Source organism: Lampetra fluviatilis, chromosome 12 (genome assembly GCF_964198595.1).
Source record: "Lampetra fluviatilis chromosome 12, kcLamFluv1.1, whole genome shotgun sequence".
Lineage (NCBI taxonomy): Eukaryota > Metazoa > Chordata > Hyperoartia > Petromyzontiformes > Petromyzontidae > Lampetra > Lampetra fluviatilis.
Window position 1 is genome coordinate 3,460,299 of NC_136286.1, and position 71,872 is coordinate 3,532,170.

General features: G+C 46.9%; 3 protein-coding genes across 4 annotated transcripts in view; 1 reads left to right on the forward strand and 2 right to left on the reverse strand.

The window, feature by feature from the left end:
• Positions 1-6,620, forward strand: part of PLPBP (pyridoxal phosphate binding protein) — a 7,913-nt gene extending 1,293 nt beyond the window's left edge. Inside the window, exons 2-9 of the mRNA XM_078861380.1 lie at positions 493-609; positions 2,027-2,134; positions 2,327-2,362; positions 2,715-2,790; positions 3,337-3,468; positions 4,491-4,633; positions 4,826-4,924; positions 5,115-6,620. Of these exons, the coding sequence (XP_078717506.1) occupies positions 529-609; positions 2,027-2,134; positions 2,327-2,362; positions 2,715-2,790; positions 3,337-3,468; positions 4,491-4,633; positions 4,826-4,924; positions 5,115-5,237 (798 nt within the window). The 5' untranslated portion in view covers positions 493-528 and the 3' untranslated portion in view covers positions 5,238-6,620. The remainder of the gene's footprint in view (positions 1-492; positions 610-2,026; positions 2,135-2,326; positions 2,363-2,714; positions 2,791-3,336; positions 3,469-4,490; positions 4,634-4,825; positions 4,925-5,114) is intronic.
• Positions 6,621-10,952: 4,332 nt separating this feature from the next.
• LOC144935265 (kinase non-catalytic C-lobe domain-containing protein 1-like) lies at positions 10,953-49,434 on the reverse strand. Its single transcript, XM_078861835.1, has 26 exons — positions 49,298-49,434; positions 43,729-43,846; positions 42,932-43,003; positions 42,193-42,254; positions 41,182-41,350; positions 40,569-40,681; positions 39,517-39,667; positions 37,664-37,766; positions 34,787-35,856; positions 33,971-34,115; positions 33,277-33,539; positions 31,821-31,952; positions 30,747-31,216; positions 29,931-30,024; positions 29,476-29,573; positions 28,735-29,012; positions 26,395-26,505; positions 24,416-24,554; positions 22,022-22,192; positions 21,351-21,554; positions 19,543-19,628; positions 17,861-18,002; positions 15,679-15,801; positions 15,245-15,304; positions 13,421-13,578; positions 10,953-12,664 (listed from the first exon to the last, which is right to left on the reverse strand). Exons 1-26 carry the CDS (start codon positions 49,358-49,360, stop codon positions 12,433-12,435), a joined length of 4,827 nt encoding a protein of 1,608 aa, XP_078717961.1. The 5' UTR covers positions 49,361-49,434; the 3' UTR covers positions 10,953-12,432.
• A 12,163-nt stretch (positions 49,435-61,597) lies between these two features.
• Positions 61,598-71,872, reverse strand: part of LOC144935060 (adhesion G protein-coupled receptor A3-like) — a 103,968-nt gene continuing 93,693 nt past the window's right edge. For both annotated transcript variants that reach the window (XM_078861391.1, XM_078861392.1), the window contains 5 exons: positions 71,379-71,502; positions 69,711-69,859; positions 68,391-68,486; positions 66,650-67,403; positions 61,598-65,825 (listed from right to left, as the gene is read on the reverse strand). In XM_078861391.1, coding sequence (XP_078717517.1) covers positions 64,830-65,825; positions 66,650-67,403; positions 68,391-68,486; positions 69,711-69,859; positions 71,379-71,502 — 2,119 coding nt within the window. In that variant the 3' untranslated portion in view covers positions 61,598-64,829. The remainder of the gene's footprint in view (positions 65,826-66,649; positions 67,404-68,390; positions 68,487-69,710; positions 69,860-71,378; positions 71,503-71,872) is intronic.

Consider the following 71,872-nt stretch of genomic DNA (forward strand, 5'->3'; position numbering starts at 1 on the left):
TTACCCCACTGGAATTCTATGCACATGTAAACACACGCCCACTGGGACATAAGGTGTGCATGCGTGTACCATAGTAATTCAATACGCTTGTTTTTTAAAATTCACATGGTCGTGATTCTCATAAAGATTATTGCGGCGTTGGGGTGGACCTAGAGTGGATACGGCAAGCACAGTGGTTCGTGAACTGTGCTGTGAAGCCGGTCAGCCGAGTTCGCTTCCAGACCACGGCTAACATCTGTGGACCGGTCCTGGGATTTCAATTCACCATTCCGCGCTGACCAGCGTGCTGAAGCATGGTCAAACAACTCCTATGATCGGCACGGTGTGGGGTGGGGGGGCCTTCATACAGCAGCCGCTTTACAAAGCGTAGTTATTAATACGAAAATCTCCTCTGGTAGTGCCGTAATGTGTATAAATCACAGTACTGTACAATACTCGTCTGCTGCAATGCACTGCCTAATACTTTGTCGCCGCGATGTCATTTGTGACCAGTGGGCAGGTGCGGCTTGTGGCTCAACGTTGCTTCCCATGCAAGATTCAATGGAATTGGCAGGAGCACTTTGCTCCGTGTTGGATAAAGTGAGGGCGGCCACTGCCCGCAGGCCACTTGTAAGTGAACCGCTCCTGTCACGCACGTGATGTCCGTCCCACAGTTGACCATTTGGCAAGGCGGCGTGGGTCACCACAACTGGCCGTGCTGCAATGGCATTCCGCTATCTCTCGTCCTCCTGCTTAATAATGCGTATTTGTGTCTGCGATGATGAAGCTACGCCACTCTGATTTTTTTTATTTTTCTATAGCACTGGTATTCTCTTTTTTAGTTAAAATTAACATAATATCTGTCATAGTTTCTGCTGGCATCTGTTATTTTTTTCCTTCCATTTTACAGAATGTCAAGTTTGTCCAGGTTTTTCTCCCATCGCACCTAGCTATGTGTGATTTTGTGTCTGTCTTTATATTATGGTGCACGCTTTTGCTGTTTCGCAAATCTCTTGCAGTAAACTTGCATTGGTTCTTATTGCCATCCATGAGCCACGCAAGTAGTCTTTTTCTGGCACCATTGTTCACAAGTTGTGATCTTTCTGTCCGCTGCATTGATCACCCGTGTCTCACATGCACCCGTTGCATTGAGAAAAAAAAACGTGTTTTAACTTAGCCTGATTTTTTTCGACTGGAATGCTGCAGTCAACTAAATAGCTTGAGTGATTAAGTGAACACAGATGAACTTGTAAGCTTTTGCTACCCTGTCTCAGTCAACTGTTTAATTATTTCCCAACTCGGAAAAAGGGGTATATAGTGTGACGAGAATGCGGTCGCTGGTAATTGATATAATTTTGCGCCGTCAGTAGCATTTCATTGATGTGTAACTCTTGTGCAAAAACCCCAGTTGCTTCACCCGTTGCCTTAATGCTCAGGTTTAAACGAAACGAGATTTTTTGTTCACACTCGACGGCAGCTGCGTGAACTCAAGCTGTCTGACCACAACGCCGTGAAATGCCTTTCGGATCGTAGCGGGAGGTTTCTCTCATTTGGTGGGTGGATTTAGAGGAGGGAGAATTGTACACAAATATGAAATGTTTATTGTGTTTGAAGAATGCTGAGAGCATTGCTGTTTAAGCATCGATTGCGGGTTTAGCATGGGGTGATAAATGTATTGATATCGATTTGTAAGGCTCACGATACATGCATTGAATATCGGTATAATAATCAGTGTTTATCTACTTGTGCAATTATGTGGAAATGATATTCCTATTTTATATTCATGCTAGTGGAACAAACAAACTTTACAAACTAGATAGAATAAACAAGGAACGATATAAACCATATGAGAAAAGTTAGACAAAAAAAACCCAATCAATTATTGAATAGAATCGTTGTCCTGAATCTCAACAATACATTTGAGTCATTGGGGGCAATTAATCATTACGCTCCCGAGTGCACGTATTCCCCGGCACGCGAGCATCTCCCCCCCTCCCGACACCACATATCACGGGTTCCTCCGTGACTTTCTTTGTTCATCCGACAGCATCTCCCAGACACTCTACCATGCCTGGTGGCGGTGAGCAAGACCAAGCCGGCGGCCATGGTGATCGAGGCCTACAAGCACGGGCAGCGTCACTTTGGTGAAAATTACGTACGTGGGCACGTCTGACCCCTCGCCCTCGCACTGCTTGACCCCAAATCTGTCTGTCTGCGTCAAGTAATGTGACACGATCCCATGTCGAAATTCACCGTCTGCTTTTAATGAGTGACATGCGGGTTCAGTCGGGTATTGAACTGTGGCAGTTATGAAACATTGAAGTCACAGCTGTTATCAATCTTGCAGGTTCAGGAATTGGTAGAAAAGGCATCGGATCCTCAGGTATAGTAGATTCATGAGTGTGTGTGCACGATGTACTCAAAATAGCAATTTTTTATTGTTCTTAATATGCATGCATATATATGTTTAACTTGTTTTGTGCTGTATGTCGCCAACTGTGCTAATCGGAGGTGGGGGAAGTACAACACAAATCAGTTCTAAAGAAATGAGTTTTCAACCTAGATTTAAAAGTGTGTAGCTTCAGTGGCTTCCTAATATCCGAAGGAAGAGCGTTCCAGACGGCCACAGGAGCGCATCTGAAAGCGCCGGGGGATGCAGTGACCATCTTCGTAAATGCTTGCCTTTGAGGTTAACATCGAGTTCTCTCTTAACACCGAGTTCTCTCCTCTTGCAGGTGCGGTCGCAATGTCCTGAAATAAAGTGGCATTTTATCGGCCACCTACAGAAAGGCAATGTCAACAAGCTCGTGAGTAAGTGTCTTGTTACCGTCAGATAAGTCTAAGATTATCTCTGGCACAGGAATGTTAAAGGGTGCATTGTTAAGCTAGAGCGTATTGTGTTTTTTTTACGTTGCCGTTTCAACACTTATTAAAACTGTACATGTACACCGATTTGTCAGTCCACAATTGGATGAGTACCTCGCGACGTCATGTAGATATTGGGGGTTATTTGACGATACTTCACCGTGCTGGTCAGTGCGGGTTGGTGAGCATAAATGCGGGAGCATGGGAGTACATTCCAACAATGGATTTTGCTGCACCACCCTCTTCTGCCCACAATGTAGCCCTGCAGCCCAATTAAAACATGTTTGTGCATGGTGGTCATCCATCCAAACACTATCCAGGTTATACCTGCTTTGCACTGAGATCTGATGGGATCTGGTGCATTCTGGGTGATTTTTTTCACGGTGCATCCAAAATGTATGCAGTTATATTTATGGCTGCAGTTTACTTGCACAATGCCTTCATTGATATATTGCTACAACCTAGGGTTTATGTTTTGCTTTTTTTATGCAGCTACGCCAAACCTGTACGTGGTGGAGACTATTGACTCGATCAAGCTCGCTGAACGGGTAAATGCTTCCTGGCAGAAGAAAAGCTCGGAAAAGTTAAAGGTCATGATACAGATCAATACGAGCAGTGAAGACAGTAAGTAAGCTTCGGCAACTCTTCCGAAATCCAGTTTTGGTTATATGTTCTTCAGACCATGGTAACTTGGTGCAGAAGGTATTGGTGGATCGCACGACCAGGGGAGATGATGACGACTTGGGGAAGCCTTCATCCAGCAGTGGATAGATCATGGTTGATGATCTTGATTATTGTTTTCATTTTAAACGAAAATCATGGTTGCATCCCCATTTAATTGTGGTATTTTATTTTACAACAGCTGTAGACTATAACATAGGGTTTTTGCGGTTGTGCCTAACAACCCCGCCTGTTGGTAGGCACGATGTCCAATGTTCCACTCCATGTGTAGTGACATCGCGGGATGTCACTGTAGTGCCGGCCTAGAGAGGCACGGCGTGCGGTGTAACGGCATCGCAGATATCACTTTGGTGTGGATGTAGTACCGGACCAAGAGAAGTTCGGTCAGTACTGATTGATAGCGCTGGATGGCACCACGCTCGACGTGCAGTGCCGGCCCTACAGGATAGGGTGTGGGAGTGCCGGCCGTAGGAATGGGGTTACTAAAGGCCATGGCACTCTGGTTGACCCGAGAGGACACGTGACCAGTTAAGTCTACAAAGGGGCCCCAAGTAGGGGCTTGGGGTGGTCACGTGGTCGGGGTGCAGATCCTGCTCGAGGATTCTGGAAGGTGGTCGTGGCCAAGGGCAGAGCCGGCCACGACGCAGAGGATATAAGCCAGGTCCCCCAGAGGGACCGGCGTTGTTGTTCATCCTGAAGAAACCTTCGTCGACGTCTACGTTCTACCGAGTCTCCAACACGTGGACCTGGACCAGAGCTCTGGTCCCGGTCCGTAGTAGCAGTTACGTTGTAACTAGTGTAGTTAGCCTGGTGGTCACCACCATAGGTTGTTATTCTGTTAAGGGGCAGTTACCCCGTGTGTTGGTGTTAAATAAACGTGTTGCCTCCAAGAGTACGTCTGCGACTCGGTTGAACTCACTACACATGTAACATTGTTTTGCCCTTTTTTTGCTGTTACCTTTAAGGCAAACATGGGCTGCCACCTAAAGACACCGTGGACACCGTGAAGCAAGTCTTAGACAAGTGCACTGGACTGGAGTTCTTTGGATTGATGACAATCGGAATGTATGGACATGACCTGTCCCAGGGACCCAACCCAGACTTTCAGGTAACACCTACGGAATGTGTCTTACACAAACTTCTTGTTGCATATTAAAGTTATATAAGAGTTCAGTCGTGGATTTGCAATGAGCTGATTTTGAGCCAATGTAGTACACAAAACAGGCTTTCGGCAATAAAACACGAGTGTCGCCCGCGTGCTATTAATATTAATACGTGTGTGTGTGTACCTCTGGAACAGAAATTGTTGGCTTGCCGTGTCAACTTGTGTGAGAAGCTTGGATTGAAGCCTGAGACCATTCAAATGAGCATGGGGATGTCAGGAGACTTTGAGCATGCGGTAAGAGAGTACATGTCACGCCATGCACAGTTGTTTTCCTTTAAATGCTCGCACATACCCTGTCCTACTTGTGAACCGCAAATCGTGCACAGAGAACTGTAATAAGGCCGAGTGCACATGTTCAAAGATTGCACCCCAGGTTCTTGCGTATTTTGCAGAGACAAATGTTGCGGTCTTTTGCTTCCGTCAGATTGAAGTCGGGGCCACGAGCATCCGGGTTGGCAGCACGATCTTCGGAGAGCGGGACTACGGAAACAAGGAAGCGAACAAAGGTAGCGACGGAGAGGAGGAGAGGGGTTCTGCCGGAAGATAAAATCAAACTCCCGCCGCCATGCTGTTTGTCATGGAACCTTGCTGTTTCAGAACAGTGCTGGACTTGAGTGCTTGCTATCGCGGATTTTGAGCGCTTTAAGGATGCGGTAACAATTGTATGATTCTTCATTCGAAATCTCGCTGGCTTTAAAGCGTTTGCACTTGGGCATGATGTTGTTGCTTTTGCTGGAAGTTTGAAAACAATATGCAGGCTGCCCATTGGTATTACAAAACACTCGAATAAGTTGAAATTCATGCATTGGAAATTCGCATTCGATTAATAATGTGTGAAGTGGTACATTCATGAATCCATTATTATAGTCATATTTAGAGTCACTGCTCCATTGTGGTTCGTAAATTTGAATTTACCGAGTAAATGATAAAGATCAGCATTTGTTAGTTAGGTGTAAATTTTACACTTTGCTAAACACTACAAGGGCACACCATTGGAACCTCATTTGCCAGAAGAAAAAACATGATAATTGGTTTGTTACCCTTTTATCTGGCGACAACACTGACACCTTTTTTACAAGGAGTCGTGCTTGCATAACCCACAATACCTGCAGTTGTAATGCAAACAAAAAACACGTAACTCTGATAATGTATGCACTGTCCTTGTACAGTGCATACATTATCAGAGTTACGTGTTTTTTGTAGTTGTGCAGTGCATACATTATCAGAGTTACGTGTTTTTTTTGTAGTTGTGCAGTGCATACATTATCAGAGTTATGTGTTATTTGTTTGCATTACGACTGCAGGTATTGTGGTCTATGCAAACATGACTCCTTGTAAAAAAGGTGTCAGTTTTGTTGCCAGATAAAAGGGTAAAAAACCAATTATCACTACAAGGGCACGGGTTGCTATCTGTTGTCATTCTGATTGTTTAATATTTCCTAGATTTGTAGCGTTCGCAGGATCCAATCACTTGAGTTTCCAGTTGCCTTGCAGTGAAACTCACATTTTGGAAGATTCCGGTTGATTTTCAATGACAACGCCAGGGTTGTTTACTTCAATAAAAGTTTTATGCATTACCAAGATTATAATTGTGGATTTTTCAAGTTAAGTCTTCAAAGTGCACACAATTGGTGAGCTTTCTAAGGTACCAATTGTACATTCTTACGTTGGTGTTTTTCACATCCGTACGTACTTGTGCCCACATTTTTGTTATTTTTAAAATACTTCCATCAAAACAGAATGCTTCATTAACACGTTTGAAAAGTTAACAAAAAAAGAAATGCAAATTCCAAGGCAGACGTTGTAACTCTGAAGAAACACAACGCATCACCCCCATGCATAAAACTGGCACAAGAGGATTACGCTGCTCAGTGGAGTAGTTGAAGATTAACCCGGGTTCGAGTCGACCATGAAAATGTGCTTTAGGTTGCAAAACAGCTTTTTCTAAATGTTTATATTGTCATTGAGTGCCACACTTGGAAGTGATTGTGTAAAATCAATATAGGTATTTAGTTGTAATCCAATAGACCTTAATGAATAAATAATTATTATTATTTATATACAGTACTGGAGATTGGTAGTGCCAGTGGGTTGAATTTTAGGTATACTTTGCAGAAGTGCATGTGTTGTCTGACCCACGTATGGATCTTTAATGACTTCAGATGTGATTGTGCAACTTCATCTTCTGGGGCTCTTGTTTTCCACTGGCCGGGTGGCACTACTCGCTGCGAGAGTTCGGAATGGATCATGTATTTGTCTCATGATATCGCACTGAAAGCGCATTGGAATAGAAACTGAGCATTGAGACGGTGCTCATCGCCTGCTTACAGCCCTGAGCCAGTGGTGGAAATTCCCCATTATTATGGCCAAAGCTAGTCTATCCACAGGACAACCACTGTTGACTTCCCGACGAAGTGGAATTTATTTGATCTACTCCAAAGGGACGATGCGTTGAGCCAATCACCGACCATGATTTGTACTAACCTTCCAATTGCGAACGGCTTGCTCCACCACTAAGCTAACTGGCAACGATATTGTGGTAAAAAATATATTTTAATTACATCCCGTTTTAATCCACTGCTGAAGACCTTGCCACGCCATGTCGGTCATGGGGACTGTTTGACCGTAATACAGGTAGGAACAACAGGTTCCACACTGCCCACCAGGGATTATTTGTCTGTCTGTCGTGCACGAATGCGCTGTCCAACCAAGTTCCTACCTGCCCACTCCGAAGGAACGTGTTTCACCACGCTTGGTCAGTGCAGATTGATAAAGGAGGGGGCCAGTGCTCAGGACCGGTTCTGGTATTGCTCGCCACTGATGTTATCTGACTGGAAATAAACATCGGCTTGCTGATGTTGTGGTGTAATGCACCAACTACAGAGCAATCGCTTCTTTTCACATTGGTGTATAACGGGGAAATAGATGTTAAAGTATTACAACTTTTTGCAGAAGATTCCTCAGCTATGCCGCGAGTCTGTGTGAGCAGGTACTTTTCAGTGAGAGTCACAGCATATGTAGGGAGGAGATGGCACACATTCTGTAAGAATGGATCTTCACGATGTTGATGCCATTTGAAGGTTGAGTGGACCCACGCTATTTAGTTGGCTGCAGCATCTTTTATTCTGGACTGTACAAATCTCACGGTTCCACTTCTGATCACAGCTATTAGAGATGCACCATTTGCAAACTTATCAGGTCTTTGCTCAGGACCCAGTATACATATTCCTGGACCACGTTGTGTACATTGTTAAGGTCAGGGTAGAATAAAGATTCATTTAAATGCGAACAATGCATTATCAGCTTAAAATTATCCTTTGACATTATAAGTTAAAGCCAATACATTTATATTTTGACCAAGGTAAATAAGTTTGTTGAGTTTTTATAGGAATATAACGTTTAATCTGTCGGCCGAGACAGCTTTTCAGGTGAATGTTTTACGTTGGCGTTTGTTGGCATTTTGGCTATTGAGTTTTGATGACCGTCATGTAAATGGAAATTTGCCATTGTGTGGCTCCAAGAGTCGTCAGTTACAGCATGCTGGGGTAATGCCAATCTTACTTTTAAATAGCCAATTACAACCACATCATGGGACCTGGTACTCAAGCATTGAATGTCTGCCAGGGAGCAATACAAATGTAGTGATACACTCAGAGACACTAGGAATAGAAGGCACTCTATTTATTTTAGCCTTTACAGGGTACAAGAGGTAACTACACTTTCAGTCAGGAGAGCTAACCGACTGCCTGAAGGTGAAGGCGGTGACGAAGACTCCAGCAGCCCGACGGGATTGAACTCCAAACAGCCCTGAACCTTCGCTTGGGGTCCCCTTTTATCCTCCTGGCGTGGCCTCGCTCCGCCCCCGGCCACACCCCCCTTCTGGAACCTACTAGTGAGTTCCCGGGCTTACCTCACGTGCCCTCTCTATCACCTTTGCCCTACATCCCCCTCTCTGCTTATCACGTGACCTGCTGACAGGGCTGCTGCAACCGTAGATCCATTTCCTGCCAGCAACCAGCGCTATGCTCCATAGTGACCCATTCTCTGTTACTACACATGTATTGTCCAACTAATGTTCGAGTTATGTATTTAATTTTTTTAAAAATGAATAAAGTCTTCAACAAACAATTAACTTAAACTTTTATTTCGTGAGATTTATTTGAAAGAAAGAAATGTACAAAAAAAACCTACAGTTTTATTGGTGAAGATCAAAGCCATAAATGGAGTCAGCTGTTAATGATGCTATGTATAAAGTGTTCATAAATGGCTTCCTACAAGTTTGTTTGGCGCTACTGTTTCTACTTTATACGTTTTAGAAAAATAGGCAGTATTAAAAATTAACTCTTTGGTCAACACTGGAATAAATCGTTTTTTTTGGTCAAAAGTGGCCAGCGTATTGCACGCATTAGTTCTGGATTCAAATTGGTAGTGTTGGTAGAGATGATATTTCTTGGCATGTATTAATGCTTTGAAATACTGCAATGTACTACTCATTCTGATATCATGTTTGGGCCAAAAGTGGGACATGTAAAAAACACACACTTTGTGACAATGTATGAAATACTGTTTGCATCAAATATTGAATTCACACATGTTTTGGTCAATGTTGAATAGAATTTTGACAGTGGCTCATAATGTTGCTTTGGAAGCAAAAGTGGCCCAGAGTATTTTTGCTTTTACCTTTTTAAAAATGAAGCATGGATGATGTTTGTACCCGTTGTTGAATAAATACTTAAAATGTATTGCATTTATTTATGCAACGTAAATGTTTTATTCAATATTTATTATTGAAAACACTGCATTGTACGTGTCAATAGCAAGTCGAAGAAGTCATCGCCAGATGCTTATGGTGCCATCACACCTTGTAATCGCTCGCTGTTGGAACTGTCTGAACGTATACTAATGATACTACTTGTAATGTGACGCAGTATTCGCTCACTCTCGTAGAGTGAGAACAACGCAGAAGCATGAGGAGCCGCAGGCAAGCGGGAAGGCAGCCAAGCGGTGAGACAGCGCCAACAATTGCCCAGGATCTGTGGTCCTCTATATATAAAGGTGTTAGCCAAATAATGTCTTTACATGTGGATGTAAACCAGAGCAGGAGTGTAGTGGTTAGCGCCAGAGGTGTGGACTCGAGTCATGTGACTTGGACTCGAGTCAGACTCGAGTCATGAATTTGATGACTTGCGACTCGACTTGGACTTGCATAACAATGACTTTGTCCCACCTATGAGATGTGGACTCGAGTCATGTGACTTGGACTCGAGTCAGACTCGAGTCATGAATTTGATGACTTGCGACTCGACTTGGACTTGCATAACAATGACTTTGTCCCACCTCTGGTTAGCGCCCTGCGCTACGAACCTGGCGACCCGCTCACAGCCAACACCAGTGACGAATATCTGAACTCGTCCTGGGCCTCCCCTAGGTCGACTCAGCCTCAAATGAGTACCTGGTGTGGTGTGTAAACATCGCCACTAGAGAGACAAAGGCGGCCGGCCGTGATGCTGGCCACCCACCCACCCCTCGTGCGCCTTGCCGGCCTTCATAGGTGCTCGTTAACAGCTCTTGCCCCAGCAGTCTGTTCAGGCTATACGGGGGGATCTTTGTCTTTGTAAACCACGTGTGTAATGTTAGGGGGGGGAATGCTTTATCCCATACCGACCAAACAGGTGTGAGTCCACATTTATGCTCTACTGCCTTCTCCTGGTAAGCCAAGGGTATGGCACCTCACTGCCCATGGGAAAGGGAGTCTCGATAATTGTGCGAACCACCCAAACCTCAACTCCACATTGCTGGATTACCGGCTACGTGCGTTAGCTACCACCACCCAGTTGGTCTCTTGGTGAAAAGAAAAATTATTTACACAGTTTTTGCAAAAATAAGGCTTAAAAATGTCCTTAGTTTTTGACCAAAAAAAACTTGAAGTTTCTTGAAATCACTAACGATGAGTGTAAAAAGATGTTTGGTGATAAAAAAAAACCCGGAAAAAACCTACGTACAAATCTGTCAGTTTTTAGTTGAAAATAGGAAACACGTGTTGGTTTGGTCTTTTACATAAACTGAAAATATTTACCTTATTCATTGTGAAATTGATATTTTTTACAAACCTGTAATTTAGGTCCAAATGGACATGATGGGTGTTATTTGAGAAAAAATATATAACATTGAATGCTTTACCTAAAATATAACAAAAAGTAATTATTACATTTTGTGGGGAAAAAATGTTAAACATTTTGCTTATTTGACAAACCAAAAATAACGAGCCAAAGTAATTTTGCATGGACCAATTTTTTTTGTTAAACATTCAAGTAATTAAAATGAAGCCAAATATGACTTTTTATAAATAAACAAAAACAAGTCCTTTCGAAATATTACTTTTGTTCAGCTATTGTTGGTGTCTACAAATTCTCACTCCTTTCAAGTCAACTTGTTGCCTTTTCACGTCCTCTGTGTCCGCCGCTCGCTCAAAAATAACCCCTTCTCAGAAAAAAACTTCTGCTCATGTTCGGTTTCGTCATTTCATTTAACTCCATCACGAAAAAGACAGCAGCATCCTCCACGAAGCAGTGACCGACTGACTGTTTAGCAGCAAAGATCGCTTAAAAATGGTCCCTTAGCAAAGACACGTTTGGTCGGGAATATGGGAAAAGTGATTTTCAAGCCTGACATGGATATAGCTGAAACACGTGGCTCCTTGTGCATTCACTCGATACAAAACATTCCGGTGCAATGAAGATCTCCGCCAACTCCACCGCACTGCCGCTGGCTGTAACTCTCTAACGTGCAAACACCGCAGCCCGTTAAGAGTGATGCTGAGCAATGCATTTCGAGAACCTATTTTTCCCGGTGATGTTGCAAAATGCATGAACAAGGAAAAGTTCAGCCTGCTCAAAAGGTAAAAATGTCGTACAATAATCGTCACAAATAAATTATATAACTCGTGTCATGTTTTCTCTTTCATATATAGTACAGTATTTGCAGTTTTCAAAAAACATGAATGATTCGTGAAATGTGTGGATTGATCTCATCGCGGATTTACATATCGAGCTTTCTCAGCCAAAACATAATCACATCGTATATTTATTTCTTAGTATCACTTTCAGAACACGTCTATTGTTACCAGCACCACATTGGCATTCCAATGATGCGTCTGTATACACAACCTATAATATTCCCTTATTATTCGGAATGACGTACCGTAAACTCGGAGCGAAGAGACGGAAAATAACCGTAATTAACGCGAGTTACACTGGAACGCAATGTGTCTTGATGTGCGCGTGGTCATGCAAGCGTGTATTGTCTGTTCTTCTTGTGCATGCCTGTTTTACAGGGAAAAAAATCACACAAAGCATGTAGAGCTACGAAACCATTAAATACACGCAGAAGACAATGCTGAATTGGCGAATTCACTTGAGGCTCATCTGTCTTAACATTTGATCCAGACAACTGAGGAGTGGCTTTACCTTCTAGCTGTCTTCCTGGGGATTCAAAGTTTCATGCCGCAAGTGACGGGCACATCTTGCACACACACGTGTGTGTGTGTTTGTGTCCGTCCGGGAGGATCCCACTCCAAAGATGAGACGCGTACGTTTGTGTATGCGCCAACAGGAGTTGCGTACGCCTCGCTGGAGGCGTATGGAGGACATCTCCCGCAACCGGCTTGCGCCACCGCCACAGTCGCAAGCGCGGAGGGCTCCCACTTGCGACGCAGCTGGACTTCTCTTCACTGGCGGCGGCCGTTACTGGAAAGTGGCCCTGACCTTGGCGAGCACCTCGTGCACCTTGCGGGAGTTGCGCTCTGCCGGCTGCCGGTGGTAGTTGGGTTCGTGCTGCGAGGCTAGCGCCTGCAGGTCGGCCCCGCGGAAGCGGCAGATGCGTGCACGCAGCTGCACCTTCAGTTCCTCGTCGGGCGCCAGGGCGTACGTGCGACTCTGGAAGGCCGCTATCTGGTGGACCGTCCTTGCCAGCGACCTGGGACGGCGGAGACAGTGGGTGACGCGGTAGCGGTGACGAACAAAGACGGACGTTTCAGTTTACAGATGTGAATTTCGCTTGTGATCATGTACTGTTACTGTAATAGTTACGTGTACAAATGACATGCAATTCATATGTAGTTGTATTGCATTTGTGATTCGTAATTGGTTTCTAAATTACACACCTAAAGGTAATTAGTACCTAACACACAAGATACTGAATTGGTAACTTCTATGTAGATTTCCTCCAGTTATATGTAATTCTGAACGTATTTTGTCCATCTTTTTAAAAATCCACTGCTGGGTTAGGGCCTCCCCATGCCACGTTGGCCATCTTAGCTGCCTGGTGCTGATATTTACACACCACACCAGGCTCAGTTAACCCGGAGGAGGCCCAGGAATAGCTTGATGGATGCCAACCACCTAGTCGCAGGGCTCGTAACATAGTGTGCAAATGACTGCACTGCCGCTCCCCGCAAATCGGCCCTGCCGATAAGAGTCCGTAATAGATTTGAAGCGTTCGTGACTGCAAGGATTCATACTCTTAGTTCTTTCGGTAAAGTCAGTATATAAGGTCGTACCTCTTGGGACTTCTCTCCACTTGATACAGATTTTTTGCTGTGACAGTTTCACCTGAAGACGGAAGCTTGTGTTGCCTCCGAAAGGTCGTGATTTTATTGTTTTTTTTATTAATTTTAATTTCATTTTTTACCTACGTGACTTTACCGAAAGAACTAAGAGTAAGAGTTCGTACCTTAACTTGGGCCACTTGTACATCCTGTTGGCCATTGTGAAACCGCCAACTTCCAGCTGCTGCACGTGCATGGAGAAGAGGTGAGGGCAGGGGATGGTTGGCTTGGGCCGACTAGTATCGGCCTCCAGTAAGCATTCGCTGTCACTCTTCAGGAATACCTGGGGGACGGTGGGGGGGCGTAGTGAAAGACAGAAAAATGCGTGGGTGGATGAACACTGGGCAGTGACCAGGAATTGTTTAGACGGTAACCGGTAAGCGTTTTTAGAACCGATTACCGATTCAGAAATTCTGGAACTGTTAATTGTTTCCAATGTAATTTGGTAGGGATATGTGGGAGTATCCACACTGTACCGTACTAGTATAAATGTACTCACATTGCTGGATGGACAGGATACAAGAAACTTGGCCCAACTACTGCAGCGCGAGATAGATTTGAGCCAGTGACCTTTGTATTGCAAGTCAAGTATGCTGACCATTACACATCGTGGCAGCTGCCTTAGTTTCTCAGTAAAATGTATTTTTTGTTAGACATCTCTTAATGTGTGGCAAATTGGATACCTGTTTTTTGCAAAAACATTTCTATTCGGCTACCGGTGGTCATTGGGTCACAGCAGAGTAGTAAGATAAAGGTAATTCTATCTGGAATGTGTTTTTGACATCATCATCTATGTATATTAAAGGGAAATTTGTGAATGTGTGTCTGTTCGAAATGTTTGGCATACTTCCCGACATGCAACAAACTTGAAATTTGGCATGTGGGTAGCTTCCAGACTGTACACAATGCAAAATGTATAAAAATAGACTTTGTATTTGGGGGGGGGGGAATGACGATGAAGTGTGTGGCGTCAACCCATATACAGAACTGGCGAGAATCGATATCTGGTGAGCGTTTGTGGTATCGATTAAACGGGAATAGGCCGATTCTAAAGAAATCTACAACCTTAGATTCCTTTGCGCAATTTAAAGAATTGAATCTTGGCGCGCGAGTGTAAGTTTTTTTTCCCACCGCTCGTTGGGTTTTATTTTAATGAACGAGGTAATGATCAAAGTTTTCTTTTCATATGTAAATGTTATGTTTTTAAGTATTGAGAAGTTTTTAAATATATTTTTCACCCGGGCAACGCCGGGTACTTCCCGCTAGTCAACATATATACGTAAACTGTGACTCTGCAACGCCAGAACAAAGGGGTATTTGAGTTAATAATAATACTAAGAGACTCGATCAGTACGGAAGCGATTGTATATCAAATACAATGTGGGAAAAAACAAAGCGCTTGTGCCTTGAGAAGAAAAATCTAATCAGAGCAGTGCAACAGCTCTCCGTGTCAAAGAAAGATCCACGGAAGTGGATATCACAGGGCTACATCTGAGGTCTTTCACGTGTGACCTCTTTTCGATTTAAAGCTTTCGTGACTGCAGGGATTCATCTTCTTGGTTCTTTCGGTAAAGTCACGTAGAAGGGAAATAATACAATAATAAAAGTAAAACATAATAAAATACAATTCTCACGACGTTTCGGCCACAACGCAAGCAGCCGTCTTCAGGTGAAGAACAGGTCTGTCAGAAAGACACATTCAGACGCTGTCTTTCCGACAGACCTGTGCTTCACCTGAGGACGGCTGCTTGCATTGTGGCCGAAACGTCGTGAGAATTGTATTTTATTATGTTTTATTTTTACTATTTTATTATTTCCCTACTACGTGACTTTACCGAAAGAACCAAGAAGGTGTGACCTCTTGTTCTGAAAAGTTGAGGCCATCACTTTCTCACCCGCTCTGAGAGGGAAAGATTTTTGTGTGAATGTAACGGCCGGAAATGCTGCACCTTTACTGCCACCAGCTCCTCCATGATGGCCATCGCCTTGGAGGGAAGGCTCCTCCACACCTGTCAAAGTCACATGACACAACAGTGGACGAATGGATATTCAAGACCCTGTTGCTAGCTGCCGAGTTCCGACGAGATCGGGGATATTCATGAGATTTCATCATATGCCCCGAAGGTAATATGTGCAAGAGTGGTTGGTGGTTGCGCCAGAGTCTGGGGCTGGATGTTCCTGGAAAGGTCACTTGAAAAAAATACGCGTTAATGTTTAACCTTATCAAAGATAATAAATATTTGTGTTATTTATACTGAGAAAAATGACATTTCTTTATCTCGCTACTAGGAACCCACCAACCTGCGGACATTTTCAGTGCATGTACCCAGCATGCGACGAGTGTACACCGTGATAGATCAGCGCTGGAGAGTGCGAAGCTCACGGGAAGCTGCCGGACGGTGAAGTTCTCCAGGCCGCTCAGGATCTGCATGCTGGACGCAAAGTTGCGCAGGCTGCTGCAGGTCTTGGCCACGTGCAGGAATTTGGAGAGAACAGCCAGCTGTGTCTGCAAGAGACAGTGACAGACAACGACGATCCACTTTTACAAAAACATGTTTGGTGAATCTCTTTCCCAAGCTATCAGTGTCACATCATGAGACAACAATTACATTTGTTAATGATGATTGGTTATTTTACCCTTTTATCTGGCAACAAAACTGACACCTTTTTTTTTTTACAAGGAGTCATGTTTGCATTGACCACAATACCTGCGGTCGGAATGCACACAAAAAACACAACTCTGATAATGTGTGTGCACTGTCCTTGAAATTGATTGGTCCACACCCGAGACAGCTTTCCTTAGAGCCTAGTCTCACATGGTGTTGGACCAGATGACGCCAAAAGGCGCACAACTCAAAGACAATGCACCATCAGAGTATGAGAGCTCGGGGTAAGCATTTACACCATTGGAACATCCTTTGCCAGTAGCAAAATATGATAACAGTAAAAAAGGTGTCAGTTTTGTTGCCGGATAAAAGGGTAAAAAACCAATTATCATATGCTACTAGGAGGTTCCAATGGTGTAAATGTTTACTCCGAGCTCTCATACTCTGATGGTGCATTGTCTTTGAGTTGTGCGGCTGTTGGCGTCATCTGGTCCAACACCATGTGAGACTAGGCTCTAAGAAAAGCTGTCTCGGGTGTGGACCAATCCATTTCAAGGACAGTGCATACATTATCAGAGTTGTGTTTTTTGTTTGCATTCCGACCGCAGGTATTGCGGTCAATGCAAACATGATTCCTTGTAAAAAAAATGTGTCAGTTTTGTTGCCAGGTAAAAGGGTAAAAAAACAATTATCATATTTTGCTACTGGCAAAGGAGGTTCCAATTACATTTGTATCTCTTGCACAGCGGTGCAACCCTTCTTCATGTTAGTGAACGGCCCACAGAAGTAAATATCCCTGCATCAAGTGATCTCTGGTCCACACAGTAGAAGGCAGCATTTCCCCACCCACTGATGCCAGTGAGTTAACGTATGTCGCACAACAGTGAAACTGATATTTTTAATTCTCAGGGCTTGTAATTGATCTAAATTGAGTGCAGAACCAAACGTATTTTACCCTGACCATATTATTTGTGCAGTAATTGGTGACCAGGATGAGACCATGAACTCATTACACTTGAGAACCCGGTTTAATCACAGACGTCTACTGGGATTTGAATGCTCACCACAGCTCAGCGTTCTGAACTCGGAGACACCCAGTCACCCCCCGGTCACCCCCCCGCCCTGTCGCAAGGCCTCTTAAACAAAGATGTAACATCACTAAAAAAAATCATAGATATGTGCCCAGACTGTCCAATAAAGTTTTGAAGCTTCATTAATGGCGATAGAAAGCTTTAAAAACATGAGCAAATGCTCTACTATTGTGCTCTAGTGACGTTACAGCATTAAAATATTAGAAAAATTTTTGGGAGTGCCATAAGGAGTGCCATGAGGGTGGGCTTATTTCTCGTTAATGAAGGTTCATATTTGTCATTGACACCCCAAGAGGCTAGGTGTGTATCTACAACAGCTACTTTTATTTCCTTGCATATTCCTATCAAATTGCCATGAATATGGCACCAATGAGTCGTTCTTCCTCTATTCCTGAACTAGCAGCACAAATATGAAAAGAAAAACATCCACAAAGTTTAGCGCCATGCGAATTTCAGCATTTAATCGGCGTTGACCAACTTGTGAGATTCAAGCATCCTGCCCAACTACTGACCAGTGAGCTCACCACCACACTGCCTGGCTTACATATTCCCCAGAAACAACGGACAGCGCTTAACCAAATCTTCACAAGCCACGGAAGATGCGGATAACAAATGCAATATAAAAATATTTGTTGCATGTAACTTTGGTTTATGAACGCCAGCCTAAGGACCACGTAACTTAGCACTGCGCCAAATGTAAATCTAAAGGCAGTGCTTCCGCAATTCATTAAATCTCAGACAGAGCAAATGGTATAGCTAATTTACTTACAAGTGAAGCTCTTAACAAGTGAAGCTCTTAATAGTTTATTTTCATTGGCGATATGTAACCATCTTCATCACTGCATATCTCCTGTGCGCCGGAACTCACCTTGATGGAGTCGCAGCTCAGGATCTCCGCGGACACCCAGGTGCTGATGTTGGCTGAGTGGTCCAGGAATTTCCACAGGCTTCCCCGGGGCTTGCAGTCAGGCACAAACAGGCTGACTCCCTCCGGCGAGCAGATGGTCAGTCTAGCAGTGCAGAATATACACGCACACGTTAATGGGGTGGCAGGTTAGACCAGTGGTAACACTCATGCCTCACAGCAACAAGGGCCTGGAGTATGTAGTTGTTTTTATTCTCCCTGAGCTGCATGGATTCTTCCAGGTTCTCTTGTTTCCTGCCATAGCTAACATCATATACAATGTTACGGGTATTAGCCAAACATCCAATTGCTAAAAAAATACTTGGAAATTATTCCACTTGGGTTACATATTGAAAAGTCGCCCCTTACTGCGCAAAAACTTCGCAGGAGCCTCCTTAAAAAGCGTTGAGACTCAGTAAGGCTGTACTTTAGTATAAACACATGTTAATTTTGATTCATATGGTGTTTTTTTCTGACTTTATGTGAGACGAAAAGACACAAATTCGCCCGTTTTGTCATTAAAAATAGGTAAATTTCAAAATATCACTGTCCTGGTCACAAAAGCAAAGTTTGTGGGGAATAATAGCCATTTTCTGCACTTTTGAGACATAAGCAATTAGGAAATAACACTACCCAGGAACAAAAAAAAATGTTTACACAGTGTTATCAGTGTCGATAATGTGAATGTTCCTCTCTGGTTCTGCCTAGCTTGTTCCATTAGGCCAAAGGTAATACACATGTCAATCCACTGCTGGATGAGGGCCTACCCACACCGTGCTGTGATGGGGGGGTTAATGACCACACTTCATCACGGTGGCCAGTGCCATGTTGCGTGAAGGTTGGGGAGAAGAGGCTTGGGAAAACAATGCCACAGATGTTCCTGCACTGCCCTCTGCTGCTTTACAGCTACATTGCAGGCAGCGGTAGAGCAATGTTGTACTCGTGAAAGGGGCCGGCAACCAAAGCAACCCGTAAAGCGTTTTTTTCGAATTCGGTAGAAACAAAGCGAAATATGTCAAGAGCCGCAATGCTTGCGAATACGAGAAGGCAGTCCTTGAAGAGCCGAATGCGGCCCTTCAGCCGCAGGTTGCGAACTCCTGCACTGCTGTGTTCAGGCTTAAACCTGCTAGCTGCTGATCTGTGACGAGATCGGGCATATTCATGAGGCTTCGTCAACGGTCCCGAAGGTAACATTAAACCGGTCATTTGCTTAAACTGTAAAATATTCAGTTTTGACACGCATGGTTTGATTGTTTTATAATTATTCAGAATGTTTATTCCAGAAGGTCTCACCGAGTCTCAAGACACGGAGGGTCCTGCCAAAGTTGTCGGAGTAGGAGGCAACGTTGCTGGCTGTGCGTGATCCCAATGAGTATTTTTTTTTTTAAGATCACTTTTCAGCAATGGGATGTTCCGTCAAAACCGTTTACAATGTGGGTTTTTTTCCAGCCATGCGAAGAAAAACGGAGAACCCAGAGGAAACTCATGCAGAATAGGGGGAGAACATTTAAACTCCACACGGATCGGTGCTCAAGACGAGGAATCAAACCGAGCCTACCACATCACTCCCGATGCATGCAGCGTGAGCAAAACGATAAAAAAATTTCTCTCTCTCCACATCGTTGATTTGATGACTCCACACCCACCTGTTGATTCCAGGCTGCAGATTCTCCCTGACGCCCTGCGCTCGTGTGTTCATGAAGTGCACGGGGAGGCAGGACTTGAACGTCACCTGGCGGGGGGTGGCAGTCATCAAGGGAAGGGCCCAGCGGTCAACAAGGACTTAAAATGTCACACTTAACTTCTAACTTAGCAATCTTTGGAAGAACGTAATCAACAAGGCTATGTATTAATTGTGTGTTGAGTGACTCTCTATGTTGCATTGCATTACATTTCGAAATTTTTCTAGGTTTATTTGATTTAGTGTGTCTCTCTCTCTGTCTCCCCTCGTTTTGTCGTTCTTATGTTCTGCTCTCTCTGTGTGTCTCTGTTGTTGTTCTCTCTCTGCTTGTATGTCTGTCTTCGTGTCTGTGTCTTGTCTCTCTTTAAAATTTCACACTTAACTTCTAACTTAGCAATCTTTGGAAGAACGTAATCAACCAGGCTATGCGTTAATTGTGTGTTGACCGACTCTCTGTGTTGCATTGCATTACATTTCGAAATTTTGCTAGGTTATTTAATTTAGTGTGTCTCTCTCTCTGTCTCCCCTCGTTTTTGTTGTTTAGTCGTTTTTTTGGCGCAGTCTCCGTGCCACTCATTGACATGCTAATTTCTCTACCCCCCCCCCCCCCCCCATATCTCCCCCCCCTCTCTTTATTTAAGGCCTCGACACAGAGGCGTGGTTTCTCTGTGTGCCTATGTATGTGTCTCTCTCTATGTATCTCTGTGTTATCTCTCTCTGCTTATATGTCTGTCTATATGTCTCCGGTTTTGTGTTTTATCTCTCTCTCAAATTTAGCATTCTCTGGAAGAACGTAATCCACCAGGTAGGGTGTTGACTGTTATGTTAGCCGACTCTCTGTGTTGTATTACATTACATTTCTAAGTATACTAGATTTGTTTTCTATTTCATTTATACCTGATGATGATTGCTTGTGTTGCAATCCAAACGTCATATGCTATTATTTAATTTATTATTTTCTCTTTATACGTGACTTTACCGAAAGAACCAAAGAGTGGTCATCAAGGACCTCAGAACATTGCTACACTACAGCACCTCCAACCTGTTGTGTATAAAGCGGTAGCTTGGTTTAAAAAAATGCCGTAGCAAATGTTTAAGTTCGAAGTGCCTGAGAAAGCAAAGGTCAGCAGAGGCCTTATTCTGCTAAGCCAAAGTCCCATTTGTTTGACATTTGGTCAGCTGCTTAAGATTTAATTTCTCCGCGAGCTTCTATTCTGCGCCTCTTCACTGCTCACACCCACGATCCACATATCTCGTTCCACTGCATCCCTCGCATCTTATGCTTGGCCTCCCTATACTCCTTGTGCCCTGAACCGCGACCAGCCAATCAATTGTTCTGAACCAAACTATGCTGTTGGGGGGACAAAGGTGTGGGGGGGGGGGGGTTAAGGAACTTGCACTGTCTCACTGATCAAATCGTCTACCTCTCTATTGCAGCATGGCAGCTCCCTTCATTTCTCGACTAAAATAGCAAAGATGTTACATTTCTATACGTGCGGCAAACTGTATTTAGCATTAATTTTGCATGCAGCTATGGGTAATGCAATTAAAAAAAAACATTTAACAACCCGAATATTTTAAAAACAAGCAGCTATTCTGTTATGTCCGGAAAAAAAAGACCGTTCCATAAATTTCAAACAAAAGTGTATAATGCACACGTCAAGTCGTCAACACACCGTGTCGCACTAGAGCAGACGAGACGCAACACAGCGGCCCCGTCCCTCTACGCAGCGGCACGAAACGGCGAGCCGCGGATGTGCGGAGAAGCCATACCTCCTCCAGCAGGGTGAGCTGCAGCGCTATCTGCGTCGCCGTGTAATTGGCCAACATGTACGCGCCGGGGCTCTTGGCGCTGTGCTTGTACACCGAGGTGTCCCTCTCGCCGACCGAGGACATTTGTCGGAAGAGGCCCAGGCAGCCCGAGACGGACATCTGCTGCTGCACGGGCAGCCGGGCCTTGTGTTGATCTCGGGCTCTCTGCAAGGTGGACACAAGATGACACATGTAAGTGACACAACTACATTTCATGTTATTTGGTCTTTTTGTGGAGTCATTTGCCGACTGGACTGAGATGTATCAACTCACTACAGCTGAGAATCTCGTTGAATTGCAAGTCTCAACGGTGACGGCTCAGTTCTCTAATATGGTATGAGCGCACAAAACCACCGGGCCACCTCATCCTTCATCACACTACTCTGACTTATGTATATATGTATGTATGTTGAACTTGATAATTGTTTTTTTACCCTTTTATCTGGCAACAAAACTGACACCTTTTTTACGAGGAGTCATCAGTTTTGTTGCCAGATAAAAGGGTAAAAAAAAATTGAGGTACCAATGGTATGTTGAACTTCTTTCGCACCGGGCGTAGCCAACCATACTAATCGTAGGTGCAAGCGCAAGCGAGTGATTCATTAAGCCTGTGACTTTACTTTCACACTCACCCGCGCTGCGCCGATGTCCAAGGAGGCACGTGCCGATGCGGGGCCCGGTGAGAACACTGCGTAATCGTCCTCCTCCTCCAGGCTGCTCAGTGACCCTTGACCCCTGGAGTGGTCGCAGTTGCTGCTGTGGTGCAGAAGGTGCTGCCCCGCCGTCTCGTGGTATGAGACCACCTGGCCATTGTGTCATGTCGTGGGTGTTGGGAGGTGCAGAACACGTGGATTGATTCAGGTGGTGGGCATTTGGAAGTGTCTTTATGTGTGCGTGTCTGTTGATATGGAGTGACAACATTGGGTAGGGCTGTTGGTAAGAAGGCTGCCAATGATTATACAACAATCTGCATAACCAGGTGCCAGGCCTCTAGGCCAACTTATTAATCTTTTATAGAACTGGTATCGGCCCGATGCAAAATTCTCCAAAGGTTTAACTCAATCAAACTGAATTGGCTATGTTTACATCTGAGTGACATGGCCAAGTTCAGGAGGAGGGAAGTGTAATTAATATAACTCAGAAAAGATAGAGATGAAGGGGCAGAGAATTGTATTTTATTATGTTTTATTTTTATTATTTTATTATTTCCCTTCTACGTGACTTTACCGAAAGAACCAAGAATATAATAAAGATGCTGCTTGAAAATTTGGAAAGAAGTGACATGAAGAAGAAATATCAAAATCGGACAGAACGGAGGATGTTTGAGCCATGAACCTGCCACTGGGCAGGTGACTAAAGATTAGAAATGGCCAAATCATGGCACCTTTGTGATTTTCCCCATTTTTAGCAATGGAGAAGTCAGCAAATTTTTGACCAAAACTGCGCAAACAAAATAACATTCACCAATGCATTAACTGGGATCATTTGCCAGGACGTGAACCCCCCATTTATGCCTGCTGCCCAATGGCAACTCAGAACAAACCGTTCACATCGCATTCCCTCTTCTCATGCAGTAATAATTCATAATAAATAAACAAACACCCCAGAGGCCGAGAGGCATTCGAGTAATTATAGCGAGTGAGCGATCAAGTCAAGTCTTCTTTTTGGTTCATTCGGTAAAGTCACGTACAAGGGAAGTAATAAAATAATAAAAATAAAACATAATAAAATAATTCTCACGACGTTTCGGCCACAACGCAAGCAGCCGTCCTCAGGTGAAAACCAGGTCTGTCGAGGCGACAGCGTCATATTTTTTAAATCCTTTATATTATGTTTGCGTGCTTGCTTGCTTGCTTAGGACCGTGCAAATCTTTTGGGTCGTTTTTTAACCCACTTCCCGTGATCCAATCGAGCTGACATTTTCCACACAGACTCGTTGTGCCAGACAATTATTGTTCGTGAAAAAAAATTCCCAAAATTTTACACTTTTTAGGCAAAAAAAAATTATTTTACATATATTCAAATAGAACGCATTCATGGCTTTGGCTGAACGTCAGAGTGTAAGAGCCCAGAGCGTAAGCCCTCCACAGGCCGTGGCGGAGTAGCGCAGTTGGTAACGCCCTCGCTTCCCATGCCAAAGGTCGCGGTATCGATCCCCGCGTCCTCCACAGGCGAATATATTTTTAAATCCTTTATATTAAGTTCGCTTGCTTGCTTGCGTGCTTGCTTGCGTGCTTGCTTACGACCGTGCAAATCTTTCGGTCGTTTTTTAACCCACTTCCCGTGATCCAATCGAGCTGACATTTTCCACACAGACTCGTTGTGCGAGACAATTAATGTTCGTGAAAAAAAATTCCCAAAATTTTACACTTTTTAGGCAAAAAAAATGTATTTTACATATATTCAAATAGAACTCATTCACAGTATAAGAGCCCCGAGCGTAACCCCTCCATAGGCCGTGGCAGAGTAGCGCAGTTGGTAGTGCCCTCGCTTCCCATGCCAAAGGTCACGGGATCGATCCCCGCGTCCTCCACAGGCGAATATATTTTTAAATCCTTTATATTAAGTTCGCTGCCACGCATATAAAGGATTTATAGTGAAAAACTTTGTTTTTACGGGTTATACTTATTACTGGCTCAAGCTCGTGTGCTGTTTCATTCAGACGCTGTCGCCTCGACAGACCTGGTTTTCACCTGAGGACGGCTGCTTGCGTTGTGGCCAAAACGTCGTGAGAATTATTTTATTATGTTTTATTTTTATTATTTTATTACTTCCCTTCTACGTGACTTTACCGAAAGAACCAAAAAGATGAATCCCTGCAGTCACGAAAGCTTTAAATCGAAATTCAAGTCAAGTCTATTTGTTTAACCAGGTGAGAACCCAAGAGACCAGGGTATCATCTCGTTTTCAAGAATGACCTGGGACACCAAATGATGAAAGCAAAACAAATAAAATATTATACAGCAATGAGGATAAACGTCCAGTGATGCTCACCTCCCCCCACTGGCTCACCACACACGCCTCACCTTGTTTAAAATGAATCCCTGCAGTACGCTGGTGAGTTCCGCATCGCCCGCGAAGTCCACCCTGTAGCATGTCTGCAACCACATGTGCAGCAGGTCCATGCTGCGCTGGCAGATCTTGGACGAATGTGGCGTGTAGACACTACGGGGACAAGGAAGAGGATTGTCGCAAACACGACACAAAAAAGAGGGGGGCAAAGAATGTTTAAACAGCGGTGCCTCGTATCCTGTAAATAATGTATAATGTATAATAAAACCGTATTCTTGGTTTTCTTCTTCAGACCGCTTGTGTTGCGATTGAAACGTCGTGGGTTTTTTGCTTTTAATTTAGATTTTGTTTTCTATCTACGCGACTTTACCGAAAGAACCAAGAATATGAATTCCTGCAGTCACGGAATTTTTAAGTCAAAATATAACAAAACCGTTTTTGAGTTATCCTGTTAGATTGTGGGCAATTAAAAATATACGCAAAGATCTCTTTCACCAGAAAAAATAACCCCCCCCCCCCACAACATTTGAGTTGATGATCCAAAATACCCTCCCGTACCAATGTTTTTCAGCAGGATCTGTGCCGGGGTTTTCCTCTTTAGACAAATGCCCCTGGAAAATGTTGACCAAGAAGTCCTTTGGACTGATGGATCTGAATAATACATACGGACCGGGCGATTTCACGGTAGCGGTATTACATGAACAATGGAGATGTATTACCTATGGAAATGAAATGGGCTTTTAATGTAATCACTCCCAATCTGCTGAGTGAAAACATTTCAGAAACTGTAAATCCACAAATTATGATTATGTTAAACTCGCCTTTTGCCCGTCCAAAGTCGGGTGTATTGCAGTAAATCTAAAACTTGCAAACGAAAATCAGCCCGCGACGTGATATTCTTTGCATCAATTCGTGTGCAATTTGTAAGGGCGCGGTGACACAGACTTATTTTATTTAAAGGTTATAATCCGTTGTTTATCATGACGTCGTTTTTACTTCGATGTTTCAACAGCGTTGCCGAGATCACGTGACGTGAGGGTACTGCCTTTGTAGTGAGGGTTGTAAGTTGACGCCGACGGGGGAGGAGGCGCCTCGGTCCCCCCATGTGGAGTGACGTCACCCGCTTATTATTGTTAATGGTGGGAGGGGGGGCTGTCCATTTGGAGGACGTCGCCTGTTCATGATTATTCATTAGGGGGGCTGTTCGATGTGGAGTGACGTCACCCACTCATGATTATTAATGAGGGGGGTTCTCCATGTGAGTGACGTCACCTGCTAATGATTAATAATGAGGGGGACTGGTCGACGTGGAGTGACGTCACGCACGTTACACACTGACATTCTTGGGTAAATATAGTCGTAAATTGTGGGATTATCAAGTATGGCATTTAATGCTGCAATTGTATTACCATGGTATTGACTGAATGTTGTACATGACCAATAAAAATGGCGTCTTTTTACACACTCAACACAAGGACTCACAATGAAAAAACACATTTTCCAAGGTGTGAGGTCTAAGCATAGGCGACAACGGGTTTTGTGATAACCACAATGATGGGTGTACTGCTTCTATGAGAATGTATTCCCTATGGGCAAATATATGCCCAACCTACAACCAAATCACCATGGCGTCTACAATCACATCACCGTGAACATGCCCAATTATGGCAGGTCAGTTTAGTATTTGAATGGCAGACTACCTGGGTATACCAGGTGTTGCATGTAGTCTTTGGCTACAAGGTGGCCAATTGATGGTATCACAGCAATGGCTTCACTTCATCTGTGCGGAGCTTTGAGTGTCACACCCTCCTCGTATGCACGGTAGATTTTCTGCAGGTAATCCAGTTTCCTGTCGCACGAAGTTAAATACTCAGTTATCGAATTGGCCAACCATCCCAACGCAGTACTCCCGTGAAAAAGAGTTCTGAGAATCGGTGAAGCTTTATTTGAATAAAAAAAAAGGAAATTATAAATTAAAGATGCTACTCTTTACCTGGAGGCGTTTACAAACTGCTCCATGATGAAGCTGAGGAGCTGCTGAGGGGAAACAAAGTAGCGGTACGTGTAGAAGAACTGGTGAATGTATCCCTGGGACAGCGAATTCCTGTCACCCACAGCACACGTGTGCGCGCACACACACGCACAACACGAAGAGAGAAAAGAAACGAGTTCAAACAGTTATGCATTCGCATGAATTATGTAACATTTTCCAACATGCACCTGTCTTCAAAATCATTTCGTTAGCAGTACGGAAGCCTACAGATAGCTGTCAGGGCAAAATGCTTTTGCTCTGGTTTGTGACTCGGAATGCTGGGCAAGCAACCGTTCAATAATTTGGTTGCTTTTCAATAGGGTAAGTGGCCAATAGCAACACAATTGTATACGAAAGTCTTGTTCTCACTAGGTATGTTTACGAGTCTTACAATGCCTCACTGTTAACAAAGGATGGCCCTAATGTGTCAACGCTTTCAACCCGAGTTGAAACTTTAAAAAGAGCATAAAGGCGTCAATCCACCTGCCCCAAATATGAGTTAATCTTTAAATTATTTCACTGGCTGGCAGCTCTGTGTTACCACAGAGGCTACTTAATGGCATATCCCAGCATTTTGAATTTTCAGCGCAATCATAAGAAGCCAGAATTACATTAGACGCAGCCGCACAAACCGAGCAGTGGATTTGCGATGCAAGGGTGCAGCGGCAAAACAAACGGACATTTAAGAGCACTTGGATATATTTTTTTAAGGCTATTCAATTGCTCTTCAAGGTGGCCCGTGAACTGGACATCTATATATATATAAAATCGCAAATCTGTCTGTCTGTGTGTGTGTCTGTGTGTCGCCGGACCATACGCAGTTTCATTGGACGGCGGTTGCCCCTGGCAACGGGTAGCGACGCATTCGCTGCCGGGTGGACGCCATTTTTAATTCCCGTTAAAAATATGCGCACACATTTGTGGTATAAACTCGATATACCCAGCGTTGCCCGGGGGGAAATACATTTAAAATCTTATGAAAACTTTCAAACATTATATACCAATGAAAAAACAACTGTGTAATTACTTTTAAACCCGACGCGCCAAGAATCGATTCTCTGAATCGCGCAAAGGAATCGAAGGTTGTAGATTCCTTTAGATTTGGACGATTCCCGTTTACTATAAGTTCGTTAAAGTCGATATAAACTGCTACGAACGGAAAATATCCGGCGTTGACCGGGGCAAAAATGTAATTAAAAACTCCTGAAAAAATAAAAAAATAAAATAACAATGAGAATGAAACTCTATCATTCAAAATGTAAACCCCCAACATGCCAGGAATCGATTCTTTGAATCGCACAAAGGACTAATCGAAGGTTGTAAATTACTTTAGGATCGCGCTTCCTGTTTAATATAAGTTGCTTATAGTTGATATAAACTGCTACGAATGGGAAATATCCGGCGTTGACTGGGGCAAAAATATAATGGTGAGGGCGGTTGTGAGTGGCGATTGTGAGTGGTGATTAGTGAGTGGTGAGGGGAGGTTGAGTGGTGAGGGTGAGTGGTGAGGGTAAGTGGTGAGGGTGAGTGTTGAGGGTGAGTGGTGAGTGGTGATTGGTGAGGGTGTGATTGGTGAGGATGAGTGGTGAGGGAGAGTGGCGAGGGAGAGTGGTGAGGGTGAATGGTGAGGGTGAGTGGTGAGTGGTGAGGGTGAGTGTTGAGGGTGAGTGGTGAGTGGTGATTGGTGAGCGTGTCATTGGTGAGGATGAGTGGTGAGGGAGAGTGGTGAGGGAGAGTGGTGAGGGTGAATGGTGAGGGTGAGTGGTGAGTGGTGAGGGTGAGTGTTGAGGGTGAGTGGTGATTGGTGAGGGTGTGATTGGTGAGGATGAGTGGTGAGGGAGAGTGGTAAGGGAGAGTGGTGAGGGTGAATGGTGAGGGTGAGTGGTGAGTGGTGAGGGTGAGTGTTGAGGGTGAGTGGTGAGTGGTGATTGGTGAGGGTGTGATTGGTGAGGATGAGTGGTGAGGGAGAGTGGTGAGGGAGAGTGGTGAGGGTGTGATTGGTGAGGATGAGTGGTGAGGGAGAGTGGTGAGGGTGAATGGTGAGGGTGAGTGGTGAGTGGTGAGTGTTGAGGGTGAGTGGTGAGTGGTGATTGGTGAGGGTGTGATTGGTGAGGATGAGTGTTGAGGGAGAGTGGTGAGGGAGAGTGGTGAGGGTGAATGGTGAGGGTGAGTGGTGAGTGGTGAGGGTGTGTATATATGTAAGGTTATTAATAAATATATTTTTCACCCGGGCAACGCCAGGTACTTATGCTAGTCATTAAGTAAAAAAGGAGGAAGCGGGTGGACGTCACTGGCTCGTACTTGGCATAGAGGTAGGACATGAGTCCGAGGGGGGTGCCTGCATGAACAAAGGCCGTGGACTCCTTTGGGGCACCCTCTTTGGGCGCGGCCGCCTGGAAGAGGAGGCCAAAGGTCGGTGGAGCCACGTCTTTCACGTCGCCGGCCATCGCGTCTTCCGCCTCCTCCTCCTCCCCCATGTCGGTGGTCACGGAGTCCGGGCTGGGCTGCCCCGCAAATCGGCTCGTCTTGAGCGAGGGCAGGTCGTACAGGTTCAAGCCACATTGCTCAGCCGTCAGCAGCTGCGGGTTAGTGGCACAATGGCGGTGATGATGTAGACAACAATAAATGTTGAACAGCTCTCTGATGTGTATTCAGATTGCACCGCATGTGTTGTTTTGACAGATAAGATACGACGTGATGTCGAAAGTTTTTCTTCCACGTGCTGCGTAGCCGGAAAACGTCAGACATCATGGCAAACAACACGTGGTACAACCTGAACACACATCATTGAGTTAAACAGCACAATCTCAAAATGCCTACTCACAAGTTACGAATGACGAAGTCATGGAATAAATGGAGAGGCATTGGGTGTAATGCTAAGAGCACCTCCGATTAGTACGGTTGGCTACGTATGGTGCGAAAGAAGTTCAACATACATAAGAGTTCAACTTAAACTGGTCACCGTTTTAAAAATATTTGTAGCAATCAAAATCACAAAATCACTCGGGCCTGGTGCCTGCCACGGGGTCACAAGGTCCACACCTCCAGGTAGGAGCGCACAAAGTGCATCAGTTCCACTTTGCCCTGTGTCTCCTCCATCTGGGACGTGAGCTTGAACAGCAGCCCACGATCGCCACCACCTGTTGGCAGAAACGGGTAATATCATTCGAGCTACCCACAATGCAGAGCGGGCGATGCCATCTAGCCACCCGGCAGCAACATTTGACAGCAACGTTGCCTAGAAGGCTGCAGTTTAGGTTACATACAACCGTATTACCATGTAGGGGTCGTTTTGAGAACACATTCGGATTCATACTCTTAGGTTTTTTCGGTAAAGTCACGTAGGTAAAAAATTTAATTTCTATTCAATTAATTTTTTACCTACGTGACTTTATCGAAAAAACCTAAGAGTATGAATCCTTGCAGTCACGAAAGCTTCAAATCTAGAATTCGGATTCATGTCTGTGTCTGGTTTTGCTGCAGTGAGCGAGTCTCACTTTTGCTCTTGACGGATCCCTGTGTGAGCTTGCGGTAGTACGTCTGTGTCTTTTTCAGGTTCTTCTTCTCCAGCATCAACTGCTGCTCCAGCTCCTGCAGGAAGAAGAATTTTTTTTGGTTTGCAGCGGTAAACATCCTGGCAGAAATGTACGGAGGTGAAAAAAAAATGTATAATGGGCACATCATGGCAGCTTTTGTTATCACGTGCACACGATGTGTTGCACATATTAGCTGCGCCTGTCCTGGGTCCCCCCCTAAAGCAACTCAGCCTTTTTAAAAACTAAATAAAGTTTCCAGAATTTTATCCCGATTGTGCAATTGACATAATATCATGAGACAATGTGTGTATTCGGATTTGTCGCAAAACACCGCAACTCTTCATGTTCGAGATGGCCCACGTAAGTGTATATCACAGAGTTACCTCTGAGATGCCTTCAAGTGACCTCTTTTTCCACATAGCAGGGGGCAGCGCTCTGCCACTGAGAGTAATGTCCGTCGCAAGATAGTCAACCCGATATTTTTAATTCTCAGAGCTGGACTTTAGCCAAATTGACTGCAGAACCAAATATGGCACGATGTTGTTTTTGTTGCGCAGTCATTAGTGACCAGGTTGAGACAATCAGCTCACTACACTTGAGAACCCAGATTAATATCGGGCAGCTGCCTAGATGTGAACCCAAGATCTAAGTGATGCCAGCTCAGGGTTTTCTTCATCTTTTTTTTTTTATCTTGGAGCCACTTTGCCACCTTGCGATTCAGCCTTAAACGAGTATCAGCCAAAGTGCGGCATACTTGTTGGCATCTGGTGTACGCACCTGCAACCTCTCCTCCAGCCCGGCGCTCTGCCCGTATTTGCGGCCCAACGTCTGTGCATACGTCTTGATTTCCTCATTAAAGTCCGCCTCGCCGCGGAAGGCCAAGGCCCAGCCAAGGCATGTGGGCTGTGGCCCGGACGGACATGGGAAGTCTGAGCTGGGGCCACCGCTGCTGGCGCCATCCCCGCTGCAGCTGCCGCTGCCTCCGTCTCCACCACCGCCGCCACCGCCACCAATGCTGCCACCGCTGCTGCTGTTGTTGTTGGTCATCCGGCTGCCACCGCCACCACCGCCACCAGCACTTCCGCCACGAGTCTCTCCGCCGGGCCAGCCGAGAGCGACATTGGGACCCAAGGCGCCATCTCCCTCGTTCCCCTCCCACGACTCCCGGCTGTAGAGCTCGGAGAGTGAGGAGTTGGCGCTCTGACAGCTGATTGGCCGTCGCAGGGCTGGCAGTGCCGCGGGGTTTCCTGTGAGTGGAAGGTGCAATGGTAAGACAGATGTTGCGTGAGAGCCACCTTTGTCTCAAAGGGTTATCACCTCGTTGCGCAGTTTTCTTTCATTCATTGACACATCAAAAATACCGATCGGCAAAACGGGAAAATATTTTCCTATCCTGCAATTTCTTTCCGACTGCATCGTTTATTTTGAATTCTATAATGACATCCATTATTAATGCTGCAGCGTGTGTTAATTATTAACAAGTAAAGAAAATGATTTGCAGGCAAAGAACTTTCCTCTCACAATGGAAAATTATCCGATGTTCCTACACAGCACCTCTAGCGGCTGCAGGGTTGACAGGAACGGCGATGAGCGTCTCTCCATGACGCCGCGTGGGTCGTGAGGGGTGCTGTGATCGCATTTCACGGTGCAGCACGAGTGCAAAAGTAAATATGAATCAAGGAATTGACACGTCGTGGCACTCCCGAGTCCTTACAAGCAACGCCGCCATTGGCAGCGATGATTGTTACTAGAATTCAGCGTCATTTCCTAAATGCTTTGAGCCACAGGACGCGTGGATCAAACAGAGACTGGGCGGCGCGGACGTTCACATCGCGACATTTTTGCACGCACCGCTGCCTTCTCCGATGCCGGTGTCCTTCTGACAGACGGATTTCCAGACCTGGATTCCGGCCTGATCGTCGGGCGACCGCTCCGGTGCAGGAACCTCGCTGATGTTGCCGCATGTCACGGCCGGATCCGGGCCTGCATGGGCGGCATTGGGGAAAAAATAAACATGGCTTAGTTGCATCCAACGAGGCTATTACGAGACATAGAACTGAAATAATCACATATGTGCAGTATGTAAATTACAATTGATTGAAATTAAACATCTCAATGGAATTTGTACATTTTATCCAAATGATGCGAGACACAGTTTTTTTTGTCATTTGTATAAATTGAATGTACTTTGTCCATCACGGAAGATTACCAGTAAATATTAACCAGTTTTCGGTCCCATTGCTGTGTACGTTTACGGTGGCACAAAGCATGAAAAATAAGAATAGGTTTTACCCTTTCTGGCAATAAAACAGGTGTTGAGATGTTCAAAAACCAAATACATACCTTGGATATGCAAACAAACATGCTCACCACAAGTACGTGTGGTTAATGCAGACTTGATGCCTTGAAAAAGGTATATATTTGGTGTTTGAACATCTTAACACCTGTTTTATTGCCAGAAAGGGTTAAATCTATTCTTATTTTCATACTTTGATACTGGCAAAAAGCTCCCATGGTACCAAGCGCGTCCATAAAATAATGGCTGACATGCATAAATTGTTAAACACGAGCCCGAAATGTGTACACAAGAAACAACACGATTCGTTTGAATGCCGCTTACTGAACAAGGTAAGAAATCATAGTGCCTCGTGTATTTTCCGAGAGGGAGCCTGAACACTCGAATGTATGAACAGTTATTCATCATCATGTACTTTAGTTCCTAGCAATTGCCAACCTAGGATTTGGGTTATGGCACAGGTAATGAATGACCCACTCTTGTAAAAAAATTACGTCACATTCCACTTTAGAGCAGATGGCACACTTTAAAATAAACACCGTGCAGAAATTACTGAACGAATGTGGAAATTGGACCATCTATGTTAATTTGCTTGCACTAGCCACTAGGTTAACCGGTTTCTCGATTAAAGTCTCACATTGTGAGGACGGGAGTAAAAATCACAGCCAGGGTCACATCGGTTAAAAATGATCATTATCATCGTGATTATCATCATCATCGTCATCTTTATTGTGATCACTATATGTATTGTTAACGTCGTGATCATTATCATCACCATCATCACCCTGACCATCACCATCATCAGTATCACTTCAAAGTGAGTAAATATATGAATTTGAGATTAACTTAGTGCTACATCAGAAGAGGGCTGGCCACACTATGACATAGGACATAGCCTTGTCATTTTGTGAATAATGTGCAGGTTACAAATCGTTTTGATGATTGTTACTACACACACACGGGAAATCCTTCCCTCCCTATCCCCACCACCGCACGCACGCACGCACTCGCCTGTGCACTGCACTCTCCCGGCAACCTTTGACCCCGAGCCCCGCGAGTCTCCCGAGCCAGGGCTGGCGCTCTTTCCGGCGCTGCGCGGCGTGCCGTGCTGCCGGAACGTGCTCTCCGACCAGGTCCGCGAGCGCGAGCTCCGGAGGCCAGGCTCCATGTCGGCCGCACCGCGATTGCCCCGGCCCGCGTTGCTCGTCACCGGCTCGGGGCCCGTGCAGTCGATGCGCCGCTCGACGCCCGGCAGTGGCTTCTGAAAGGACGGCCTGCTTTAATGGGAAACGCGCAATCCCACCCCCCGCAATAAGTTAGGAAGAATCACGCGCAAGCGTGAATTATGTAACGCTTTGCACAATTTCAACTGCTTTTTGTGCTTAGTTGTTGTCCTTCCCCCGCACCTACAGTGCTAAAGAAGATCAACATGCATATGATTCGATTTGTCTTCGTTAGCATTTAATATACAATTGTGTTTATACATGTTTGAAAATCGTCCACTTTGCTCTGGTTTGTGTCTACAGGTTATGGGCAACCCTTCGGGCCAATTTCTAGGAATGTAAATAAAGGTAAATCCTGAATAGCAATACAATAAATCTGAATCTTCACAAGTTCATTGAAATGTTGGAGGATCGGAGGGAAAGAGCAGTGTGATTCGTGAGACACAAACAGCGTTCCACATCGTGACTTCGGGGAGGTTGACCTCTGTATCTTGAGAGGCGGCATGGTGTCGCGGGAGTGCAGCTTGCGGAGCAGCCCGTCGTCCCAGTACAGGTCCGGGTAGCGCTCCTTTACCAGGTAACTGAAAGCCTTGAAGTTGAGTACACGCAGGGCTCGGATAAACTCAGCTGTGAAGTGGAGCCAGATGTGGTGAAAGGGGCGGTGGGGGGGGCAGGGAGTCAAATCGATGTAACAAAATAATTAACTTGCATTCAATGTCCTGATAATGCACACAAAAATCACCCAGAATGCATCACGATCCTGTAAGGCCTCGCAAGATAAGCAAAGTTTGAGACTGGATAGTGCTTGGATGGTTGACGATCGTGCATTAAACAGGCGCAATAGGCAATCGCAGTTTGCAATATCATTGTATTCTTTTTACACTTTGCTGTAATTCCAGCACGAATAAAGGTTAATTAGAAGTTATTCAGAAACAGTTCACTAAACATAAGCATGCCATAAGTCTTTTATTCATCACAACTTTATAATCTGTAATGGTTATAATGCACACTGTCAGTGGGACAATGAATAATCAAATAATCAAATGAAACCGAAAGGGATGACATCATAACTGCAATGCCATCAAATATTTTATTAATGCGGAGCATTAATTTAATGCGTTTGCATTTCATAAATATTGTCAACAATTAAGACATGATCGTCATGATATTTAGCAAAATGGACGATTTGATTATTGCTGATCTTATATCGTATGATATATCGTAGAATCGCCATATCGTGGCCACCCTAACCACCACTACTGCTGGAGCACCACCGGTTAATTCATGGATTTGCTCACCCATCTCCATCTCCACGGCACCGTTTTCCATGTAGCCCTCAAAGGCAAACTCCTCGCGCAGGAGCCTAAGGATGCGCTGCTGCTGGGGGCTGATGGGACGCGGTGAATGGGGACCCTCGGCCGCCCCCGTGCGGCCATTCTGGCCCTGATGTCCAGGCGACGATGGCCCCACCTCAGGGCTGGATGGCGTCCGGCGTCTCCCCGCAGCCGGCACGGGCGCCCGGCTGCCCCACTGCGCCTCGAGGCTGTAGCCGGAACCCTGCGTACCGCTCCCCTCGTAACTTCCCGCGTGTCCCTGCGCCTGAGCCGCCCACATCTCCGCCCGGCGGAACTCCAGGTCCGGGCTGAGTGAGCAGGCCCGACCGCCGAAGCTACCGTTTCCCCTCGCCCTGCCGCCCACCGCCGTCCGCCCGGCGGCCGCCGCTCCTCGGCCTTGCACCGGAGTGCTCGTGGTCCACTGCTCGGGGCGGCCCCGTGGCCTGGCGACAGACGTCGCCGGCTGGCGAAGCGGCCCACTTTGCGAGCTCCAGTTCGTGGCACGTCCGGGTGACGAGGGGCTGCCGCAGTCCGGCGAGGCGGGGTGGTCCGGCCCCCGACCGTCCCCGTTGGAGTTGGGCCAGTTGCCGCGAGCGAGCGCCGCGGCTCGCGCGCCGTACTGCGCCGCGGGAGCGTAACTCCCGGCGGCCGACATCATCACAAGCGGCGAGCTGCTCACGATGGGCCCGGGCGCGGGAGCGGTGGCCCCGGCGGGGTCCTGCGGGGAGGAGACGGGGACGAGGAGGTAGTTCCCCGACGACTCGTCCAGGACGAGGGAGAAGCATTGCTGCGGGGCCGGCGAGGCCGCGGGTGGGCACGGATTGTGGTTCTCCGACTGCCTCCGGCTGGGCTGCGGTTGTCCGGCGGCGGCGGTGTCGGCGGTGGTGTCCGACGGCAGGCGAGCGGTCGTGTGGTCGGCGTCGACGCCGCTTTGCCGCGACACCCTACGGTGCCCCGTCTCGGTCCACGTTTGCTGCCGGAGAACGCGGCGCCTGGGCATCTGCTGTGCGCCGTCGTCGACGCTCATGCTCCTTCTGCAAACAAAAATAAACGAGTCTATAGACACTCTACATATTTACTCAAAAATTCCTCACAAATGCAATTTAGTGCCCTCTGCCCCCCCTGCCTCCCAAGACTCCATTTGACATGTTACCCAGATTTTTCATCATTTTACCAATAAGACTCCCAACCCGTGGTCTCCCGAGGTAAGTGGCAATGCCATTAGAGGATTTGAATTTTTTTTACAGATTTTTTTAACCTATAAGATAAGCATGGTGAAAATGTTCATAGCTGTTTTTTTAACAGGTAAAACCTCATATGATTTGTAGATAGCGCATCATCAACACCATACATGCGTGGTTACTTCTGGTCAGAATGAGACTTTAAATGAGATCTTACCGAACGATTAAGGTTACTCAGGCGCTGTGGATGAACAGCATAATATCTTATAATGTAAACACACACACATGCAGCATGCTAAAATTGCAAGAGAATCTCGCAATACAGGACCGACTTTGTGTCAGTATGATGAAAGTATGACTGAGTGCAGGTGCTCCTGCCAATTTCTGCTGCCAATTATTGTCACACATGGCAGAGGCAATAAACAGAAACAAACATAACAATGATCAGATAGCAATCTTTCCACAGATAGGAACTTAAGCATCACCACAAACATAGTCTTTCATAGCGTGTTAAACAATTGCACGAGTTTCGATTTAAAGCTTTCGTGACTGCAGGGATTCATCTTCTTGGTTCTTTCGGTAAAGTCACGTAGAAGGGAAGTAATAAAATAATAAAAATAAAACATAATAAAAGAATTCTCACGATGTTTCGGCCACAACGCAAGCAGCCGTCATCAGGTGAAAACCAAGCATGGTGCTGTTTCATTCAGACGCTGTCGCCTCGACAGACCTGGTTTTCACCTGATGACGGCTGCTTGCGTTGTGGCCGAAACGTCGTGAAAATTATTTTATTATGTTTTATTTTTATTATTTTATTACTTCCCTTCTACGTGACTTTACCGAAAGAACCAAGAAGATGAATTGCACGAGTCTTGGAGATGGAAATAGTTTTACCTAATTGTTGCGAAAATTCATTGAGAGTACCTTTCCGGCGATGTGCGAAGACTGGCAAATGGCAAACATTTTTTTCTAAATATATTTTATTGTATGTAATTAACATCTTAGTTAATTGGCACTGAATACCACCGAACTTTTTTTTAAAAGTACAAAAGTAGAAGTTTATTCCGTGTCACCGTCACTGTGAATGAAGTAGAGAAGGGTGAAGGCTTTGGCTCGTTCGCTAAATGCGAAAGGCTCAACAGATTTTCTGAAAGTGCCCGAAACATTTCTAAAAGTTAGAGGAAACTCGAAACCTTGTGCCCTGTATCAATAAAGGTTTACAAATCTAGTCACAGACACACCTACTGGACGAGAAGATGTGTCCTCCCCCAATACTGCTTTAAAATACAGGGAGAAAAAAGTGTGTATTATAACCCGGACAACACGGTAGGTATATATATCTTCTTCTTGGTTCTTTCGGTAAAGTCACGTAGAAGGAAAATAATAAAATAATAAAAATAAACCATAATAAAATAATTCTCACGACGTTTCGACCACAACGCAAGCAGCCGTCTTCAGGTGGAGAACAGGTCTGAAGACGGCTGCTTGCGTTGTGGCTGAAACGTCGTGAGAATTATTTTATTATGTTTTATTTTTATTATTTTATTATTTTCCTTCTACGTGACTTTACCGAAAGAACCAAGAAGATGAATCCCTGCTGCAGTCACGAAAGCTTTAAATCGAAATTTATATATATCTTTTCAACAAATTCTTCACTCACTCAGGATTGTGGTTTGCACCGCTGGCATGCTGCGGAGGGGTCTTGGTAGGAACGGGTCCGCGGACGGCCTCGAACTTTCCCGTCGAGGAGACGGGCACGAAGCCTGTAGCGGTGGGGACGGTCGGTGTGCATTAGTGGGGTAAGCTGTAGTGGTGGGGACGGTAGGTGTGCATTAGTGGGGCAAGCTGTAGTGGTGGGGACGGTAGGTGTGCATTAGTGGGGCAAGCCATGGGCGTGTCGCGACGCGCCCCGAGAACCCAATTGCGCAGACCGTGAGGCCGTAGTGTTGTTATAAAAAAAACGAAAGCGGTTAAAAAATAATCAAACAATTCTTTTCCTCCTCCCCAACCAAGCACTGACAACTCAGTGTGACCGGCCGTAACGTGTAATGTTTGTACCGTACTGAGACACTGCACAAATCGGAAGATACATCCGGATAGGTTGAAAATTAAAGGTGGAAAGTTCCTCTCAGATCTGTTGGACTCATGCAGTCCAGGGTTAAGTCATGGTTGAGCACTAAACACAAAAAAAACTACAACTTTACCATAATTCATTCGTAACCCTCCTAGAATAAAGCCCGAAACTCATGTTCAATTAAACAAATAACATCATTAAAGTTTGTTATATTACAACTGCCACTACCCAGATTTGTCTTATGAAGGGGAAATAAATGTTATAAATGTAGTTGTATGATTTTAATGCCACGCTGTGACTAATGCAGTTTACCCTGACAAGCATTGGTGTGACGGCACATCGATACATATCGAATGTTAAGCTCACAATTCATGTATCGAATCGATTATGTAAGAACTGATGATTTTTTATTCGTATATATGATGTATGAAATGGCTTCCCATGACCCCTGTAGCCACTGGAGACACTGCCATTCACCACAATAAAAACAAATTCTTGAATCATATCACAAACGCTGAACGGAAACAATTTATCGAATTTTCCTGCGGCACGGCCGGATTTAGTGGGAGGAGGCAAGGGAAATCTGGCTGTTTAGTCTTATAATAGTTATAATATGAACGTTATAAACAATGCTACCTTTATTACTTGCTGTTTCATGGGGTTGATCTATTCTTCAATTGTTCCCATCTGACATATATTAACCCCTCCCATCTCAGCCTTGTGCTAAACTAGTGAGATAGTTCAACATGTAGGTTAGGTAGGAATTTTGTGTGTGTCTTTTTCCTTGTATGTGGGGAGCAGTAGTGTAGCAGTTAGCGCTGTGCTACGAAGCCAATAACCCAAATTCGATTCCCGCTCACGGCAAACAGCAGTGACGAATATCTGAACCGGTACTGGCCCTCCTCCCCCAGGTCGACTCAGCCTCAAATGAGTACCTGGAGCGGTGTGTAAACATCGCCACTAGGAAGTTGGGTGTGGTGCTAGCCACCCAGCCACCCACCCCCGTATGTACCGTGCTGACCTCCATAGGTACTCGCTAACAGCATTTGCCCCAACAGTCTGTTAAGGCTATACGAGGGAGCTTTGTCTGTATGTGTAGGGTGACAGGGCGGAGGAGGAGAGGGGGAGGGGGTCTTTCATGGTCAGGTGTCCTTGGGGGTAAAATTCCCTCTTACACCCCAGAAATGTCTAGTTCATGGGGGAATTATTTCAGTTGAACTTCTACAGGCAAGCTTATCGGGACAAATCGTGTTCATGCAAATGTTTTACTGACAGTGTAAATTTAGCTCAAATAAAGCACCACGAGGTCTGCTCAGCCACACTGAACTCATTCACTCCTCCGGGCTGATGCCGGCTAGATATTTGTCCACCCACTCGTGTGCCCATGAGTCATGGCACTGAACGCCTGCGTGGGACCGAGTCTGTAAGCATTTCAGTACCTGAGCGGCCCGGGTTCCCCGAATGGTCATTGGTTGAATGAGAGAAGCAGGCCGGCGCTGGACGGGAGGCGCGTGCCGGGCAGGGGGGAGGGCTCTTGGGCTTTGTTCTGGCTCCTTGCTGCCCCGAGCACTGCTCCTGCATTTGCAGAATCTACAGGAAGCAGAATGGAGAGAGAAGAGCAGGGCACAAGTGGCACCGAGACCAGGAGAATGAAGGGGAGTCGGCTCCAAGAGGAATTTTGGAGTCGGCGCTGCTCGGTTGATGCAAATGCTCTTCGGCTCGTGAACAATGGACACACGCATTGTAGCAGTCTAACACAGGCATGCGAGGCATACATACATCGCATTACAAATGATACACGTGGTCTCCAGAGCACTGGTGCAAAATCCAGACTACTTAAACAGCTCGTTGAACTCTATCAACCCTGCGTGCGAGGACGATCGTTTCAGGCTATCGTTATACAAATTCACGAAGCTCTTGACATGCTCGCAAAAAGCACAAGCGAGGAGTGCCACGTCACGCAACACTAAACGCTCGTTATCCCCGCTCTGCTTGTTGTGAACCGATTACAAAAGTGTCATCTCCAATCGCTCGCACGCGCAGGGAGGGCAACGCGGCTCCTTGTTGCGACACTCGCAGGGAGGGCGAGCTGCACAGTTCCCGTTGCGGAATGCCGCACACCTGCGCAGACACGCCGCGGCACACCACGGCCGGCGTGGGCGTGGGCTTCACGGTGGAGTGCACAGGTGGGTGCGGCGCGAATTATACTTCGCGGAGATGACTCTGTGGGCAGTCAACTTCCTGATTAATCATAAGCTACCCAACGTGGACACACACCCGCAGGCCTATCCGTCACTCTTTAAAAGACCGGCGGCAACGATGATTACGCAATAGAAGGGATTCATTGTCCACGGTGCAAGTGTAGAGATGCACATTGTACTCGTAAAAAATAAGGTGAACAGGAAGCTAACCCACAAAACCACCCCATTCCCGAAGAATAACCTGAACTCCTTGAGTCTCTTCCATCAGACAAATGAATACGGTGTCTCACCTGTCCATGCATAGCCTCCATGCGCAACATCATGCAGATCTCTTGGGTGAGGATCCCTGTCTGGCTCTGGTACTCGTTACAGTCCTGGTCGACGATAAACAGAGACCGGCAACCTTGTCAGCCAAGAGCCTTGGAGCGAAACGCACAGCCTCATCCACCAGCTTATAACACCCGAAGACTGTAAAAGAGGGAGGGCATCCCAAGATATAGTCCTGGCTTAGAGCCAAAGATGACCTCCTTTGAACTTCTTAGCCAACGGTGCTGATCGGAGGTGCGGGGGAAGGAGCAGCAGGGCACATGACATCATTGTTATGGCTGATTACAGCTCAAAAGAGCACGATTTGAATGGCCAACAGCACAGCACATCCCAGCCCAGCGCAATGTAGAAATGAACACCATGGCCAGTTCTGTGGCGTAGCGTTGTTGGCAATGGGCGTGCTGCAAGGAATTAAATGAGGGTCCCACGTACAATTTCCCTGCTTTTGATCTTCCAGCGCTTGAGTCCTAGCGTCCCAACGAGCCCCGTTACAACTTGCACCGAATGCAAAACAACTTCAACAGCTACAAAATCGAACGCAGCGCGCTGCTGCTTGCCCCGTCCGTGGCACCGTGCCGGCGGGCACCTTGAGAACGGTGCTGATGGAGAGGCGCTTCTCGGCGTCGGGCTCGGTCATGCGCGCCAGCAGCTGCTGGAAGTGCTCGGTGAGCTGGGGGCCCTGGCTGCTTGGGAGGCAGAGCGTGGCCGCGGCCAGCACCGTCTGGGCCACGCCGAAAATACACGACTGTTGGAGGTAAAAAGGAGGCGTTGATCACGTGGGTGCAGAGAAAACAAAGGGTTAGTCTTCTTGGTTCTTTCGGTAAAGTCACGTAGAAGGGAAATAATAAAAGAATAATAAAAGAATAATAAAATAATTCTCACGACGTTTCGGCCACAACGTAAGCAGCCGTGAATGTTCATTCAGACGCTGTCTTTCCGACAGACCTGTTCTTCGTCATTCAGACGCTGTCTTTTCGACAGACCCGTTCTTCACCTGAGGACGGCTGCTTGCGTTGTGGCCGAAACGTCGTGAGAATTATTTTATTACGTTTTATTATTATTATTTCATGATTTCCCTTCTACGTGACTTTACCGAAAGAACCAAAAAGATGAATCCCTGCAGTCACGAAAGCTTTAAATCGAAATTTAAATGCTTAGTCAGTGAGCCATCGGAATAAATAATATTCACGGGGTAAGAGTCAAGACTTCCATGAGGTCTGTTGCGATTGACAAAAAAGCGGCTGGTGGTCAAGACTGACGTCGGTGCACTTGCCCGCCAAGCAACGTGCCCGAGAGGACGTCCACGGTGGAGACCGAGCAATGAAATCAGCACCTGTGCAAGTGCTCGATGTATTGCTACATCACAAGACAGTGAGGCATGACGATAGCTTGGGGGAGGCCATCACCTCGCAGCGGATTGCTCATGGTTGAGGACGATGATGGTTAAGATAAGTCCTTAGTTACAGGAGATTGCTTACAATTTGACGGAATAATATATTTTTTATATCACGTGTCGCTAATCGAGGATTTGGCTTTTGGTTTGCGGTAGGTGCCAGCGGAGGGAGGAGCGATGCACACAACCGTTACCTTTTCTGAGATGATTCCCTGCTTTTCAAGCTCTGGGGCCAGAAAAAATTCATCCAGGTCATCTGAGAAGGGGCAGAGTCATCCATTATTTTGCGAGTAGAGTACCATGTCGCATATCTCATTTGCTGGGGACTGAGGTACAGCACCAACAGTCCATGTAAGATATTCGTATCAATGTACATATTCACGTGTTAGTGTTTGTGTAAAAGTGTATATGCCTGTGTGGCTAAGGCATTGTGATGTGCGTTCGATTCACAGCCAAAATGAGTGGCGATATATGAAGCGGTGCTGGGCTTCCCCAAGGTTGTGTAATACAGTGACGGCCTTCAGAGGTGTTCATTAACAGCAATTACAAATACCATCTCTGCATTTGTATGCGTTTGTGGATGTTGGTGTTACTTTCTGAGTAGTGGAAGTGTAGCGATTAGCGCGCTGCGTTACGAACCCGGCGACTCGAGTTTGAGTCCCGCTCGCGGCCAACAGCAGTGACGATAATCTGAACCGGTTCTGGGCCTCCCCTAGGTCGACTAAGCCTCAAATGAATACCTTGTGCGGTGTGTAAACATCGCCACTGGGGAGACAAAGCCGGCCGGGCGTGGTGTTGGCCACCCAACCCCTCGTGTGCGGTGCCGGCCTTCAATAGGTGCTCACAAACAGCACTTGCCCCAACAGTCTGTTAAGGCTATAAGGGGGGATCTTTGTCTTTGGTTGTAGCGTTGTGGCTGCTCTGGGCCCTCACCTTGTGGACTCACGGGCATGAATCTGACGATCCCAGAAGGGACTATGGTGACCGTGTCAAGCGACACGTAAACTGCGGCAGAACGGGGCACACACGCGCTCTGCGTCAGGGCCGCCGACACGCGTTTTATTACTTCAAATGTTATCAAAAACAAAAAACGACATCAATAACAACACGACGCAAATAATTGGTTCTCTGTTTACTTTTAAGGTATAGACTCACAGGATTTTATAAATGATGTTTAACACATTGCTGATGCTCAGAGTTCTCACATGCAGGTAGTTTGAACACGCTTCAGAGACGTAACCATTGCAGGGTAAATGTGTGATGGAAGGCATAATTGGCAATGAAGACTAAACACATTACACAATTAGCAGACTCATTTTTTTCGGTTTTGCTCAAATAAAATAAAAATCTGAAAAGACAGTGCGCAAAAAAGCATGGAGAGGTGCATGCTCGGGATGTAATTAACATGCAGAAAGCAGAACACATGGATGCAAGTTAAAGACATAATTTCAGCTGTTATGAAAAGTGGGCTTGGGCAGGAGGGTGATGATCATCGCCGGTGATCAAGACTAATGAGTGACAGCCAAGGGAGAGAACGCGCCGGAGAGGACATCCGTCGCGAAGATGGAGTGATGAAATCAGCTCCTGTGCAGGTGCGAGGTGGATTATTAAATTGCAGGACTGTGAAAAAGTGCGAAGGCTTGGGGAGGCCTTCATTCAGCAGTGGATTGATCCTGGCAGATGAGGACGATGACAACGACGATGAATAACTCTCACGGGCCAGTCCTCACCTGGTCTCTGCTCCCGGTTCTTGAGAGCCATGACACACTCCCGCAGCACGGCCCACAGCGAAGGCTCTCCGATGTGGTGGGTCAGACCCCAGAGGATCTCACGCAGGGACATTATCGTCTGAGCAGGGAGGGCAAAGCGCAACACCGTCTCAATCACCGGCGAGGCTCGTCCATAACGGATTACTCTTTACCATGCGGGGCAGCAGCGATGGGTCGTACACTGATCAGCAAACTTCCCATTGGCACAGCTTGATGAAGTGTACGTGTAAATATACACCGCGTTGTCAATCCAATACTGGATGAGGGCATCCCCACTCCGTGTGAAATGTTATTTGACCGTAGCTGACCACAATGGTCAGCGTGGGTGAGGATGGGGAGCTTAAACAGCTCGCTCTGCGTGGTTGTCGCCCATCCAAGCACTATCAAGGTAGAATCCTGATTAGATTCCGAGATCTGATGAGATCGGGCACATTCTGGTTGATTTGGTCACAGGCCTTATGGGCATATAAGTGAAAATTGTTGGAAAGTTGGCCTAATCTGAAAAAAGCAACATTTTATCATACAATTTTGTCTCACAGCTGACATAAGCTCAAATGTCCACACACGTACACATTAATGGCGATGCCTGTCCACTGCACACATCGTGGCTCTCAGACCCCTCCAGGGATCTTTACAAAGACGGTCACCGCATCGCGCGCTTTTAGATGCGCTTCAGCGGCCGTCTGGAACGTTCTTCCTTCCGATATTAGGTAAGTCACTGGAGCTTTACACCTTTAAACCTAATTGAAAACTCATTTCTTTAGAACTGCTTTTGTGTTTAGTTTCTTGTCCTTCCGCCGGACCTCCGATTAGCACGGTTAGCTACGTACAGTGTGAAAGAAGTTCAACATAAATACATACATACAGAACTGACACATGAAGGGTCTGGGTTAACCACTTAGGGTCCCGACCGCAACTGCCAACATACCTGGCAGCCACAAGTGGGGGCTATTTAATACTTAAGGACACATTTATGTGGATGAGTCATTGGCCACCCATTGTGTATGAGCCGTACATCATGGGGGCATCGATTAAAGCTACAATGATAATCATCTGCGGGTTGGGGAAGTGGGTGGTGACACCGATGGCCATCAACTTCACTGCTATCATCAGCGGATGAACGACTGGCCGAATCCTCACTCAGATAGAGCTGACACAGAACACAAACATGCAAGGCCAGATTTCAGCGGGTGGCATAATGGACATTTGTCCCCTCCTGAGTCCAAAACTCCAGCGGGGCCCACCAAAAACAAAACATTATAGTCAACTCTTGAACAAAGCATTACAATACTGTACATTAAATTCTTTCAAGCGAAGCTTAGTGTCGTTTCAGAATACATTTCTCAACTTGCAACCCAACCCAGAAAACCGCACTTGAAATACATTTTACAAAACGTATTTGGAAAAGTAGGACTGTGTATTCATAGTGTAAGCGGAGAGGGGGGGAGGTGAGGTGGGGTGGGGTGGTGATCTTTTCTGCTTTGGTGTCCCAGGAGAAAGATTGCTAAATCTGGCCTTGTACACATGTAAGTGCATTTCAAGTATGCAAGTCGGACACTGGATGAATGATACTAATGGTGATATCGGTTCTGGTGACATAGGCCATGGTGTTGTGAGTGTGCAGACCAGCACAAATTTCTGTGTCCATGCTCGCACGCTAAACGCTCACATAGGTTGCAGCAAAAACAACACTACCGCTACCGACATAAATTATGGAGAGGTCTCAATTGTATGCGTGTGAATATGGTCTTTACGGCATATTTAAATAACATCAGTGACATTGCACTGATGGTTTTTAACTGGCAAACATTGAAAAAAATTATTACAAATATCCTCAAGATAGCAAACTATGCTGATAAGCCTCCTTAGTCTCTTGCAGAAGGCTCAATATGTGACACAATAACCTTGCAATTACCACAGTTCACCGTGTGTGTCAATGCGGGTTGGTGAACGGAGTGCAGGAAATTCAATTCAAGTTGCCGAGTTTATAGTGCAGTGCGATGACCACAATTATACTAATTTTAATGTATAACACGCCACAGAGTATTCGCTCACTCTCAAAAAGAGAGGACAACTCCGAGATACGAGGAACCACAGACAAGCGGGAGGCAGCCATGTGGTGCGCTGGTGCCAAATGCCCAAGTTCTGCGGTCTTCTTCATATGAGATCTTTTCAGCTGGTGAATTAGTGTTTTCATGTCGGAGAAAACCAAAACACCCAGAAAAACCCATATGTGGGAGTGGGCAACACTATCTTATACAGATGGAGCATATGGACCCCACATTTAACAACATTTGTGTGATCCATCAACCCTCGACCTCCACCGTGCTGGATTATAGGCATGTGCCACAACTGACCACTACTGACTACCCATTGTGCAGTGCATGAAAACGAAACATTTACTGAGCGCAAGCCATTGTTGAAGATTTCGCAACCCCTATGTATTATCCATTTATGCCAAAATGGAGACAGTTGCCTTGTCAGGCTGCATCTAAGCAATGAATAAATCACCAAGAACGCGCCCGGTCTTGTCAGACCTCGGAAGCCCAACAAAGTTGGGTCTGGCAATAAAACTTGGATGGGATAATATATGGAAATAACAAGCATGACAGGCTTGGACTGAGGTGGTCATTGGATATATCTGTACGGGGCTTTACGTGTTTTCCTTGTACGTGGGCTTCTCCTCTGTCTTCTTGCACATGCCACTCTTCAAGGGAAATGTCTAACTATACTATTCACTATTTTTTATTTGACCAGGTAAGGCCCACTGAGCTGTATAGCTCTTTTTCAGAAGGAACCTAGCCACAAATGATAGCTCAGCGAAGCAGCTCATCACGTGGAAATGTATAGCAGCCAAATACTGCAAACGTATGTTGATTCTAAATATGGAGGGAGACACGCAAACTCCAAATATACAGGTTGGGATCATGTCCACGACCTCCTTCATAGCAGGCGATGTAGTTGACACCTCGCCATCTCTCTAATGAAGACCCACCTGAAAACGAGTCTTGAGACTCAATGCGGCTTTGCCGCATAGAGGAACATGAATTGTCGCGAACCCGATCGTGAAGCTTTCATTGGTGCCAAACCAGGTGGCATCTGCCACCGTGTTACCATCTCGCCATCTCTCTATTGAAGACCCACCTGAAAACGAGTCTTGAGACTCAATGCGGCTTTGCCGCATAGAGGAACATGAATTGTCGCGAACCCGATCGTGAAGCTTTCATTGGTGCCAAACCAGGTGGCATCTGCCACCGTGTTACCATCTCGCCATCTCTCTATTGAAGACCCACCTGAAAACGAGTCTTGAGACTCAATGCGGCTTTGCCGCATAGAGGAACATGAATTGTCGCGAACCCGATCGTGAAGCTTTCATTGGTGCCAAACCAGGTGGCATCTGCCACCGTGTTACCATCTCGCCATCTCTCTATTGAAGACCCACCTGAAAACGAGTCTTGAGACTCAATGCGGCTTTGCCGCATAGAGGAACATGAATTGTCGTGAACCCGATCGCGAGGCTTTCATTGGTGCCAAACCAGGTGGCATCTGCCACCGTGTTACCACCCGCCTGAGCAGCGGCCGGCAACTACAAACACGCTCAGCGCTTCACAGCTCGGGGCAGCCCTGCCTGGGACTGTCATTCAAAAGCAACAACAATAACTTGCAGCTCACAAAGAAAACAATTATAAAATATACATCTACTTTGTGTCCCTCCTTCAAAGCAATAAAGGAAATGTCACTGTACACTTAAGTATTTAACAAGTTGATGCAGCAATGCACATACAGCTAGGGCTACCTGTGCTTTTTTTTGTAACCACACCTCACACTCTACTCTCCTTTCGTCCTAGATAAGGCAGCTAGGCGATTCGAATACATTTCTGGCCGGTCAAGTCGTAGTGCATTTCAACATCGTATGAATATCGACAAGGACAAAAATCAAACGGTGCGAGGTGCCTGCGTTACAACTCGCACAGCACGCGTGCAAAATAAAGGCACGGATCAGTTTCGCTGCGGGCGTTTGCGCCACAAGCTAGTCTCCGGCAATGTGGTTTTCTGGAACCACGAAATGCTTCTTCTACGCTGTTTCCCTCCAGGTCCCGCGAGCGTGGGTCTGGACAAAAGTGACATTTCCAGTTCTTTATTGTTGTTGCAGTGGCGCGCTGCCTGCCCCGTGCAGGTGGTGAACGCGGCCTCAAGTGTGCCCCGAGACTCACGGGTACAGTAAACTCTGCAGCAGTAAAACCCGTCAACTCCCCGCCGCTTCTGCTGCCAACCCTCTCATTATAGAGGGCCTTTTAACGTTACACTACAAGAGACTCGCAAACCCTTAAACGCACGCCGATCTCACTCATCCCGTCTACCATCTTTGACGATGGGAGTGTCTCTAATTTGAATATGGTGGCTTTACCGAAAGAACCCAATAGTACAGAAAGAAAGGTTCAACTTCCACTTGACCGATGCAACGTATCTCGAGAATCACAACGAAAATAACAAGAAGAGACATTTTTGTTCGAGATTATTCGATAAAAAAAATAAAAATTAAACCCCCCCCCCCCCATAAACATTTCAAGAGCCGCAATGCACGTGGCGAACTTCGCGAAGCAGTCCTTCTTAAAGAGCCGCATCCGGCCCCGGAGCCGCGAATTGCCGAACCCTGTTGCTCTAGATGAAGGCCGCCTCCCAAAGCCGTCAGCATCTCTCACGCTCCTGAGATGTAACAAAGCCACTCTTAGGTACCTGCACACGAGCTGACTTCATCGGCGTAATTTCGCGGTGAACGTCGATGATGTCATGGTACTTAATTAAAAAAAATCATGATAGGAACTTCCTAATAATAAAAAAGCAGTGCTTAAAAGTGGTCGAAAAAAAAGCAACAGAAAAGACGTACAAAAAGCGAGTGGTCGTGTTGATTTTTTATATTTTCAACCACGACGAGGTCCTAAGGCATGGTACGATTTAAGGCCTGGCTTTCTGCAGTGTAACAACATGTTTAAGCTACCCCCATTTCTATAAAGGTATTTACTCCACTTGGATTTGAAATTTAAATAAAAGCTGCATAGGCTTAGCAAATACATTGCTACAGTTGGCTGGCTTACAGTTCGTCAGAAAACTATGCTACAGTGCACTAACTATGTCAAGTAAAGGCAAGGTGGGAGGGTTGCAAAAGCTCACCCACACACATAACCGCGCAGTTTAAACAAATAAATGTACCACACGACAAAAGCAGGTTCTTGTAAACGACACAATTGAATGAACAGCCCCTGCTTAGTCTGCTCGTTCGCCACTGAACCAGCTTGCACAGAGGGGACAGTTCAATTCCTATAGCCCACCAAGTAATTTCTACAATGAACCAAGAAAGTGGACATACAGATCTATGAGATAAACTCGAACATTTTCCTTTCAAATGTGTTCAAATCACTACCTATCCTATTGTAAGTAAAGCCTCCCAGGTGTTCCTTGCAAGATGTAATGCATCTCAAAAGGTGCCTCAAACGGGCTAAGTAAAGAACATGAATCAACAAACGCTTACGTTCTGCCGGCGAGCCAGTGGCGGTCTGGTCCGACCCAGACCACCATTCGTGATGGGCAGCATGACGAAGAGTTCACCAATGAAGATCGGCAGCCTTCAGCAGGATGGCCCCGTGTACCCAAACTACCCTACCGGTGTATCCCTGCAGCACAGCTGTTGCACGCAATAAGATCAACAGTAAATGGATTATTTTCAAACGAACAACAAAAAAACCCGAATTTTTCAAAGCCGGACTCAAGCTGTACGCAGGTCGTAAGATGCAGCCATGGTGAACGGTTGGGGGGGGGGGTTAGGCTGCGATGGGAAGATGAGCGAGCGAGTGTGCGCCGTGTCATGTGTTCCAGGACGTGTCCGCGTGGACTCCGGGAGCCGCCGACGACTGCGAGGGTGCGGCTCATTGAGCTCGCGCCTGACAAACCCACAAAGCGCTCATGGCCCGCCCGCCCGCCCGCACTTGCCTGTCCAGGCAGGCCAAGCCAAGCTATGGCTTCAACTTGGTCTCACAACAGCCCTGAGGAATGATGGGCTCGGTTGGGTTGGGCTAGGCTGAGTTAGGGGAGGTTTGACAACAACCCATCCACCCCCCCCCTCCCAAAAAAAAAAAATCGGGGAACTAATAAAGTGTACGTACGAAATAATACATGATGTTAACGATGGGTACTGCAAATATTAGCTTAAAAAAATTACAAGCTCACCAAATTAGATGTTAAAACGTTACAGCGTCAGTAAGCCAGTAGACGCGTTATAAACTTTGTCGTAGTCTTCTGCCCGGGGCAACTCAATACGACTCAAAGTATACGACGGAGCGAAGTTTTATGTTCGGAGCAAGTGATAACATATCGGCCAAGAGACGTTTCGTTTTTCAGTAGCCGGGGAGTCATCCTCATCATTTAATCTCGCTGGTGCATTTAAAAATAGCACCGGCAAGTTATGCCAGCGATGGTCAACGCTTGCATTAAAAAAAAAACCTTGCAAACTCGGGCCCCCCTGGAATCGCCGGTGCCTGCGTGCATTCATACGGTGCCCCTATGAAATGACATCACACGACAGGTGTGGAAGAACCAGTTTCATTATGTCTGAGTAATCGCGAAAGCATAATTTATTATGAGAGGGGTTGGAGGAGGGGGGGGGAAGGCAGGAAACCGATGCAGCTTTGGCTGCTGGCAAGTGCCGATTCCAACTACCACGATTTCTCACGCGTGCTTGTGTCGAGGGCTGTGTTGGTGTTGACGTGCGTGACCCCACCGATACCATCTCAGCTCCCCCCGCAGTACCAGGGACTAAACTCTCATCAGCCGTCCCTCATGTTACAAGAAAAAAATGTTTGGGTTCTGAGAACTAAAAGAAAAACAAGTATTGTCTCGGGTGTCAATGAGCAGCATCAGCGGCATCTTAACGAGAGCAGGAAGCCTCCCTCCACTCAGACGACCGCAGGAATGCCCTTTGCATGGGTGCCACGGTCAAGGTGAGAGGGGAGAGTATTGGGTTGGCGGCCTACACACACCCGGCAGTGAGTCAACAGAGCTCACTGAAGTCCTAGCGAGGTTGCTGAGGCTAAAGTGTGGCGTCCAGGTGCTGAGATCATGATTGCTAAGTCACAAATGCAGAAATTGTGCAAGCTCACATTTACCTTGACGACGTTTGCTAATATTAGACGCGAGTATAAATATCACGCCAATGGATTCCAGCATGGATGTGTTTTGGATGAAGTTGAAAGGGTTAAAATGGTCGTGCTTGAAAAAAATGCACGATTTAAAAAAGAAGAAAACTTTATTTGGCTACTAGCTGTACTACCCGGCTTCGCGGACTTGGATTCACCACACCCGGCCGCCTTTGTCTCCCCAGTGGCGATGTTCACACCACAACAGTTACTCGTTTGAGGCTGAGTCGACCTAGGGGAGGCCCAGGACCGGTTCAAATAATCGTCACCGGTGGTGGGCCGAGAGCGGGAATCGAACTCGGGTCGCCGGGTTCGTAGCGCAGCGCGCTGACCACAACACTACAACGCGTTACGCTACAACACGCGCGGGTCACGTGACAGATGTGACGTCACAGCTCACTTGCGTGCAAAAAAATATGCATTATTGAGCTCCCCCACCCAAAAAAGTGTATTTTTTATAATTGTTGCATGGTGTACAGTCTGGAAAGTACCCACATGGCAAATTTGCAGTTTGTTGCATGTCGGGTAGTACGCTAAACATTTTGAACAGACACACATAATCACAACTTTGCCTTTTATATATATGTGGAGACAGAAAAAATGCTATTTTGTTCAGAATTTACTTACACCGCTTGATATTAACGCGTCCCCAAATAGTTTTGCTTACATGCAAAATACCCCCGGAATCTTAACCAGAGACCTACCGCTTCCAACTGGGCAAGATGAAGCAGTGCCGTACAGAAAGATAACATCATAAACTCTGCGATGAGCCAGACCTTTGGGACACACAGAACTCACCTCATTAGTCGCACTCGACGTGTTGATGTCCAACTGAACACTGCAATTCGGCGTATCACTAGAACCCTCAAGTCGACTCAAACACCCCCCGTGCTGTCACACATCTCTCCCCCACCCATCCTCTGCAACCCTCCAGGAAGTCGTGCGAATCCAGGAAAGCAATCGCCTTCCCATTCATCAGGACCTCAATAACCTCCCTCGTCATCGCTTGAAGTCACGCAAGCCCTTTTGGACCCGTGCGCTTAACCTTAAACAATGCAAATTCAATCCCGATGAAGCTTTAAGAGCTGAATGGAGTTCAAAAGAACTCACACACATATCGCGAAAGACCCAACGCAGAAGATCGTTGGGTATGATCTTCCACGAAGTTCATGAACCAACCTTAATCGTATCTGCACAAACCATGGTGCACAAATGGAAAATTAAAACTCTCCCGTGTGCGACTGTGGTCATCCAGAACAGACCATTTACGACTATATTTAGCCAAGAATGTCAGTGTGTAACGCGCGTGACGTCACTCCACGTCGAGCATTAATAATCATGAACAGTAAAGTCATCTAGATAGGTTCAAAGAAAATAACAAAAACATAACAATAAAAAATTACGTTTCGATCGCAACACAAGCGATCGTCAAAAAACTACGACGAAATGTCATAGTTTTTTGTTATTTTTTTATATATTTTTTGGACCTATCTACGAAAACTTTAAGTCAAGAATCATGAACAGGCTACGTCCTCCACATGGACCCGCCCCTCATTAATAATCATGAACAGGTGACGTCACTCCGCATCGAACAGCCCCCCTCATTAATAATCATGAACAGGTGACGTCCTCTAAATGGACACCCCCCCCCCCACATTCATAATAATTAGCGGGTGACGTCACTCCACATGGGGGGCCGAGGCGCCTCCTCCCCCCTCCTCAACGTCAACTTACAACCCTCACTACAAAGGCGGAACCCTCACGTCACGCGATCTCCGTAACGCTGTTGAGACATCGAAGTAAAAAGGACGTCATGATGAACAAGGGATTATAACCTTTAAATGAAATAAGTCTGTGTCACCGCGCCCTTACAAATTGCACACGAATTGATGCAATGAATATCACGTCGTGGTCTGCTTTTCGCTTGCGAGTTTCAGATTTACTGCAATACACCCGTCCTTGGACGGGCAAAAGGTTAGTACAACATATAACGACGCAATGGCCCAATCCACAAATACGAAGGAGACATCAGAGCGATACACTCCGCTGATCCTGACGCGGTTGTCTGGATTGACCACGTAAATGTGAAATTGCACTTGTTGCTCTGCATCTACATCAGCCATACGCAAGACGAAGATTATGAAACAAATACTTGAATTCAGGCTCACATCCCCACCTGTACTGTCACAATACTCGAAGTGAGAAATCAATCAAGCTGGTGTGGCATTTCACTCAAAGCTCACCACCATGGGCCATGATATGGCCTAGCTAAAGCACGTTCGCTGCTTGTTCACAGTTCGATTCAAGTGGTTGCCCTGATTACTACTGCGCGTGTAATAGCCATAATACGTGGTGTGCTTCAAAGTGAATGTTAAACATTCCCTGACGTCATACGCAAGCATCGGCCATTGTATTTCAACGTCAAGCTAAAGATTTGCTATACAGTATTCGAAAATTACCACAAATTATTCAATTTTAATTATATATATAGCAATCATTGCACTTTCCTGGCAAACTAATGTCCCAGGTCACTCTGGCACATTAGGCTGTTATTGTCTCTTTAGTCTTAACCTTGTAAAACATCATAAACTTGAAACACTCACCGTGAAATTCAACTCCCTCACTCTCCACAGAAAACACGTGCACCTGTACGTTTTGCAAGGTTGTCCATAAGCCTAATCAGTTGTTTACTTTCCTACTGCTGACAAAAAGACCTACTTGAATAATGCACGAGTGAATCATTCATGCTGACGGGTGTGAGAGGCCGGTAGCACACGACTGCATTGCTTCCGAAGCCAAACCACGAAATAATGGGATGGGTGCAGCTTTAAAGCCAATGATGATCTCGGGAAAACGGACGTATTGTTCCTCGACTTCAATGAGGATTTTCTTTTTACCTCCAGCTAGCTATGCACCTAACTATAATAGATAGGTTTACCAGAGTTAGTGGAAATCCCTCAGTACATTATAGTATCTAATATTCAAATACAGTACCATCTACAGTTTAAATACTTTATAGTAAAATGTCCTGTGAGGTAGAGTGGTGGCACAGTGGTTAGCATGCTGCGTACTACCAACCCGGCTTAAATATACGCTGCCAAGCCTGGTGGTGCCCATTCAGACGCTGTCTTTCCGACAGACCTGTTCTTCACCTGAGGACGGCTGCTTGCGTTGTGGCCGAAACGTCGTGAGAATTATTTTATTATGTTTTATTTTTATTATTGTATTATTTCCCTTCTACGTGACTTTACCGAAAGAACCAATAAGAAGAAGAAGAAGCTGAGATAGAAGCTCGGACATGGTTAACATCAGTCGCGAGTAATATATGAACTAGTTCTCAGCCTCACCTTCACCAACCCCACAGCATTCAACCTGAAGTGGATTAACAAGGGGTGTAAATATATATGTAAAACGCCCTTTATAAGGGTCAGTCACGCATTGAGACATTTGTCCAATTAAATTGCATGTGGCCGGGTTTGTTGCCTACAATAAAATTCACCACGAATGTGCCTGATCTTGTCAGATCTTGGAAGCTAAGTCGGATTGAGCCTCGTCAGGGCCTGGGTGGGAGACTGTCTGAGACTACCAGGTGTTGTGGGGCTGGGCTGACAAGATGACCAGGAGATGGCAGTGCAGCACTGGACGTGCGGCGCTTTAATTGACATCCCTTGTTTGCGTTGGGTTTCTCTATGTACTCAATTTTCCTCCCACATGGCAAGTTATTGATGGAATTGGCGAAAAGGCACAATGCATTGGGACCATCTTGAAAAAAAGAGTATTGAGACTCAGTGAGGCTTTCCTGGATATACAAAGGCAATTATTATCACTGTATACTTGTGTCAACACAATGCCTTTCCTGCAAAGGAGAGCTGAGTAACTGGGTTGTATCTTGTTTTCCCAGGTCCTAAAAGTTGGGACAGATGAACACTAGCATTTGATTGACGTATGGACACTCCCATTATCCCGAGGACTCACACAGAGAGAATGATAACAGCCACACAATTAAACAATAAGCACACACTGTATGAACGGTCCATACTTGCCCGCATTTTTCTTTAATAACACAGGTAAATGCACAAACATGATACCTTGTAAAAGGTTTCAGTTTGGCGTTTGAACATCATCTTAACACCTGTTTTGTTGCCAGAAAAAAGGGGAAGACCTATTCTCATATCCGGCAATGGTTCACTGTACAAGCGAAGGGTTAGATGTGACCAATAAAATATCTGTCAGGTCATAACTTTGCAGTTTCGCGTATTTGGCGTGAGAGGCTTTAAGCCTCGCGCCATTTGGTGTGCGTCTGAAAAACATTCCACGTGTGTCAGATTTGGTCACCGTCATCTTCAGCCATGGCCAAAACCCCACGCCACGGATATCTCTCACGAATGTCACGACCCACACCTCGCACCTGCACACGAGGCGATTCCATCGCTCCATCTCCACTGGGAAAACCGGAGCACGTGGATCGTTGCACGGCCGAAGTGAAACTAACCTGCGCACAAAATTGCTCGCACCTTCGCAAAATCCAGCGCACGTGAAATGCTTAATTCATGTCCAGTGCCCATTCTGTCAAACCACTTATTGCCGCGTCCTAAAGGTCTCTCTCCCGACCACCGTGGCTGCTGTTTGACCATACTTCACCACTTCTGGTCGCTGCGGAGAAAGTGAACGGGGGTGGTGGTGGTCGTCGTGCTACTCGCTCCGCTGTCCACACAACAAAAAGGCAAAGATCCCTTCCGATCAATAATGAACATCTCCCGATTATCGCCTGAACCAGGATCGTATGGCACAGGGGGTGCTGTTTGCGAGCACCAAATTAAGGTCGCAACGGCGCACAAGGCACCACGCCCGGCCGCCTTTGTCTCCCCAGTGGCGATGTTTACAACAAACCGGGTACTAATTTGGGGCTGGGTCGACCTAGGGGTGGCCCAGAACGGGTTCAGACAATCGCTAGCACTGGTGGTTGTTGGCCGTGGGCGGGAATCCAACTCGGGTTGCCGGGTTCGTAGCGCTAACCGCTGCACCACCGCTCGCCACTCCACTGCCCACCCCCTCCCCACTATTACAATACTATTACAACATTTGTTTTTAATTATTGCCCTATTGTTACCGCGGTCTTATTTGTTAACGAGTCCTCGCCTCCTCGCGGTCGCATGAGGACACCAGGAGATGAACAATGACGAGACGTTTTTTACACTAATCCTCGTGTCCTTTTGTGTTAAAATCGAAGCGCCAGTAAGTTAGATATGTTTTTCTCTTGGGGGAAAGGGAAGGTGGGCGGTAAAACTTGTCACGACGACACGCACAGACCCGTCCGCAGTAAGTGTCTCTAACCTGCCTCTTCCCGCCCATCGTGACCACCACCACCCACCGCCACTGTCAAAGCACAACGCTGAGCCTTCTTGTTCAAGGGACGAATGTTTACAGAAGCATTCCTTGGCCCCGCTGTCGTCTTGTGTGTGTGTGTGCGTGTCGTGTGTGTGTGTGTTGTGTGTGCCCTGTGTGTGCGTGTCGTGCGTGTGTCTTGTGTGTGTGTGTGACCTGTGTGCGTGTCTTGTGTGTGACCTGTGTGCGTGCGTGTGTCTTGTGTGTGTGTCTTGTGTGTGTGCGTGCGTGTCTTGTGTGTGTGCGTGTCGTGTGTCTTGTGTGTGTGCCCTGTGTGTGTGTCTTATGTGCGTATGTCTTGTGTGTGTGCGTGCGTGTGTCGTGTGTGTGTGTGTCTTGTGCGTGTGTGCCTTGTGTGTGTGTGTCTTGTGCGTGTATCTTGTGTGTGTGTGCGTGTGTGTCTTGTGTGTGTGTGCCAAGTGTGTGTCTTGTGTGTGCCTTGTGTGCGTGTGTCTCGTGTGTTTGCGTGCCCTGTGTGCGTGGGAGGAGAGGAGGGAAGGACGTGCAGTTTCAAGTTGAGGGGGAGAATAGTTCACGACCAAATGATGAGACGCCGATGAAAGGAGATCAACAGCCGCAGTTAAATTGTGTAGTTTTATCACGCTCCACGGGGGGGGGGGCAGGTTTTTGATAAAGACTTCTCCCAGTAGCTAGCTGCCCAGTAAATATGCCAACGTTGAGTAGACGTTGGCACGTGGGTTGGAACCGTTGGATCAACAATTGCCCAACGTTTTATGTTTACTGGGATGTCGATTTCATCCAGGCCAAATTGCAGACAAGATTACATTTTGAGAATATATTTTCCCATTTTTTTCTGGCAACAAAACAGGTGTTACGGTGTTAAAACACCAAACTGAAACCTTTTACAAGGAATCATGTCTGCATTAACCACAATACCTGACCAGTTTTGACCAGTATTGTGGTTAATGCAGACATGATTCCTTGTAAAAGGTTTCAGTTTGTTGTTTTAACATTTTAACACCTGTTTTGTTATTCTTGGGTCTTTCTGTAACGTCACGTAGATAGTTTCAAAGAAAATAACAAAAAAACAACAAAAAACTACGACGTTTCGATCGCAACACAAGAAATTGTCATTAGGAGAAAAAAGAGCGTGAAAGCTGCTGAGGCAGGATGTCTTCAAGTTTTCAAATGGATGTCGCCCAAGGGTCATAAACGAAGTGGGCGGGGCTAGCAGCAGCAGGGTGACGAAGCAACAAGAGAGCTTCACCATTCTTGCCCGACGAAGCTGATTGTAATTATCAGCGAAACGTCGTACTCAAATTTTAAAGAAGTGAATTATTTTGTCCTTTGAAAATCGTGACACATGTTTTACTGTTAGGCCGTGTCGGGTGGTGGAGGGTTACGACACATGTATAAATAACGCGATCTGACCCAAAAACCTATATTATTATAAATTGCTAAACCTGTTACCATCTTTGGGTACGAGAGGCATCAAGACAATTGGCAAACCTTTTTCTTCACACATGGCCTATAATGATACCAATCAACCACCAGGGGGCGACGTTGCCATATAAGATAACTCTCCGTTGCTGAGTGTTGGAAAGCAACGCTTTGGTGTCATTAAATACACCCAACCATAGTCTCAGCCAACTATTAACTGGCCTGGAATTTAAATAACTTAAAAAAAAGTTGTCTCTTGTGGCCGAAACATAACTTATTGGTGCTGTCATTAAAATCACTCAAAGCTGTGTCAAATTTTCGATTTAAGATGACAGTGGGTGTGTGGGTGACTTAAAGCACTGTTGATGTATGGATATTGCGATGCAGCTGCATTCAGAAGCTATTTAACTCCGAACTACTGCACAGTATTAAAATTGCTTTTCATATGAACTTCATTTTAGCGTGACGATTTGGTAAAAACAACCAGTGAAAGGAAAACGCACAAACCCATTGAGCCGACAGGACTCAACCCTCTAGCGTGACTGATTCATGGAGTGCAACGCAAACATTCAGGGGGGTGGGCAATAGAGTTACTATTAAACAAACTTTAAACACATGTTATACGCTAAACATAATTGCATGTCAGTTTATATAAGGTTGTACTAATTTGTTGGTGATGCTGTATTGACAGTGCTGCACAAAACACAGTTAACACAAAAAAAACCCCTCAATATATAATAGGCAACGTTTCAGGACATTAATTATACATTTTCTTTTAAGGCAGTGTGATTGATGAATGTAGCTATATGACCTTTTTGCCAGTATCAATATATCACTCAATCCCTTCACAATATCATTATGCCAGAAAGAGAAAAGCCTTTTTGAAATAATTCAATATTCATGAATGTGTTGAGGTTTAAAAAAATATACCGAACTGGAGAACTTTTAATATAAACTGCCACTGGTGTATCTTGAACTTCTTTCGCACCGTACGTAGCCAACCGTGTTAATTCATTCCTAATCGGAGGTGTTATATATTGAACGGGGATGAGTCTTCAGCAAGGGTAATTCAGTTCTCTCCAGCCCCCCCCCCCCAGCCGACCATCTTACAGGGGCTGGGCTTAACTCAAACACGGTAGTCATTATGCATCTGTGTGGTCGAGCAGTAACATCCGGGCTCACAAGCAGTGCATGGGCACATCGTGAGGTTGGCTGGCTTCCACCCAAATCCTACCACCTGCATAGTTAGCCACTTGAGCAAGTGGGATGGGGACTGGTGCTTATATCCCTGGCAGTAGGACCAGGCTATAAAGTTATATAAGTGGGTAAATATATAAATAAACCCCCTTCCTTTTTCATGGACTAATGAAGCAGTTGCGCAATTGCCCCTGACAGGAGTGTTTTGTTCTCTGTGGCTAGACTTTGAGTGAATTAATGGAAAAAAGGAACAGCAAGGCTGATTAGAAAAACCTCTGACGAGAACAGAGCAGACAAACAAGTTATTTTACTGATTTCTGGGCTCCAGGCCAGAGGGTAAATTAACAAAAAATAAAAAAATGGTGGGAAGCTGCAGGAATAAAGGGAGGAAAAATACTTACACGAAAGTTCTTGCAAACCACCTGCTTTTCCTGAAGTGTGAGACAGACATCACCGACCTTTGACCTCATCCCTACCTCCTCAGACCGCTCACACAATAGGCCCCTGATGAACGAGTGCAAATGTCTGCTTCACGCTGGGAGCAAGCCTTCCCGTCCATCACGGTCGAGAAAACATGGAGACCTTGCCCGTTTATTATGATTTCCTTCCGCAACATTTCCGCTTTGCATTGGCCAAATAATCAGTGCGGCACACGTGCACTTGTGGATCAGTTTGCACCTACAAAATATGATCATCGATTACTTGACAATGACAAGGCACAGTCCACTGCTGAATTAAGGTCTCCCCATTCCATGTCGCGGTCATAGGGTTGTTTGACCATTCCTAACCACGCTGGCCAATGTGAGCTCAGGAACAATCCAGATAACGCGCTGATGTTTCCAGGTTTGTAGCGCAGCGCACGAACCACTGTGCCAATGCTCCGCCCCATGGATTATTTGGTTGGAAAATCAATAATAAGAACAAAACAACTTTGGCCATTGAGCAACGGGGTGGGTGGGGGTGGCAAACTCACTTATCGGGCATGTAACGTCATATATTTTTGTAATACTGTATCGCAGACCCAGGCAGGAACAAACAACTGAATTAGAGTCCCCGCTGAGGAGTTAGCAGAAGATGGCAATTGTACGTGACCTTGACTAGAGTGTGTGACGTCAGCCATCCCCAGGACTCCTGCAATCTTCGGTTCAGTTGGGTGGGTGGGGTGAGTGGGTGGGTGAAGGGCAGCTACGCTGGCCCTTAATGGGCCAATTCAGCCCCGCGGAAATGCCACGGCGGAGCCATTCAAGTAGCTCTTCCAAGGACCTACATCCACACACTCTCTCACGCACGAACACACATGCTCGCGTACACAAACAAGCAGTCAAACGGCGGGGGGGGGGGGGCTTTTTTCTCAAAATGCATTATTAAGTGCAACTTAACTTTCATATCCCTTGGACCTTGAATGAAGGGGACGTTTCATGCAAGCCGCCACTCCCGCCACCTCCCCCAACTGCTTTTCCCTCCACTCCCTAGGGTGGCCATGGCCACTACAGCGTGCTGCCTCCCAGGGTCAGCCTGTCATGCCGACGCACAAAACACCGCCTGTTACCCCGCACTGCACCCCACGCGGCCACGTGTTTGACCGATCCAAATACACAGCCGTGCATTGCTTGCTGTCGCGCATAATTTGCGGCCAAAAAATGTAAAGAGTCAAAAGGCAGCGTTTCGCCCGTGCACTGGTGAGCATTGCATGCTGCTTCTCACCATTGACTTTCCCTGAGCCAGTGGTGGGATTCCACATTTATATGGTAGGAAAGAGTTTTTTTTAGAAAGCTTATGGTGAACTTTCAGGATGGCATATATATGGTGCTGCATTTGTAGTGTCATAAATATTTTAAACGTAAACGTTTTTTGTAAAGATATAATTTAAATCTTCAGCATGCATGCGAAAGGTACAGGGTTGAAAGTACAGTATAAAAAAAAACCTTATGTTTTCTCGTAACAATCTGCATGTGGTTAGGTCTTAACATGCATGTAATTACCACAATTTGCTACGGGCCAAAAAAAGATGAACCATGAACAATAGAAGCAGCAGCCAGGGAGGGGGGAGAGAGGTTCTTTTAAAAAGCCATGCCCCCTCTCTCTCTCTCTCCCTACCACATACCTCCTTTGCAATTCCCCACTGCTCGCAACTGAATAAGTTACAATTCTTTATATACCCAAGAAAGCCTGAGTCTCAAGAAGTTTTTTTTTAAAAAGAAGGTCCTGCTCTGGAATGTTTGCCAAATTTCGTGGACACTTTTGCGTACGTAAGGTACTCGGATAAAACCCGTGCGTAGTAGGAAGTAAGATGTAAACGCTGGACTGATGTAATCAGACACATACTTTCTATGACAAATCCTGCACGCACGTCGTTAACCTGCAAGGGTGTGTTCCAGGCACAACAATGCTCAATCTCTGCACGATCCACCAACCTCATGCCCAAGCCAATGGATACCAGTGGTGGTCCACACAGCCCGAGCGCACCTGCAATGCCATACATTCTCCTGCTCGACGAGCAAACTTGTTGTGAGCCACCGACACGTTTTGTTGGCTGGATAATAGCCCCAATTATCGCCGGGCTGCCACTCAGCACTAACAAGCAGGGCAGAGCGGCATGCTCGCTGAGAGGTGGATTTGGCGTGTGCGCACAAATGGAGAGGCCTTTTGAGAATGTGTTTTCGTAAAGTTTCAAAAATAATGCTTTTATTTCTTACAATTACACGGCAATTAAATACAACACCGAATGCAGCTTAAAGGAGATTTATCATGCTTAACAAAAAAAAGGACAAAGTAGACTGAATGTTAATTTATGAATTATATATTAAATTATTTGTTTAAACAGGGGAAACAAAAAAAATTACGGCACAGGGGCAACACGGCCGAACTGTGAATATACCACTGACGCGTTTCGTGTTCATTTCCTTCCCCCTCTTTATTGTAAGTACCATTAAACGACTGACTTTGCATAAACAGGTAGGTGATCTTCTCCCCAGCAACAAGGATAATACCATCCATCCCTCCATCACATTTGGATTCCCCAATTCATTTAGATCCTACTGCACAATTTCCACAGCACGAATCATCGCGTATCGGTTTTAATTCTATTGCAAATACTGGCGAGTGCCTAACGCACACAGTGCCGTACATTAAAATGATTCCTTCATATCATGCATTTAACTAAGGCAGGGTTTCTCAACTTCCTGTCCCCGTGACCCACTGTTCACATTTTTCCATGAACACCAATCTTCCCCCCTTCGAACACTCCCTTCACATACAAGTCGTTCCACGCTGCACGCGTCTGATGATTGGTGAACACGCCCACGTGACGAAGAAAGGGCCAATTCAAATAACAATGGAGATTCTAGATTTGAAGCTTTCGTGACGGCAAGGATTCATACTCTTAGGTTCTTCCGGTAGAGTCACGTAGGTAAAAATAAATAATAAAAAGAGATAATATAAATAATATAAATAATAATATAAATACAATTATTGATATTAATAAAAGAATAATAAAATATGTATTTCATAAGAATGATTTTATTTCTATTATTTATATTGTTTATTATTATTTATTTTTACCTACGTGACTTTACCGAAAAAGCCTAAGAGTAACAATGGAGATAATGTGCAATTTAAGTTGCATGTGTGTGACTCGCACGAAGCGGCAGTGCAGTGGTTAGCGCTCTGTGCGACAAAACCCAGCGGCTCGAGTTTGATTCCCGCTCACAGCCAACACCAGGTGACGATTATCTAAACCGGCTGTGGGTCTCCCCGAGGTCGACTCAGCCTCAAATGAGTACCTGGTGCTGTGTGTAAACATCTCCACGAGGGAGACATAGGCTGTCGGGCGTGGTGCTGGCCACCCACTCCCTCGTGTGCCGTGCCGGCCTTCATCGGTGCTCACTAACAGCACTTGCCCCTACAGTCTGTTAAGGCTATACGGGGGATCTTTGTCTTTGTTGTTTGTCTCCCGTGTGAAGTAAAAACAGCCTTTAAGTTGATGCATATCTCAAAATAAGCCCGACTCTGCTGATGAGACACTGTGCGTCGAAACCGGCCCAGTTTGCTCGTCTCGAAACAACGCAGCTGAAATCATGCACTCCGACAAGGCTGTGCGGCTGGGTCGTGTGAGAAATACTCTGACATTTTAACACGGAGAAAGGGATACGTGAACGAGGCGTATTGTCTGCTTGCTGTTAATCTGAAGCCGTGTCCTCTACGCACACACACATGACCTCTTATCTTAATTTTATTCAGAGCTCTCTCTGTCACGGGGAACAAAAACGCAGTGCCGGATTATCGTAGTAGCACAAGTAGCTACATATGCTACGGGCCCCGCACTGTCAAGGGCCCAGCGCCAAATGCTTTCAAGCTATCAATTCCGAGTCAGTGACTCTGCGCTTGCTCTATTACTGTAGTACTATACCGCCTTCAACTTTTACAAACGACTGGGTGTTTAAGGTTAGCGATTTGTCGTATTATCTGGCTGTATAGCAACTGAAGAAATACAATTACTTCACTATGCGAGTTAAATATGTGTTTTAATTATTAAAGTTTTTTTTTTATTCAGGGCCCCTTTATAACATATGCTACAGGTCACGTACTAGTTTAATCCGGCACTGTACAAATGCACGCTCAAAGCACAAAGCCATGTCCATCCCGATCTGAGGTGGCGTTCTCTGAATAACGTTTTTACCAATCATCAGGCGCACGCAGCTTGTAAGTGACTTCATCTGTCATCGAACGGAGATCAGTAAACGACGTGGAAAGGCGGACAATGGTGGCTCACCACGAAACCCCGAACTACGGATTGAGGGGCGTCGCACGCGGTCCATCGCCAACACCTCCACTGATTGTCTTCAGCCGCGGCACGCGACGTCTCGCGCTTCTTGGGTTTTCGTTGATCGCATTCCTCACTTTCGGGCGCGCGAAGTGTTCACAGGCGGGGCAATGTTGAGTTTCGACGACCGCACCGCCTCGTGCTTTGAAAAGCAACTCTGGAGCGGCTGTTGTGGAATCCAGCGACGGGCGCACACGCGGTCGGCTGAACAGGCGGCCGCGCAGAGTCCGTATTGCGAAGAGTCTTCAGCAGCAGATTTGTTGACGAGTGCTTATTTAAAAGAAAGGAAAACCGCAGAGGAGTGACGCATCCCGGTAACAGCTCCTGCACGTGCTGCTCGGTCCCCCGCGTCTCAAATGATTCCGCTCTTGTTTCGCAAGCTTCGATATTCATTTGTTCTCGTAATAAATTCATTTGCTAATGTTCCGCATCGGTAAAAAAGTATGACGTTCGGTCATCGATTCCGAATGCGTAGCTATTCACACAGACATTTCTCTTAAACACAACGAAACAATTGGAATACTGCTGCGATAATGATTTAGTCCACGAGCTAAAGAGCTCAACCCTGCTATACGTCGTAACAAACTTTACAAAAAACTTTGCAGCATCGTTGAAGTTTTTCTCGTAAGGCACTTGGAGGATCTGAACGGCCGTTTCTTCTTTAAAGAAAAAAACGTCTCGCGATTGCAACAAATGAAATAGTCTAAGTGCATCTTTGGTCTTTGTACGCAGACGATGACAACGGGCGCTGGAGGGTTTGCGAGTGGGGGCTTCAGCGGCAAAAACGACCCGGAGACAACAAGGAGAGGTTCACGCCGACGTCTTCATCACGTTTCTCGAGCGCCACCGAACAACTTGTGTGCAAGTGGTAAAAACAGACTGAAAACCCAAAGTGACAAACTCTATATTACAACGAAGAAGTTCCTGTGACGTACATAACACACTGTACACAAACTTGCGCATCGTGCATATATATGTGAAAACACACACACACACGCAGATAGGCACGAGCACGCACGCACACTGATTTAACGTGTGCACGGGCGTTTTCGCACACGCGCGTGACGCTACACGGTGGTCTCGTTCTTCCAGTGGCCAGTCCGCACGCTGGCCATGCTGTCGGAGCTGAGCAGGCCGATGCTCTGCCGGCTCCCCTGAAGCGCTCCGTTCTGGCTCGCCAGGTTGAGGCCGTGCGAGCGCCGCTCCCGCGTGCCCAGCTCGATGGTGATGGTTCTGTCGGATGTCGTAGCCGGTCCTCCTCCTCCTCCTCCCGGCGCCCGGTCCACCGCCTCGGTGGACGAGGGCGAGCGGAGCGGCCACTCTGCCAGCTGGCCCGACCGCCCGCTGCCCTCGTCGCTGCTCCTGCACGGCAGCGTGCTCGCGTTGTCACTGCTCTCCTGCTGGCTCAGTCCGGTGGCCGCCGCGCCGGGCCTGGCGTCGACGCCCGTGGCCTGCAGCGCCTCGCTCGAAGCCCTGGCCCTCGCCCGCGTCTTCAGCCGGCACCTGCGGCTCCTGCCGTGGCTCGCGAGCGATGCCGACGTCGGCGCCGTCGCCCTGGCCGCCGCCGGCGCCGCCGTCGCGGCCGCCGCCGCCGGGGCCGCCGCGGCGCCGCCGTTGCCGCGGCGGCCGTCCTGGTCGCCGCCGGCCGCGAGAGCGGCGCCGCCGACAGCGGCGCGGTCGCCGCTCTCCTCGCCGTCGACGCTGGTCGGCACGTCGTACGCGTACTCGCGCAGCACGGCCAGTCGGCTGGCCCTCTGCTTCTGCGCCTGCGTCTGCTGCTGCCCGTGGGACAGCGAGCTACTGCCACCGCCGCCGCCGCTGTTGCCGCCCGCCCTAGAGCGGCTGCCGCCTCCGGATCTCGCGCCCGAGTGGCGCCCGACGTGCCCATTGCCGCTGGCTCTGTGCTGCCCTCCCTGCACCGCCGCCGCAGACGCCGCGGCCGCCATGGCGCACTCCACGGGAACGACGTGCATATTGAGGTCGCGGTCGATGGAGTGCTCCGTGAGGCTGTTGGCGTCACAGGGCAAAGGCGCCATCGGTGCCAGGCCTCGGCTCCGCGCCACCTACGGTCGGTGGGATGGCACAAAGAGGAACACAAAATTCTAGATTTGATTGTTCTCTTGCACATTGACGACGTTTGCCAATTTCTCTTGTAGCCCCGCCCACCACCCCCACGTTCCATTCACTGGCTACCACATTCAGATAAGCCCCTCCCCCCTTAACTTGTATTTAAGGGCTGGTCTCTTGGAATTTTGCCTCACTTGATGCAGTAATTTTAGCTATGACGGTCCCACCTGATGACGGAGACTTGTGTTGCCTCCGAAACGTCGTGATTTATTATTTTATTTATATTATTACTTTTAGTAATTTTATTTTTTACCTACGTGACTTTACCGAAAAAAACTAAGAGTAGGAACACAAAAATATTATTAAACATCTCATTCCATTAGTGTACGACCCTCTGTCAATACGCTGATTTATGAGGGCTTCGCCATCGGTCACGGGGTTTGTTGATCATATCACACTGGTCAGTAGCAGGTTGATGAAGGGAGAGGCCAAGAACTGGTTCAATTATCATTTACCACAGATGTCAGGTCCGGTGGGTTCTGAACGCAGTTCCCTAACCACTTCATCAACTTTTATCATGGATTTGAACCAAAATCCATATTTAACTTGTCTGCTGGACAAACACGTGAACCATATTTTGCACCTTTTGTGGCTTTGTCTGCAAATTAACGTTCCACATTGAGATACTGCTATTGCCACAACGTCGTCCAGTGCGCCACCCACCGCGCCGACGCTCCGAGTGAAACGCACGAGGGCGCGTTATCAAGAATCACAGGCAGAGAGAGGAAAGCGACGCCGCGGCAAGAGGAGCGCAGGTCACCTGCAGGTTGGTCAGCTTGCTGCCGTTGGTTGCAGTGGAGTGGGACTTCTCGGCCACCGACGAATCGCCGCTGCCGCATCCGGTGGCGGGGCCCGAGCCGTTGATGGTGAGCGACGTCCCGGACGGCAGCCTGGAGCCGGTGCCCAGCTGCAGCGTGTAGTCGCGCCCGGGGGCCCGGCGGGGGCAGCGCGCGCGCCAGCACTGCCACACGTCCCTGCGCCGCGCGCCGTGGTGCGCCAGCAGGAAGAGGCCGAGCGCCGTCGTGGAGGCGGCGTAGAGCGCCGCGTACGCGTGCGACTCGACCCTCCCGTCCCGGTGAGCGACGGCCAGCGCCCCGAAGGCCCAGGCGGCCGTCGCCGCGAGGAACGTGCCGGCCAGCCCCGCGAGGCGCGCCCCCGGCGGCAGCTCGTCCTCCGGCGCCTCGGCCGGCGCCTCCGCTTGCGACGCCGACGCCGAGTCGGTCGCTTCGGGGCGAGCGAGGGCCTGCTCCGGCAGGCTCACCGGGCCGACCGGGCCACAGCCGCCCCGTTCTTTCTCCTCTTCATTGTTGTCGTTGTCTCTGCCGTTGGCGACGGCGATGACGGTGGTGGCGCCGCCGATGGCCTGCGACTCCTTGAGGGCCTCACGTTTGCATCGAGAGCGCATCCTGCGCAGGCGGGCGAGCGCGCAGGAGAAGTAGATGCACGCGATGGCAGTGACGAAGGCTGCGGGGCCGTAGAAGGCTCCAAGGCTGGGCTCCCACGCCATCCAGCAGCTTCGCAAGCGGAAAGCAAACAATGCGGAAGAAGGACAGGCTTCAATCAATTGTTTATAAGGTGACCATTACGTGTGTAAAGATTAAATGAATCGTTTAAGTTTTTCGTTAACAATTTGAGTGATAAGCAACAGTTATTTTCAACTTTGTTGTTAATGTAGTGGTTCATTGCTGAGGTTACATCATAGCCTATGTGCCATTAGAAAGGGGTGAATGACAATGGGAACACATAACATTTTAACACGTACAAACGTTGTATGATTGTATTGATTCCCAATGCTATCTCAATGGTGCTCATGGAATGATGTAATCAGTCAGATTCAATTCAGGTCCCTTACAGAGCAGTCCAAAACTTCTCGTTTGAAAATGGCCCGGAGAAGCAGATATGCCGGAACTACTTCTGAGATCCCTTCAAGTGATCTCTCTGGTCCGTACGGTAGTGGGGCAGCACTTTCTCACTTGCTCTGCCACTGACAGCAATGCTCTTTGCATGACAGTCAAGCTGATATTTTTCATTCTCAAAGCTGGTATTTAGCCAACCCAATCCTTAGCTTTCATTGTGAACGTAGATATCGATAATAATAGACGAATCGATCGTCACATTCCTAAATAACCACCAGCTTATTTTACCAGATAAAGCCCACTGAGCTATACAGCTCTTTTTCAGAAGTGACCTGGCCACAAATGATAGCTCAACAAAGTGGCTTATCGTGTGGAAATTTATAGCAGCAAAATAATCTAAACGCACGTTTCTAAATGTGGAGGGAAAAACCGGAGGACCCGGAGAAAAATCCACGCGACCACGGGGAGAGAGACGTGCAAACGTCAAATATACCGGCGTCGGGGTCTGAATCGAACCCACGACCTCCTGCATACCAAGCAACGTAGTTAACATCTCGCCGCCATATAAGTCGGGCGACATGGACAATTCTTTCCGTGGAACGCGCATTCCCACGCGACGCCGTGCGCCAACACGGAGCCACTCACTAGGCAGAGCTGTCGGTGCTGCCGTAGTTTTTGATGTTCGCCGCCGCCGTGATGCCGCATATGATGATGGGAATTCCTCCTCCGATCAGATAAAACCTGAGCAAAGCAAAGGGGCACCGTTAACGGGGCGCAATTCAAAGCACCGCTGGCCCTGGCCGACGGCTGCCCGCAACGTGGAACGCGCGCGAAAGATTCTGATTACGAGCGATAGATGTAGCGCTCGCTGGCACGGGCCGTGTTGTGACAGATGGTGGTGCTGCCCGCAGAGTGTGCGGGGGGGGGGGGGACGGTATCGCTGATAAAGTGACCCTGTGGCTCGGCTTACACAGCACCAGACTCGGTGCCTTAAACTACAAGCACGGACTGGACGGTGTGTAACAACCTGCATTGTATTCAATCGAGATAGCGTAACAAATCGCAATCACTTGATTAAACACTTGGATTTCAAAAGGAATTTCTTTGTAAATAAACGTGTCAATGAAATGGAGCATCCCGGAATTGTACAATTGGATTTAGAGAGTCCCTGGGTCATGGGGTAGAAAGGACCATACTTCACCACGCTGATCAGCATGGGTTGGTGAAGGCAAGGAGCACAGGTGAGGCACCATATAAGTACAGTGCAACAATTAATTTTGCTGCATTGCCCTCTGCTGCCGACAACCCCAGAGCTGTTAATTGTTGGTGGCCACCCATTCAAGCACCATCTCGGCTCAACGCTGCTAAGCTACCTAGACCTGACGACACATTTAACGACACACAAAGATGTGTTCATGTACAGCTGGAAGACGCAACTCCCATCATGCTTTGGATGCAAATCATTTGACAAAGTGCGATGTTCTCAAACAGAGCTGGACGTCTGGTTGGAAGATAGTTAAACATCTGACCATATCAGCCAGAATACTCCATTGCAGTGATAATTGAAACTATTAATTTTTTTACCAGGTAAGACCCACTGAGCTATGGAGCTCTTTTTCGGAAGTGACCTGGCCACAATTGATAGCCCAACGAAGGGGCTTATCACGTGGAAATTCACATCAGTCAAATACTCTAAATGCACATTTATGAATAGGGAGGGAAAACCCGGAGGACCCAGAGAAAAATCCACACGACCACGGGGAGAACATACAAACTACAAATATACAGGCGTCAGGGTCTGGATTTAAACCACGACCTCCTGTATACCAGGCGAGGTAGTTAACATCCCGCCACCGCGGCACCCCTATTGAGAGCAACAGAGCGGTGACGTTGGCGATTTGCCTCGTCTCTGTTGGGGCGAGCTCGCCTCACCGCCCGCCGCTCGTGTCTCACGTCCCAACGTACCGGAGCATGGGCCGGGGCTGCGGGCCCAGCGCGGCGTCACCGGGCTGGGGTGGCGCCCTCCAGCCACGCAGCTGCTTGCACAGGTTCCGCGCCAGGATTCCAAGCCACAGCAGCGACGCCAGCGATGCGTAGTGCAGCGCGATGCCCACCTGGCACCCGTACGACAATGACGACGACGACGCGCGTCAACGGATGGTGCCAGCGTAGCCATCGAGCGAGCGGGTGGCGCGCGATTGTAGCAGGGCCCACGGGGCAGAAGGGGCTCAGCCTTCGGGGCTACGACGAGGGACGAGATTTGACGAGGGTATCCCCCCCCCCCCCCCCCATTTTGCTCCTTTCACCAGCGCCGATGCTGACCGTGCTAGGCCACTGAACGGAGTCTATTGTCCTTCTAGTTCAGGGGTGGGGAAGGTCCGGCCCGCGGGCCGTGTAAGGCCCGCGAAATCATTTGGTGTGGCCCTGCCAAGGGAACCGCAGGCGGGACTCGAAATTCAATAAATCTAGGAGCAAACCTGGAAAAGCAGTTGCGAGTAGCAGCATCATCAATACCAGCAGCTAACATCAGACGCCTCACCAAAGAGAAGCAGTTCCTGCCCATCACATTAGGGGTGAGTTAATCAAATGTTTGACCAAATATAACAGGCTAATTTCTAAGTTGATAATTTTGTATGGCCCGCGAATGATGTTTAAATATCCAAATGGCACCTTGGCAGAAAAAAGGTTCCCCACCCCTGCTCTAGTTGAAGCAAGGATCACGTGGTCAGTGCTGCCTTGACGGGTCTGTCCAGTGCTCGCCGAGCTGCAATAGCTTCCGGTTGCCGAACGAACACATTATGAAGCCGCACTCATTACACACACAGTGCTTGCCACTAAGGAACCACAATGCCATGCTGATATCGTCAAGGAGCGTGAACCATCACACAAACTACGGTCATCCTGGCAGTGGCTTTTGGCTAACCGTCGAACAAAGACGGTCACTGCATCGTGCACTTTCAGATGTGCTTCTGCAGCCACCTGGAACGCTCTTCCTTCTGATATTAGGTAAGGCACTGGAACTATGCACTTTTACATCTAAATTGAAAACGAATTTCTTTAGAACACCTTTTTGCGTTTAGTTCGTTGTCCTTCCCCCGCACCGTACGTAGCACGCTTGGCTACGTACGGTGCGAAAGACGTTTCAACGTACAGAGATGCCGTTGTCAATCTCCCGCAGAGAATCAAGAGACATTAACTCCAGTCGAAGCCACGACGCACATGGGTTAGATATCATTCGGAGCAGTGACTCGAGACCTTGGTTCATTTCCTGGCCACAGTCTCCATCAGCGATGAGCAGTATCTGAACTGGTCCTGGGCTGCCACCACGTTCAGCAAACCGCAAATGACATTCGTGGTGAAGTACGGTCAAACAAACTCTGTAACAGAGGCCTTCATCCATATGGCACTTTGTCAATCCACTGCTGGATGAGAGCCTCCCTACACTGCGTGGGGTTTTGGGGGCTAATCATCATTATCATCATCATCATAATTAATTATAGACCAACTTAAATCATAAACAACATCTCTCGCCTTCTCTCTTTGAAAAAATCTTCAACCGGGACAAACGAAATGAGAGTGAAAGCCACGCACGCAGAGCGAAATAAAGCCGGACAGACGATCGCGCCCACTCACGGCCTGGCAGACGACGGCGGGCTGCGTGCGGTTGATGCCTCCCGCGAAGATGGCTGTGCCGAGAGCCAGGTGCAGCCACAGGCTCAGCAGCATGTGCCAGCTCTTGTGGCCAACGCGGATCACCCTGAGCACACAACACACAAAGGATCGGGAACTCTCTCCACGTCGCCTTAAGAATTAACAGCTGGGGCAAGCGCTGTGTCGGCGAGCACCTACGAAGGTCAATGCCGCGGCACGACGGGGTGCAGTGGCAAGCATCACGCCCGGCTGTCTTTGTCTCCCAGGGATGATGTTTACAAGTACTCATTAAAAGCCGAGCTGCCCGCAACCGGTTCACTGATATTGGCCGTGATGGGGGGGGGTCACCGGGTTTGTAGCACGGTGGCTAACCCTCGACACAATTACCTCCAGACACAGTGACTCACCACCACAAAGACAAAGATTCCCCGTAAAGCCTGAACAGACTGTTGGGGCAAGTGCTGTTAGCGAGTGGC

Bases quoted from the DNA above. Each gene is read 5' to 3' on its own strand.
- LOC144935265 (XM_078861835.1), bottom strand. From the start codon at position 49,360: ATGCTGCCCATCACGAATGGTGGTCTGGGTCGGACCAGACCGCCACTG. The intron at 41,351-42,192 runs GTAACGGTTGTG...TACCTCCAACAG, and splicing joins AGGGAATCATCTCAGAAAAG to TCGTGTATTTTCGGCGTGGC. The intron at 12,665-13,420 runs GTACGAACTCTT...CCGCCGTCCCAG, and splicing joins TACAAGTGGCCCAAGTTAAG to GTCGCTGGCAAGGACGGTCC.